General features: G+C 40.1%; 3 protein-coding genes across 4 annotated transcripts; 1 reads left to right on the top strand and 2 right to left on the bottom strand.

Moving 5' to 3' along the window:
* Positions 1 to 27,627: 27,627 nt before the first annotated feature.
* LOC104610465 (actin-related protein 2/3 complex subunit 5A-like) lies at positions 27,628 to 45,961 on the top strand. Of its 2 annotated transcripts, none has more exons than XM_010277085.2 (5): positions 27,628 to 28,451; positions 32,119 to 32,291; positions 32,463 to 32,535; positions 32,649 to 32,749; positions 45,604 to 45,961. In XM_010277085.2, the coding sequence occupies exons 2-5, from the start codon at positions 32,194 to 32,196 to the stop codon at positions 45,737 to 45,739; spliced, it is 408 nt and encodes a 135-aa protein (XP_010275387.1). In that variant the 5' UTR covers positions 27,628 to 28,451; positions 32,119 to 32,193; the 3' UTR covers positions 45,740 to 45,961. The 2 variants fall into 2 exon arrangements, with proteins under 2 accessions (XP_010275387.1, XP_010275389.1); XM_010277087.2 differs by having other exon boundaries at positions 27,629 to 28,451; positions 32,143 to 32,291.
* Positions 45,962 to 49,635: 3,674 nt separating this feature from the next.
* Positions 49,636 to 52,310, bottom strand: HAT3 (homeobox-leucine zipper protein 3). Its single transcript, XM_010277084.3, has 3 exons — positions 51,415 to 52,310; positions 50,714 to 51,024; positions 49,636 to 50,598 (listed from the first exon to the last, which is right to left on the bottom strand). The coding sequence occupies exons 1-3, from the start codon at positions 51,575 to 51,577 to the stop codon at positions 50,152 to 50,154; spliced, it is 921 nt and encodes a 306-aa protein (XP_010275386.1). The 5' UTR covers positions 51,578 to 52,310; the 3' UTR covers positions 49,636 to 50,151.
* An 8,488-nt stretch (positions 52,311 to 60,798) lies between these two features.
* LOC104610463 (U-box domain-containing protein 35-like) lies at positions 60,799 to 71,670 on the bottom strand. The gene is made up of 10 exons (XM_010277082.3): positions 70,991 to 71,670; positions 70,115 to 70,314; positions 68,749 to 68,870; positions 68,545 to 68,666; positions 66,720 to 66,919; positions 65,350 to 65,654; positions 64,659 to 64,760; positions 63,946 to 64,374; positions 61,663 to 62,415; positions 60,799 to 61,120 (listed from the first exon to the last, which is right to left on the bottom strand). The coding sequence occupies exons 2-10, from the start codon at positions 70,305 to 70,307 to the stop codon at positions 60,938 to 60,940; spliced, it is 2,409 nt and encodes an 802-aa protein (XP_010275384.1). The 5' UTR covers positions 70,308 to 70,314; positions 70,991 to 71,670; the 3' UTR covers positions 60,799 to 60,937.
* Positions 71,671 to 71,943: the final 273 nt, after the last annotated feature.

Genomic DNA, 71,943 nt, shown 5'->3' with positions numbered 1-71,943 from the left:
AGTACAAAGAATTCCATGTTTATATCTTGTTCCCATCAAAAGCTGATGGGATTTCGACTTCATCATCAAAAACTAATGAAACTTGAAGAATACTAGAGACGGTTTTGAGCACTATCTATTTTGGCCTGGCTTTCCTTCTCTGTTTCGACATTTCATCAACTAAATAGGTTGTAAGAGAGTAATACCAACAAAGAAAACATGAAGAAGATTCCAGCTTCTGGTCATTATAATTTGGTTGATAAACCCAGGAGCTTGAGAAGGGAAAGTGGAACAACAATGAGCAAAAGTACATACAACAGGAATCACTTTATATAGGACACGAAATCCTCACTCAGAAACTAGCCGTTGGGGTCTATTGTAAGAATATAAAACCTCCATTGAAAGGTAGAGAAAAGCTTTCTTCCTTTTTTTTAATTTTCTTGAAGATAATTTCTCGATGAGAGCAACGGGGAAGATGACGATGAAGCTTGCTGTCTAAGGAAGAGCAAAGAATGAAAAGAGGAACGTTTGAGAAGAGACGAGAGCACAAATTTGTTTCTTTCTTTTTTTGTGAAAAAGAAAATTTGAGATTTTGAAAGAAAAATAAGATGGGGAGATGTATGTAGGGAGAGACTTTTCATTTAACTCCTTATGTAGGTAAAGATGTATGCTGCTCATGCAGATCAAGGTCTAAGATATTGTAATGTATTGATGCATATTGTATGACAATAGGAGTTAGGACGAATGACCAAGGTTCAGAGTATCGATATTGTGCATGTAAAAAATTATATATCAATATTTTCTAAGGTTTTTAAAATCGATTCGGACAATGAATTGGTCATGGGTCCGGTTCCTAGGTCAAATGGTCCGATCGTTCAAACCGAGCAGTCAGCCTATTCTGACAAAAAATAAAATAAAATAAATTTTTAAAAAATATTAAAAAAAATGGTCAAAACCGTTGAACGGTTTGAACAGTTAAACTGCCCGGGTCAGCAATTTATTGACCGATTCAATGTTTTTTGGCAAAAATCTAGTTTTGAAGAAAAACAGATGACCGGTTCCCGGTTTTCCGGTCCGGTCCAATCCGGTTTTGAAAACCATGATATTTTCATTGAAATGACAGTTCAGTATATGAATGGTCATGAAAATTGATATGTATGATAATATGGTGTGATATAGTAGGGTGATTCTGTTCATGTTGCCCCCATACTCGGTTTACCACCAATCACCACAGCTCCCCTTGCCAATATAGGTTAAACGCCTACGCCAAAGGAAAACAAAGGTATCAGCCTCAGAAATAAGATAAACCTATACTGAAGGAAACATAAACAAGATGAAGATGAATATGGAATTAATACAATTTTTTTATGAAAAGAATTAATGCAAATTTATAAGAAGGAATGGAGACCTGATGAACCATAAAAATAGAAATTACTACATTTTAGATGGAGAAAAGCAATCTCTTTTCTGATGGGATAAAAGGGAGGCCGGATCTCCCAACGACTGATTCTAACAGCCATGACAGCTGTACATTGGGAATCTCTAGCAATATCGGAGGACAAGGGAGCTGTTCCCAATACATGGCTGCAAAGACTGTTGTGACTGGTTGTTGAGAATTGGGATATGCTCCACATAGTCATAAAGCGAGCCTCACACCAACCTCACTGTCACATCTCACCCTGAATTGGGAACATTTCCCTATGATTTTTTTTTCCTTATAGGCACAATTTGGGAAGAGTACAAATATAAATACATACAAAATAGTATAAAATACAATATTTTGTATTTGGACAAATATGTAGAATACAAATATATATAAAATAATACAAAATACAAGTTTATGCACTGTACATATACTCTTTCCAAACTGACCCATAGTTTCTTACTTGAGAGTTTGAATTAGTGGTTTTGTCAATGGTTCATTCTACGACAACAGGATATACACCTAAGGCTAATTGGGCTTAGTATACTTGCTCCTTAAACCTTAGCCCATGTTAGCTTTTTGGCCCATCTGTAAAAGGGAATGGGTTATTTGTCTTTTTTAATGCTTACTATATATAAATGTTGTAAGGACTGGAGAGATAGTTGTCAATTGATCAGGGATTGTGCCCCCCATCCCTTTTAGCAGCGTAAGAAGGAATTCGTTGCTGAGCACAACCCTCCTCATCAATACCAGTGACATTATTGATCAGGCCTAGGTCCATGGTGACATTGTTCTGACCTGTGTATATGGACCAAGCCAAGCCCAGAGGCCCAATGTCAAAGAACGCTGGATCGGGTATTTGATTTCAGCTCACTTCTTCTTTTTTTTTTTGAAGTGCGTGAGAAGTTGATTCACGCTTTTTTTTTTTTTTTCGATTCAACTTCTTAATCCAACACTACAGGCATGAACTAAGAACCGTTGAGACGGGTGGACGGGTGGTATATCTTTCCGGCAGCATAGCTATGAATAGCTATGAAGATTAGAGGTGTCAATGGTATTTGAAAATTTGATTTTGAATTCGAAATTCTACATAATTGAATCAAATTTGGATAATTCGAATTCAGGTATATAAATTTTTTAAATGTTTTTATAAAATTTATATATATAATAATTAAATTATATAAATAATTATATATTTATATATTTTATATATAATATTTATTCTATATATTTATTAATTACCTAAAATAATTATTTAGTCAAATTTGAATTGAATCGAATATTCGAATATTTAATCGAATTCAAATTCGAATATTAATTTTCAATATCCGTTGGATATCAAATTTTTTAATCGGATTTAAATTTGGATATTGCCTAATCCGGTTGGAATTCAATCTATTTACAGCCCTAATGAAGGTCATGGAAGATACCGGAGCATGTCTGGGTTGCATATAGTTGCTACCAAATATGGAGTCGAGGGCAACAACTATTGTTCTTGTGTATGAGGCTGACGGGTCTAACCTGCTGAGACAAAGAAGATGTCAGAGGACTTGGGAGTTATCCTATGGGCGAAGGCTCCAACGGTCAAGTTAGTCGAGGGCTATGAGGGGTCGGACCAAGTAAGTAAGGAAACTAGGAGCTTAAGTCTTTGTGTGTGTTTACCTCAATGTGGAGCCTCTTTTATAACCGGAGTTGCCTTAGAGGAGTAGTTGGGAGTAGTTGGTGGCAGTTGATAGTAGTTGGTGATGGATGGCCAGGATGCATCTGACCAACACCACGTGTCAAGATTCGTAGGTCAGCCAGATATTCCTACATCACTTGCCCCCCACTCTCGAGGCCATAGCGGCCAAGGTTGGTTGGCAAGTTGTGTGGAGGCCTTAGCTTTGACCAAAGAGAGTATGGTGGAGTCACATGGAGGCGACAACCCCGACTAGGGAGCTCTTCTTAGCAGTTGTGCATCATTCTAGGCCGAGGGTGTGTGATCATGTCCCATACGGGCGTAGGCTATCTGCGTCCATTGCTTGTGCCCCATACAGGTGTTGAAGTCATCCAGCATAGGTCAATACACAAGACGAGCGCGGTGTTATGGTCCCGCACGTAGGATCCCGTCACGGCTGGTCCACGGTGCGAAAGCCCTGCTTCCCCTTGCGCCTTCCCTTGCGTGTAGACCCTATTGCGGAAACTGAATGGGTGATTTGTCCAAGAGACCACCCGAACTCTCCTTTGGGGTGATTTGTCCAAGAGACCACCCGAACTCTCCTCACTATTTTCTTGGCTGGAAAAACTGAATGCCTTTATTTCAATCCGAAGCTCCTTAAATAGGAGATTACAGAAGGGAATTCTTAATTAAACTCAAACTCCAATTTGAACTCAAACTCCTAATTACCTACTCCTAATGGTAACTCACTCTTACTTAAGATAAAAATAAAGATAAGATTAGATAAAGATAAGGGATAAGATAAGGATAAGGTAGGCCGGCGGCGAGTTGGTTTGACGTGTCCAGATAAGGGTGGGCCCACCCCTATGAGTTGTCGTGTGGGCCCCGCTCTGCTGCTGTTGCCAGGTGCGTGCGCGCGGATCATGGTGCCGCTGCCACGCGGTGCGTGCACACAGTGTTGCTGCCGCGCAGTGCGTGCGTGTGGCTCATGGTGCCGGGCATGCGCGCGGTGCGTGCTGTCGTGCAGTGCGTGCGGTGCGCGCTGCTGCCTGGCGGTGCGTGCTGCGCGCCATGGTGCCGCTGCCGTGCGGTGTCGGGTGGGTGCGCGGTGCGTGCCGCCGTGCGGTGTGCACTGCTGCCTGGCGGTGCACGTTGCGCGCAATCGGTGTGTGCTGCTGTGCGGCGCTGCCAAGCGGTGCCTGCTGCTGTGCGGCTTGCCGTGCGTGCTGCTGCCTATGACTGCTTCGCAGTGCGCTGCCGGATGGTGTGCCCATAACATTACACCCCTCCCGGACTACGATCTTGTCCTCAAGCTCGTGTTCAGGATACATGGCTTGGGACTCTGCGAATGGATCAAACGGTTGCACGCTATTTCTTAGTCCACCAACAGTATGAACAACAGGGACTGCCCCGCCTCTCCGTGCATAACGCTGGACTATTTGATGCAGACCCCCGCCACCTTCTGTAGTTTCCAGCTCCCAGGCGTAACCATGGCTTACAGTGACTACCCGCTCTGGTGCACTCAGGCCAGCCGCAAGGCCATTGAAGTGTTCCCTACCTCCTGGGTCATATAGTTTGAAGTAGTTTTGTGGAAGATCCACATAACAGAAACCACGTACTGGACCACGACCCCGGTGTGCTATGTTGTGGATCATAAGAATGCACCGGGTATGCTTACAGTCAAGAACCTCAAGGGCGGCCTTACCGGAGAGGACCATGCGTTTTAAAATATCCTCTCGGCCTTCCCCATATATATTTTCCTCAATATTACGAAACATAGGGTTGTCCATGAACACAAAATCTATGCAATCATTATAAGCTTGGAAGAAAATTACCTCTATATCCTACCCCTCCACCTTACATCTCTTGCACACTCCTGTTTCTTGGATTTCTGTATAGTTACCATACTGTGGTGCCGCAACCATAGCTTTATGTCCACGTCGAGCCAAGGCCTCCGGTAAAGCCCCAGCAACATCGTCAAGCCCACCTGTCTCCATCAAAGGAGCGCATTCTGCGGGTTCTACTATAATGTTCGTGACATCGTCCCCGGCCAAAGGAGACTTTACAGTTTCATCCTCCGTGCGCTGATCCTTGGAAATAACTGCACCTGTAGGGGCAGCGATCTGTTGTTCGCTGCATGCCTCTGCCCAGTCCGGACGGCGTCTGTTGGTGTTGGCGATTCCCTCCGAACTCATTTCTTTGTTGGAGAGGAATGCTTCCAGCAGGCGTCGCATCTCCCAAACGTCTTCCCTGACTTCACGAACCTCCATGCTGGTTTTTGCAAGTTGGTGTTCCAGTTCGTGGACTTTGGAAGACAGCTGCTCCATATCGCCAGTGACGTTTGGCTCTGATACCAATTTGTTATGGTCCCGCGCATAGGATCCCGTCACGGCCGGTCCACGGTGCGAAAGCCCTGCTTCCCCTTGCGCCTTCCCTTGCGTGCAGACCCTATTGCAGAAACTGAATGGGTGATTTGTCCAAGAGACCACCCGAACTCTCCTCACTATTTTCTTGGCTGGAAAAACTGAATGCCTTTATTTCAATCCGTAGCTCCTTAAATAGGAGATTACAGAAGGGAATTCCTAATTAAACTCAAACTCCTAATTACCTACTCCTAATGGTAACTCACTCTTACTTACGATAAAGATAAATATAAGATTAGATAAAGATAAGGGATAAGATAAGGATAAGGTAGGCTGGCGGCGAGTTGGCTTGATAAGGGTGGGCCCACCCCTATGAGCTGTCGTGTGAGCCCCGCTCTGCTGTTGCTGCCGGGTGCGTGCGCGTAGCTCATGGTGCCGCTGTCGCGCGGTGCGTGCGCATAGTGTTGTTGCCGCGCAGTGCGTGCGCGCGGCTCATGGTGTCGCTGCCGTGCGGAGATGGGCGTGTGCACAGTGTGTGCTGCCGTGCAGTGCGTGCGGTGTGTGCTGCTGTCTGGCGGTGCGTGCTGTGCGCCATGGTGCCGCTGCTGTGCGGTGCCAGGTGGGTGCGCGGTGCGTGCCGCCGTGCGGTGCGCATTGCTGCCTGGCAGTGCGCGTTGCGCGCTATCGGTGCGTGCTGCTGTGCAGCCTGCCGTGCATGCTGCTGCCTATGACTGTTCCGCAGTGCGCTGCCGGATGGTGTGCCCATAACACGCGAAGATCGACTAGTTGAGGTCGTGCATAAGGCAGTACAGGGGGATCGGTTCGACATGTCCTTGAGTTGGAGTCGACAGGTAAATCGACCTCATCTCTTGGCCTTTGTTTAATCTCCCGATGTCGGTGCCACGTGGAGCCCATCGATTCGGGCTGTCAAGTCGGCCAGTCCACGGTCGTTGGATCAATTGAATCTAGGCAGTACATTTTCCTTTAAATAGGGAGGCTGGTTGAGCGATACTTCACCATTTGCTCAAAACCTTTAGTGGAGCTACTGAGGACTCCTCGGCTTTCAGCAATCAGTTCCTTAAACTTCCTTTCACGAACAACTTTAGGTAATGAACTTATGTCCTTGACATGTCGGCCTCAGATTCTGCTCGTGAAGCTTACGACCATCCCGACTAGAGTGCTCCCAACAGCACTCCTAGTAATGATGTGAGCTACAATAGTGATTCCGAGAGCTCCTCTCAGACGTCCAATGTCTAGGTGTTGAGGGAGAGGACCACCCCCGAGGGGGCCGAGTGCAACTTTCAGAGTGAGGGATCCATCTGTGAGAGTACCAGGTCTACCAGGCCAAGGGATGGCGCCTTGGTACGCTCCCCTATCAGTCCCTCTAAGGCCAATACCCTAGGGAACGCTCTGTCTTTCCTACAGTTGTAGACCTAGAGGAGGCCAAGGGGTCGTCCAACGAGGAGAAGGAGTGCAAGGTTGTGGGCGAAGGAGTGAGGATGGAACATTACGCCCCCTCGGACCTCGATAGTGTCCTAAATGAGGAGCAAGTCAGGGCACTGGATGAGCGGTACTTCATAACGGGGGACTATAGGGCTAGAGTCCCCTTCGTAGGAGATCGACTATGGCGTGGCGCCGAGGGCGAGATCGGCATCCACGAGCACTATTTGCAGTTCGGGTTGTGTTTCCCTCTACACCCGCTCGTCCTGGAGTTGATGAATCACTATAAGCTGACTCTCAGCTAGCTTGCGCTGAACGCAGTGAGGATAGTCGTGGCCGTCTTGGTGATGGCCCATCTCAGAGACCTTCTGATGATGTTGAACATCATCTAGAGCCTATTCACACTGAGGAAGCACCCCGACGATGAGGGGTTATGGTATTTCCAAGGCCAAAGGGGGAGAGTGGTGGATTATTCGTCCTCCGTGCATAACTGGAAGAAGAAGTACATCTTCGTGAGTTGCACATGTGGCTAGCCCTTTAGGAATGATTGGGGAAGCTCGAATACGCTAGTTGAGAGGATCGTGCCACGTAGTAGCGATGAAGAGAAGGCCATTATGAATCGGCTTTAGTTGGGCGGGATGATTCATGCCCGAGCCTTGGTGAGGGAGGAAGGCTTGGTGAAGGCTGGCCTTAGTCTTGCCCCCCTTGGTACGAACGCTCCCGTTGCATTGCTATTTATGCTTTCTGTTGAATATTGAAATTTTTCTAACTGTTTCTGGTTTCATTCTTGCAAAGATGGACAATAGCAAGAAGGAAAAGTTGTTGGAGGCTACGATGTCCAAGAAAGCTACCAAGAAGGAAGCTATTGAGAACACACCTTGGCGTCAGTAGGAGGAGGCAGCCGCCAAACAACGGGCCGAGGTCAAGGCGGCCCGTGACAAGACAATGGCGCAAAAGCGTCCTGCGGAGGGGGTCCAAGACCTTCAAGCGAAAAAATTTCAATTACATAAGCAACGGTGGCCTGAGGGTACCTTGGGTGGGTCACACCATGGGGCCTTGATCCTCCGACCCCTAGGAGGACAAGCCGCTTATCACTCATCGCATCTATTGGCCGCAGTGGAGCATTCGATAGGGGGACTCCCTATCTGTGGTTGGCATCAAATGGCAACCCGTGGTCAGCATGGTTCTCCTTGGTGACCGCCAGTCTTGGACGTAGCACAACGTAGACTCGGTCTGGGACACACTCTTGGACAAGGCCGTTGTGAGCTCCGGAAAGCTCATGGCCGGCCCAAAAGATTTGGAGCCACCACCCATTTTTTAGAGGAAATGGGCCCTCATTTTCAGTTGTGAAAAATCGAACTAAGTCTTTGATAGTGACTCCGTTTTCCATGGGAAAGGCACATAACCAAGAGATTTTGGGTTCTAAGAATTGGGAGAGGGAAGGTATTAGGCACCCCTCTCTCCAAGTTGCATTAACAGCCCAAAACGGGAGTTATTTAGGCTTAAATTTTGGCAAAACACGAATTAACAAGATTGCTCAAAGCTCCTGAAATCTGGCAAAAATATTCCCAACTTCGCCCAGAATCGATTTGAGGTGATGTTGTCGGGTCTTAGGTACTAGTTTCCCTAAGACCCTTGCCTCTCTACCTCTTTTTCTCAAATCTGGAGGACGCTGAGAAGGCAAGTTTCCCAAGATTTCAGGGCTTTAAGCAACCTGAAACTAAACTAAAAGCAAAGATACGGTGGAATGAGAGGCTTACCTCTCATGTACGACCTTTAAACAATCTTTCCAGCAGCTGAAAGGATTTCAAACGAAACTTAGTAAGGCAGGAGGCTGGGCGTCTTTGGTGTTGGGTCTAGAAAACAAGGGATGATGCTTGAGCTTGGCTTCAAGGATTTCGAGGTTTCAGACAAACTAAGGTGTTACAGGAGTTGGGAAACTTTCCTCTTCCTTCTCTCTCTCACACTCTCTCTCTCTCTCTCTCTTTCTCTAGGGACCTCTCTTAGGTTTCTTTCCTTCAGTTCCCCTTGGGTTTCTTCCTCTCAAACCCCTCCTTTCTTCAAGCTCGAGTTAGGCCTCTATTTATAGAGAAAATTGAGGAAGATGGGTCTAAAATTCGCCCAACTACAGTGCCTAAGATTCAACAGAGGTTTTTCACAAAAATAGGTAAAGATTCTTCAAAGAAATAGATGCCCAGTCAAGCCTTCCTGTTTGGTGAAACACTTTCTTCGATTTGGGGGTGGTTTTCACGGGTTTTGTGCGTCCAATGGTAGAAAATGTAAATTTGATGAACTTTTTAAAACCATTTTGTCTTTTATTGGTCTTAAGTAAGGGTCTGTTTGGCATTTGAGCTTTTTAAGCCTATTAGGCTCAAATTCATTGGTCCATGTGTTTTAAGGGGTTAAGAATGGGTTGGGCATTAGCCATCACCCTTTTAAGGCTTCAGGTTGGGCCAGATGATGTGACAATTTAATCTGGTGCGTCAAAATGGTATCTTTCTAGTTTGACAGTCAAATGAATGAGTCTGATCATGAAATTTGGCATCTTTGGGTTTTTTGGGTCTCTGAACATAGTGGTTAAATCTGATCGGGCAAATGGGGTTGGGATGATTGACATCTATGGCTGGCAAGTTCAGATCAACGAGATTTGCTGAAACAGAATCTTTGTTTGATAAAGGGTCAAACATAGGAATTTTGGGATGAAATTTGGTGGGTTGGCACTTTTGATCATCCCAAATCTAATGGAAGTGATGGATCTTTGATCAGAAGTGTAGATTGATTGATTGATTTAGTTCAGATCATGGTCTTAGCTTACGGTTTTCCAATCAATAAAAAGGGTTCAAAATGGAATCTTACTTTTCAATGGTCAAACGAAGGTGTTTAGTCGTGAGATTTGATATGCTAGGGTTTTTTGGGTCTTCGAACATAGTGGTAAGGTCTGATTTGCCACGTAAAGTTGGGATGATGGATGGTAAGCTCTAATTAATAAAATTTGCTGAAATAGGATCTAGGTTTGATGGAAGTCAAACGGGTGAATTTTGAGCTACAATTTGGTGGGTAGGCATGTATTAAGGGGAGGAGTCAAGTGGATGGTTCTGATATGAGAAAGATATGGTTGATCTTGGTAATCATTCAGGGCCATCAAAATTGAATCTTGATGTCTTTGTAGTTAGTTGTCGTAGATTTGTGGTGGGATTCGCTAGTTAATTGTTTCCTAATGGTCTTAAGGTGATGGATATGTTGGATTTGATTTTGAAGGATTTGGAATTTGGATATCGCGTAGATCAGGGCCGTTAGAAAGGAAGTTGGCATGATGAACAATGGATCCTTAGAGTTTAGTCATGAAAATTGATGTGTAACTAAGTTATAGTTTTTCAAGTCTAGGGATGATGTCTGATCAAGGTTCTTGTATGTCCTGTGGATTGTGTCAAAGGAGGATCTTTTCAAGTTTGGAAAATCTCAAGTTGATCTGGTTGTATTTTAAGTTTTTGGAGTGCAAAAGGGGAGTACAAAGAGGTAGGGTGAAGGGACCGAGCAAAAATTAGGTACTAACAGCCGTCAAGGTCTTCTTGGAAGAATGTGATTGACAAGTTTTCCTTTTCGTGTGCAGATGGTCTCCTGCTCGGTCAACCTTTGTGACAAGGTGGAGGTGCTAATCCAGCAACTTTGGCAGGCGTAAGAGAAGATCAAGCGCCTAAGGCAACAGTCAACCGAGGTGCAGTCCGGCCGAGAGGTGGATGAGGGTTGGGTCCTCGATGAGTACGAACGTTTTAAGAAGGTCGAGGTTGAGGTGGCAACCAAAAGGGAGCTCATGAAGGAGCTAAAGTACTCCTTGGTGTCAATGGAGCAGCAATTGGAGAAGTTGGCCACGAAGGCAATTGAAAAGTACTAGACCTCGAAGGAGCACAATGTAGACTGAGCTTCCTTTGCCTCCCAAGCTTACCTAGAGGGATTTGATGATTGCAAGGTCTAATTGTCGAAGATTCTACCGAGCTTCAACATCGATCAACTGGACCCGTTCCCCACTGATGCTCAATAGTCAATGGATATATTGGGGACATGGAGGACTTGACCACCCACGCCACTGCTCTGGCCACCACCGCCACTACTACTGGGGGGGACCACTGAAGCCGACGCTCAAACCGAAAGGGGCTAATAGAGAGTTTCCTTTATTTGGGCCTGCGTGACCCTTAAAAACCTTTTTTTTGTAAGGGGACGATGCTTCCCCCATAAGAAGCTTTTTTTTGTAAAGAAACTTGAGTTTCTTGTCAAAAGATACTCTTTTTTTCTTTCTTCTTTCGTATGAGGGGTCGATGCCTCCCCCTAAAGAGGCATTTTTGTAAAGAAACTTGCAATTCTTAATAAAATATCTCTTTTTTGCGAAAATGATCTTTACTTAGCCAATATAAGTTGCCAAGGTCTCGGAACTTCTTGCCTTAGGGAAAAATGAGGGTGATTGTGTTAGCCAGGAACATGACCTTTTTCTCAATGCATTCTTCCTTAAGGACTTAAAAAAATTCCCTTTACTTAATGTGTCATTTCGCAAGGGCTTTGTGGCCAATGTCGCAAGCAATTGCCTTAATGGAGAAGTGTTGTTTTCTCAGTGTGTCATTCATCATGTTTTTATTAAGTGAGCAGCTGTTGCCAGTTCTTTGGCCTTCACAAAGACTCTCTTCTCTTAGGATATTTGAGATCGAGGATGGGGTTGTGAGCCGCTTATCGACAATCGCTGAGGTCCCAGAAGTTCTTACCTTAGCTAAAAAAGGACAATGAACAACTAGGTGTATGACTCGCAAAATGTCGTATGCCTTGGGCCGACGTCTAGTCTGAGCGTATAACCTTAAGGAAGGTTGTATGTTACGGTTGGTCAACCGAGGGGTCTTAGAAATTGGAGGGGACGAAAACGCTTACACAAAGAAAGATTTGATCGAAGTGAGAGGAACTTGCACTTTTAATTCACAAATTTCCACTAACATACTTACACTTCTATTGATAGTACATCCAAATATTTTCAGAGTTCCAGGTATGAGGCACTGGTCTTCCACCCATATATTCTACCCAAAAGGTGTCGGGTCCTACTACTTGATTGATTCTATAGGGCCCTTCCTAGTTTAGGCCAAGCTTTCCGATGTTGAGCTCAAGAATCATGACCTTTCTGAGGATGAGGTCACCTTCCTTGAAGTGTCGTTCTCTATCTTGGAAGTTATAGTATCTTGCAACTCTTTGCTGGTAGGCCGTGACCCTGATTTGGGCTTGCTCTCAGACACCTTCCAACAAGTCAAGGTTGTTCCTTAACTCTTCACTGTTCTCAACTTACTAGTATGTCTCGGTTCGAAGTGTCGGTTGGCCAATCTCTATTGGGATGACAACCTCTATCCCATATGTCATGTTGAAGGGAGTTTCACCCGTGGTAGTCCGAGGTGTCGTTAGGTACATCCATAAAATGTTGTACAACTTGTTTGCCCAAAGCCCTTTAGCTTTGTCTAACCTTGCTTTCAATCCATCTAGGATCGTCCTATTAGTAACCTTGGCTAGCCTGTTAGTTTGAGGATAGCTGACCGACTTATACTACTGCCTTATTCCTAAGCTTCCACACCATTCTCCAAACTTGGAGTCATCAAACTATTGGTTGTTGTTGGTGACAAACATGTATGGGATGCCAAATCGACAAATGATATTCTTCCTGAAGAAGCTCTAAATTGTCATAATTGTAATGGTTGCCAAGGCTTTGGCTTCAACCCATTTATTGAAGTAGTCTAGTGCCACAATAAGGTGTATGATATTCCTTATGGCCATAAGGAAAGGTCCAAGGAGGTCCATTCCCCATTTTACAAAGGGCCAAGGGCTACTGAGGGCTGAAAGTGTCGTTGCCAATGGAGGATGTTGGAGTGCCTTTGGCATCGATCGCACTTCTGTATCAACTCAATAGAGTCCTTCTAGACGGTCAGCCAAAAATATCCTTGCCTAAGTGATTTCTGAGCTAGGGCCCTGCCCCCAGATGATTTTCATAGATGCCCTCGTAAATTTCTCTTAGCACATACTCACCTTCCTCACGACGGAGGCATTTGAGATAGGGTAGGGTGAAGGATCTTCTATACAACTTGCCTTCAAGTATGGCGTACCGTGCTGACTGCCGTCGGACTCTCATTGCCTCATTCTTATTGGATGGCAATTGCTCATGTTGCAAGTAGGCAAGAATGGGATTCATCCAACAAGGTTCAGCTTGGACGGGATACACTTGCCTCTCTTCAATGCTGGGATGTGTTAAGTTTTCAATGTGCACTGTGTGACCGAGGGTCAATCCCGAATAGCTTGCAAGTTTTGGCAGGGCGTCGGCTCGTGCTTGGCTCCGAGGTCTTTTGCAAGTTAGAGGCTAGTGAGCAAGGCCCCGTACTCGGCTTCGTTGTTGGAAGCAGAGAAATTGAACCGCTATGCATAGTCTTATCTTATTATCATCTGGGGTGAGAATTATGAGGCCGAATCTGCTTCCTTTGGCGTTGGAGGATCCATCTATAAACTAGGTCTAGGTTGGCCAAGGCTCCTCCTCATTCTTGGGGCTTGGTTGTGGCCGTGGCTAAATATGTATTCAACCAAGAAGTCTGCCAATGCTTGTGCCTTTATTGTAGGCCTCAGTTGGTAGTGTAGGTCGAACTCCGACAGCTTGATATCCCACTTGGTTACCCGACCCGAGGTCTTAGGCTTTGAGAGTACCGATTTGAGGGGTTGGTTGGTCAACACTGAGATGTTGTGGGCTTCAAAGTAAGGCCTCAGCTTCCTGGACGAGACCACTAGCGCAAAGGCTATTTTTTCTACTTCTAGGTATCTGGTCTCGGCCTTACGGAGGACCTTGCTGACCTAATATACCGACCTCTGAATTCCATTGTCTTCCCGAACCAACACCGAGTTGATTGTCTCATTTCCAGTTGAGTGGTACAAGAATAAGGTTTCTCGCGAGATGGGTTGTGTGAGCAATGGTGGCGACGCAAGGCAGGACTTTAATTCTTCAAAGGCTTTCTGGTAGTCTTTTGTCCATTGGAAGTCCTTCAGTTTCTTGGTGGCTCGAAAGAAGGGTATGCACCAGTCAGCCGACTTGGACATGAATCAGTTGAGGCCTGCGACCCATCCGATGAGCCTTTAGATTTCTTTAATTGACCGAGGGGGCTCCATGTCCAATATGGCTAGTATTTTTTCAGGGTTGGCCTTTATGCCTCGTTAGGTGATTACAAAACCCTGGAATTTTCCCGTGGTGACCCCAAAGGTGCATTTAATGGGGTTCAACTTCATGTTGTATTTCCTCAGTACCCTAAATGTCTTGTCGAGGTGTGAGGTGTGTTGGCTAGCCCTAAGACCCTTCACAACAATGTCATCGATGTAAGCCACAACGTTCATCACTTTCTGGTCTTTGAAAATCTTGTTCACCAATCTTTAGTAAGTGGCATCGACGTTCTTTAGTCCAAATGGCATCACCTTGTAGCAGTAGGTAGCATGCTTGGTGATGAATGAGGTCTTCTATCAGGATGCATTTTTATCTGGTTATAGCCAGAGAAGGCGTTCATGAAGCTTAGTAACTCATACCCCATGGAGGCATCAACGAGGTGATCGATCCTTGGTAAAGGAAAACTGTCTTTAGGGCCGACCTTGTTGATATCTATGAAGTCAATGCATATGTGCCATTTCCCATTAGCTTTCTTAACCATGATCACGTTAGATAGCCATTTAGTGTAGTGCACCTCTCTTATGAAGCTAGCATCAAGTAGCTTGTCCACCTCTTCTTCGATGGCATTCCAACACTTTAGTGTAAAGTCTCTCTTCTTTTATCGAACCGGCCTACAGCTCGGGTCCACACTCAACCTGTGAGTAATGACTGAGGGGTCAATTCCTGGCTTATCAGTGGTAGACCAAGAAAATACGTCGGTGTTGTCTTTGAGGAAGCTTACCAATTCGTAAAGTATGTCCTGAGGGAGGCGAAACTCAACTCGTACTGTTTTCTCAAGCTCGGCCTCGTCTAGGGGAACCGAGATGAGGTCATCGGCCAGTTGGCCTCGACTGGATGGTTCATCCCTGAGGTCAAGTCCCTCAAGTGGTAGGGATTCCTTGTTCTTGCCTTTTAGCGTCGTAGCGTAACACTATTTGATAGTTTGCTGGTTTCTCCTAACTACCCCTACACCATGCTCTGCGGAGAACTTCATGGCAAGGTGGTAAGACGAGATAACCACCTTAGGTGCGTAAAGGGCCAACCTCCCCATGATGGCGTTGTAAGATGAGCCTATCTTCATGACCAAGAACTTAGTCATTCGAGTGGCGTGCCGAGGTTCGACCCCTATGGCCATGTTTGGTTCAATTTTCATTCTTTCTCATTCTTACCCAAGATGAAATTCTAAAATGGAAAAGAATTGGTAAAAATAGGTAGAATGAGAAAATATTGCTATGAACCAAACACCTTTTTCCTAAAAATGAATTCTTTTCATACCGACAAATGTCCTATGTTGCTCATTTTCATTCTTCAAAAAAAAAAATTGTGTTGGTATTCACAAACCGCTAGCCTAGGTCTCCAACAATCAATGTTTACCACTTGGCATAGATGTTTTGTAAAAGTGCTTTCGCAAAAAGTGCTTTAATAAAAGTACTTTTGCAAAAGTGCTTTAATAAAGTACTTCCATAAAAGTGTTTTTATAAAAGTATTCCTAAAAGTGCTTTTGTAAAAGTACTTTCGTAAAAGTGCTTTCATAAATGTACTTCCATAAAAGTACTTTTTTTAAAATACTTTTGTAAAGGTCCTTTTATAAAAGTACTTCCCTAAAAGTATTTTTGTAAAAGTACTTCCATAAAAGTGCTTTCATAAAAGTTCTTTCATAAAAGTACTTCCATAAAAGTGCTTTCGTAAAAGTACTCCCATAAAGTATTTTTGTAAAAGTACCCTTTTGTAAAAGGGTAATTTGGACCTTCTAGATTTTGGAGGCGTTTGTTAGATTCGGCCTCCTCGGCAGTGATGTACCTTTGGACCTTCTTCAAGAACTCGACTTTAGACTTGGGTGAAGTCATGGAAATGGACCAGTTAAGGGGGCCCAGGCAACAAGTCACTAATGGCTGCAGCCATGGAGACCAAGGGGTCGAGGTCTTTGAACTCGAGTTCTTCCTAGTTGAACCTCTTCATATACGCCCGAAGCCTTTCCTTGGGCTTCTACTTGATGGACATTAGGGAGATGACGGTTTTCTAGCATCGTTGGCTACTTACAAAGTGATCTAGGAAGAGGTATACGAACTGGTCCCAAGAGTCGATAGAGTGTGGAGGCAATGTCGAGAATCATCAGCGTGCTTCTCCCTTGAACGCAACCTGGAAGGCTCAACACATAAGGGCGTCGAAGTATCCAGGCAGGAGCATGAGACCTCGGAAGCTTTCTAGGTGGCCCTCGGGGTATGTACTCCCATCATAGGTCTCCAGCGTCGGTGCCTTGAAATTCGACAGGAGGGGCTCGGAGGTGATGGAATCCACGAAGGCCTTGATCCGGCTAAATGAGGCATGGAAACTGGTGGTGGCGTCACCTCATCCCTCCTTTATCTACCAAAGTTGATCTTGATGGCACCAATCTATGCCTAAATATCTCCAAAGTGTTGGTTGATGTATGGCATCGTTGCTTCGGCCTAGTCTTGGTTCTCTCTCATGCGGAATGGGCCGACCCTATTCCCAGAGCGCTCGGACGCCGACAAGTCCTGCGCCTTGTAGGCATGGCGATCATTGAGGAGGTCGCAAAGGTCGAAAATTGGCAAGGGAGAGGCGTGGTGCCGGCCTCCCGCCCCTAGAGGGGGATTGTAGTGACCTAAGCGTCCGCCATTGTCCCGGCTAGTCGTCGCACAACAATGATGATGGTCGTGGTTCCTGAGCCTAGCGTGGAACCCTATGGGGTCTTTCCCTTAGCCAGTGAGCCAAGGGGTCTTAGAATGGTTGCTAGCCCGCCAATTGCTACTGTCGGATTTCAAGGGGTCGGCCCCTCTAGGCCGCTCAAGCGCTGACTTAACGGGGGTATGGGCAGATCACCCGGCATGTTGTCAGTGTCTTTCGACAGGGCGGTCACTCTGTGGGTGGCCTCCTACCAAACGCCATATATCATCCAACCGCTAGGCCAAGTTGTCTAGACTGTTTATGACCAACTCGAACTGGTAATCAATCGTGACTAAATTCTGAACGTTAGGAATGGTGTCTTTCTTGTCAGCCATTTCAGAAACACTAGTTTATTAGGTTAAATTTGTTTTCTTAGAACAATTTTTTTAAGACGGTTCCCACAGACGGTGCCAATTGTTGTTGCCAAATATAGAGCCAAGGGCAACAACTATTGTTCTAGTGTTCGAGGCCGACAAATCCAACCTATTGAGACAAAGAAAATTTTAAAGGCCCCAGGAGTTATCCCAAGGGCGAAGACTCCAACGGTCAAGTTAACCGAGGGCTATGAGGGGTTGGACTAAGCAAGTAAGGAAACTTGGAACTTAAGACTCCGTATGTGTGTGTTTACCTCAATGTAGGAGCCCCTTTTATAGTCGGAGTTGCCTTAGTAGAAGAGCAATTGGGAGTAGTCGATGGTGATTGATAGTAGTTGATGATGGACGGATAGGATGCATCCAACCAATGCTATGTGTCAAGATCCGCATGTCGGCCAAATATTCCCACATCACATATAATCAATCTACGTGGCTGTTAGCACCCGATTTTTTCTCAGTCCACCGCCTGAACCACTAGTTCATCCCAAATCCCCAATCAAACCCTTTTGATCTATCCGAAACACCCAAAAACCCAAGAAACCCGAATTTCACCCCGAGAGCCATCAGATCCATCGTTAAAACTTTTTGATACCAATCCGATGACCTCGATCAACCCCCATTTATACCTCAACCACTAGATCAGACACAACCACCAGACCCAGGACCTTCTAAAACACCTACCTGTGAAATCTCAGTCCAAAATACCTCTATTTACCTTTTAATCGCATCAAGATTCCATTTCAAGGTTTCAGATTGATTGGATTACAAATCTGCCCGATCCGGGCCCAATTGGCTCAATCCAACCTTACCAATCACCTCAAAGTACCCAAAAATCCTACCATGTGAAATTTCATCCAAAACAGACCTTGTTTGCCTCTCAATCACACAAAGATTCCTTTTCGATGTCCTTAATTTTACTGAATTGAACCCTTTCTATATCTAACCGATCCGGGCCCAATTTGGGCCAATATAACTCCACTAATCAACTCAGAATGTCCGAAAATCCCACCCTATAAAATTTCAGAAAAAAATACCATCGTTAACCCTTTCATCCAAAAAGATTCCATTTCGGCCAATCCTGTTAGCCCACACACACAAACCTACTCTCTATGGTCAGACCCATCTTAACCCTCCATTTTTTGACCCGAAACCACCCATCATTGACCCAAGAACCCGATTTAACCTCTGGACCCGGTTTAACCCAACTTATTGAAAATTACCAAAATTGCCCCTAAAATTACAAAAATACCCCTAGCACCATTTAAAATAGGTTGACCCCTTCATTCGCTCTAAGCAGAGAGAAATCGGAAGAATTTGAAGGAGAGTCTTCTCTTCTTCCCCGTTCAAACGAAGACAACCAGTAGAGGCAATCTTTCCCGCTCCCGGCCATTCACTCTTGATCTCTCTCTAGTGAAACAAATCAAGCAAGAACTATTCATCGTCTTCCACCTCTCAATAGAGGCGGTGAACCAGCGGGATTCCCTCCCCTCCAGCATCTCTCCTTTTCCATTTTGGCATCCTTTATGCTCCTCTCTCTTGCTCCCTCGCTCACTTCCTCCTTCCATTACCTCCCATCAACACCAACTGACCGAATCAACCGAAATCGTGCAAAGCGAGAAAGTTACTGTTCATCGTCTTCCTTCTTCAACGAAAACAGAGAAGCAACGACTGAACAGCTCGAATCAGTTGCAGCAACAAGACATCCCTCCCCATTCTGACTCAGCTCCTCTTGCTCTCACCTCCTTCGTTTTCTATTCTGTTTCATTCTCGGGCTAGAGGATACACAGTAGCAAATCGAATCTGATTACGGTACCCCCTATTGCATCATTTGAATTTCAGCCAACATCTCAACTCAGGTAAATCTTGTTTTACTTGCAATTCTTCTTTCTTTCTTTGTATTATTGTATTTGCTCCATTTCTCTACTGGTTTTGGCGATGACAATGAAGCTCTGTAGAGTCATCCTCTGCATAAAAAAGCAGAAAAAAAAAGAGAATACATAAAAGAAAAAAGAAGAAAAAAAAAAAGAAAAAGTGAGAATAAAAAGCAAGAAAAAAAAAGAAAAGTAAACTAAAAGAAAAAAAAGAAAAAAATATATGAAAATGAGATTAAAAAAAGGGAAGAAGAAAGAAGAATACTCTGAGATTAAAAATGAAGCCTTTACAGGTTCTTGAATGAAGCATGTGTGTTAGTTGTTGTATCTTATATTCTTTATTAAAGTGAGAATTCAAAAAGAAAAATCTGAGTTTGTTCTAAACTCATGGTAATCCAAATAAACTGCTTAGTGCAAGTGTTTTAATACGAATAAGGTTTTTCCTCAGTTTTTGGCGTGTTTTGGAAGTGTTTTCCCAATTTTTTTATGCATTTCATGATAGAGGTCCACTTTATTTGTATTGTATTGCATTTTGCATTTCCTCCAGCCTAGTTGACTATAGAGGCATTAACAGCTTTTTCAGTCTTATTTTGCTCATTCCCGTTCTGATGCAACTGGAGCTTAATGACCAACATTCTTCACACTCAACTCCTTGACATCCACCTTTTCCATTAATACCCTTCGCATCTTTGATTAGATAGCCCGTTCATAGTAGCCTACCTTCTGCATAGGTGGTCGGTCCACTCCTAGCTTCATGCATATTTCTTTATTTGCCCTGATGTTCACCCCATTTGGTTCTGAACTAGGGGCAGGCCGGTTTTATCATGGTTTTCTCGATGTTTTGTCAGCATTGCATGGTTTTCACATACATTTAGCATTCTGCATATCTCATCTTAGTTGCCTCAAGTAAAACCTCCCACTACATAGCCCTTAGCAGTTTTCTCATTCCCTTTAGTTGTCCAAATTCTGATAATAAAAACCGAAAAGAGAAAATAAAGCAAAAAAAGAAAAAAAAAGGAAAAATAATATAAAAATATTGCCAATCACATTTCTGAACTTGAGAGTTTCCTTAGGATCATGGCATCTAGTTCCAAGAAGGTTAGGACATCCGATTCGGAGTACATCATGTGGTCGAGATCCAAGAATCCTGGGGAATCATACACTGAGACAGGTGATCAGCACCAACATTCAGCAAGCATAGCATTGCCATTGAGCGTAGTTCCCATCTATAAAGATATAGCCAAGTTAAAGCAAGATTTGTAGAAATTAAAGCACATTCAAGCCTCTCCTGCACCAGATTTCAATGAGTTGTGCTTATACCCGGGATTAGAATTGCCAAAAGTTGTTAAGATCCCTGAATTTGAGAAGTATGATGGAAGAAGTTGTCCTAGGGCACATTTGAGCACATACTATGGAGAGATGTTTCATCTCGGGGCAGATGAGAGAATCCTCGTTCAGCTTTTCCAACGAAGTTTGGAGGGTGAAGAACTAGCATGGGTTCGCATCATTTGAGGTAGATAAGAAGAAGACTTGGAATCAGGTGGTTACAACTTTTCTAGAGCGGTTTGATTATGGCGTAGATTTGGCTTCGATAAGAGAAACAGTAGAAGATATGCGAAAGACACCCAAAGAGAGTTTTGTAGAATATGCACACCGATAGAGATCTGCAGTTGCTCAGTTGAAGACTCCCATTCCTTTGGAAGAAATGATCGAATCGTTTCTAAGGACTTAAGCGCCACCTTTCTCTACATTCATGAAGTATCAGGATTTGAAGGGCATAATCACCGTTGGGAAGAGAATTGAGCGTGACCTTTGATCAGGAAGCCATGGTCCGGTTGTTGGCCCTTCACCATCTCAGGAAGTGAATGAAGTAAAAGCTACTTATCAACAAGTTAGACCTTTGAGTTGTAACCTTTCTGCTTCTCCCTCTCAATCAGATAGGCGAGTTAAGAGAAAGTTTACTCCACTCCCAATGCCACTCTCTCAATTACTTCCTCAACTAGTGGAAAAAGGATATTTGGTTCCACTTCAGCCAAAGCCAGTTCCAAATCCGCTCCCTCGAGAGTTCAAATTGAATACATTCTGTGATTATCTTCAGATGCCTGGACATCCAACTGATTAGTGCATTCCTTTTTGGCTCGCAATACAAAATCTTTATCGATAGTGGAATCTTCCAACCTTAACGACATACCACATGTTTTGATCATTTGTTTTTTGTGTCCTTTTTTTCCTCTTGTTTATATTTGACGTTGTAAATAACTTGAACTACGCTCATTCTGATCCCTCGCATGGGGTATGTAGGCAGCCTGAGTGGTGGCGCTTGGGTTCGACCTGGATAATAAAATAAAAGTGAAAGTTTCATAGTCTAATCCTTTAGGTCCATACCTGTTAGGTAACTCTAGGTTGCTTCTCTGATAGGTCCTACCCTACCTTGGCCATGTCATTCATAACATGTCTTCTCGGATTTCATTCACTCCAGGAATGGTACACACATATACATACATTTCCCCTTCATGTTGTTTCATGTATGTAGTATCTATTCTTCGAGGTTCGATGCTCCTTCGGATGAAAAATAAAAAGAGGAATGTAAGAACCGAATGAGGTTAAGCCAATGGTTCTGGATATGCTGTCAGTGCTCTCTAATAAAAAAAAGCAGGAGTGACATAATTTTTAAGTTACTCAATTTTTCTTAATAAAGGCTTTTTTATGAAATAATCTATTATTGTCTCTTTTTCCCATTTTGCAATTTGCATAATAAGTTCAACTTCTTTGGCCTGGTATTTTGTTCAAAAAAATGTCTACTCTTGCTAACGATCGATTTGTAAGCCGCCAAGAGTTTGAAGAGCTCAAGAAAATGATGAAGGCCTTGGATTCTAAGATGGATCGACTGTTATCTCAAGTTGGGGTAAACCCATCACACATACCCCCATATGGTGTACCCTTGTCCCTGCCGGCCCTTGTGCACTAACTAAAAAACCTCTTGTCATCTCGATCCCACCTCAAATAGCTCCGATTAATACATCATCTTCCCAGCTGGTGTCATATACGTTATCCCCTACTCTAGCATAATTGACTCAAAGCGGCCCACCCATTTGCCATGCTCTCATGCCCAATTGTTGTCTTTTCTTGTTTCTAAGAGATATCTTTGGCCATTAAAATGGAAGTCACTCCCGGAACCAAAGCCGAGGAGGTACAATGAAGATGCATTTGTTCTTATCACCAGGGGCCTAGGCATACAACTGATCATTGTTGGCCATTGAAATTTGCTATTCAAGATATCATCGACAAGGGGATATTCGATCCCACCAAGGAAATTGCAAACATAGTGCCGCCAATACCCAAGAAGCTAATCTATTAGAGGATTTCATCAGTTTTATTTCGCTACATTACGACTCTTTTCACTTATTCCATTCTGTCTTGCTTTGCCTTTTGGTAGTTTGGAAGCGAATAAGGTCATTGGTTGACTTATCTTATGAACTAATGAAACTTTTACTTAGCTATTTCATTTTATTGCTTTATCATTTGTGCTTCCAATAAAGCAATAAGTTTCAATAAGGAGGGGACTTTCCAGCCTAGGAAAGAGATAAAGTGGCCACTTCTCTCATAAAGATTGCATTAACATGATTTTCTTGGATTGTAGGCTCAAGATTAGTCTTGAAGACATAACTTTGTAAATAATGATTGTTAATTGAAGGTCCATCGATAGGAATGTATAAGGAAAGGGGGGTAACCCTATCAGTCCAGAACAATAGTATCCATTCCTAAGTGCATCCACAAGTAAGACCATCATTGATAGTTCAAATTGGGGTTGTCATAAGGTTGAAGTCATTGCGATGGGGTGTACACTCACTTTGATCTATTTCCTAAGCTATCATAGAATACAGGCATTGTATTTACCTAGTGCATTGCCAATGAATCTAGGAAAGGACTGGAGGCTCTTATCAACCGTCTATTTCTTACATGTCCCGATCATTAACAATATCACTAGTTAGCCCGTTAAGCTAATTCCATTGGATCGTCTTATTTGTAAACTGAGCAAATTCCCAAGAGGCTAGAAAAAAAGTATTAAGAGAGAGAGAGAGAAAGAAAAAAAGAATCACTCTCATTCAAGTAATCTCAGAACATTCCATTCGTAAGGATGTCAAATAAAAAAAATATCCTTGAGTTAGTGGAACTCAAATTGTGCTCAACACGTAGTTGTTCCTTATTGGTTATGCACTTGATGAAAAAATGATGGGAGGCCCTCTTTTGGCTGATTGCCTTATCCCTTTTCGTCAAGCCCTCTTTATTATTCATTTCGCTAGTTATACCTTTGAGCCTTTTTTGGAACCATTCCTTCAAATAAGCCCTCCTGTGAGGCGGATGTCATATGTTTAATTGTGTGTCCCAACAAGTTCTTTTGGGAAAAAAAAGAAATAAGAAGAATAAATTATGGAGAAAAGTGAAAATAAAAAAAAAAGAGAAGAAGAAATGAAAGTGAGGCATCAAAGAAGAACTAGGGCAATCGATTGCTACCAAGAATGAAGAGAGAAGCAAACAAGAAAAAACTGGGCAGATGTGATGATCAAACCAATGAGATACTGTTCCGTAGTGCCATCCGTTCTCGATTTTTATTCTAACCTTACCCATTTCCATTTTGTCCTATAATAAAGCCCTCCTTAATCACCCGGGGTGCATAACCCATTGTATTTAAAGACATGAAGAGCACTTTGTTTCATTTATGGTTGCAAGAGTATTTAATTGAAGAAAATGAGAATGGGAGCATAATCTTGAGTAAAGCCCGAAATATGGATTCAAACATCTTATATGCATCTTAGTTTAAGTTTCTTGAGCCTTTTATCCCTTGTTTCAAAACCCTTGTCCTAGGCCACGTTTCATCCTAGTCAAAAGTCCTCATCGATCCCTGAGAAATTGGTAACTAGCACTGGACAGACCTAAGTGGTCTAACAAAAAAAAAAAGAGAGAGACAAAAAAGAGAAAACAAAAAGAAGAGAAAGAGTCGAGCCTGGTGATCCTCTAAAAACTAGGGCCAAAATAGTACAAAGAAAAATCTCTTCATCAAAAGTTGAATACCGAATAGGTGAAGTGATTAATCATTTGAAGTGCGGCAAGAGTACCAATCGGTAGTTTGAGCAAATTTATGTTCATCCCTCTTTTGAAAACCTGTGATCAACACCCACTCTGAAGAGTCATAATCTTCTTTGTGCAAAATTGAGCAGTTATCTCATTTGCGAATCATTTTTCTTAATTGGTCTAAACTAGGGCAGCCCCTTTCCAATATGTGTTTCTTGATGTGAATCTTTGATCAGTAATCATTGCATTTCCAATGTTTATGTCTTTCAATCTTGAAATGTGTTGATCGTTCCATTCTGAAGCGGAAATGGCTACTTTGTCTCTTACCCAAGCTTGGAAAATTCTCCAATTCAACTGTCTTTGACAATTCATTGCTTTGAATCATCTGAATTTGGCACTTTGCATATCATCTCTATTGTATTGGGATTTAAATCATACCTCATTTTGTTTACAAGGAAAAATGCATTGTGTTTTCTCAATTGATTGACTAGTTAAAAACTCAAATTAAAAGTTAATCATTACATGATGAATTGTGCTTTTCAGTTAATCATACCATGCTTTTTAAATCATTCAGCTTTCAAATAATCATATCATTTTCTGCCATATGGCATAGAAATCAGTGTTTGATCAAGAGCTAAATTTATTTCAAAGCCTCTCGGGGCATCAAAGTCTCTTGTGGCATTAAAATCCATTATGACAATAAAGATCTTCATGGCACTAAAGTCCCTCGAGGCAGAATATTGGAGTTTCAGCCATAAGCCATTTATATGAGTCAAATTTATTTCAAAGCCCCTTGTAGCATCAAAATTCCTCGTGGCACCAAAGTCCTTTACGACACTAAAGTTATTCATGGCACTAAAGTCCCTCGTGGCAGAATATCGGAGTTTTATGGATAACTACATCATGCCATATTTGTCATCTGCTAATTACATCGTGGCTTATCGTGAATTAGATTTGAAAATCATTTGTTAAAGTCATTCATCTGAGTTAAATTTGTTTCAAAGTCTCTTGTGGCACCAAAGTCCGCTACGGCGTTAAAATCCTTCATGGCACCAAAGTCCTCCATGGCAGAATATCAAAGTTTTATGGATAATTGCGTCATGGTATAGCATGACCTTGCTAATTGCATCGCAACTTATTGCGCATTGGATTTGGAAATCATTTGTTAAAATCGTCCATCTGAGTTAAATTTGTTTCAAAGTTTCTTGTGACATCAAAGTCACTTGTGGCACCAAAGCCCGTCACAGCATTAAAGTCCTTCATGGCAGAATATCGAAGTTTTGTAGATAATTGCATCATGGTATAGCATGACCTTTGCTAATTGCATTGTAGCTTATTGCGCATTAGATTTGAAAATCATTTGTTAAAATTGTCCATTTGAGTTAAATTATTTAAAAGTCCCTTGTGGCATCGAAGTCCCTTATGGCACCAAAGCCCGTCACGTCATTAAAGTCCTTTATAGCACCAAAGTTTTTCATGGCAGAATATTGAAGTTTTGTGGATAATTATATCATGGCATAACATGACCTTTGCTAGTTGCATTGCGGCTTATCGCGCATCAAATTTAAAAATCATTCATCTGAATAAAATCATTTTCAAAGTCCCTTGTGGTATAAAGCCCATCACAGTATTAAAGTCCTTCATGACACCAAAGTCCCTCGTGGCAGTATATCGAAGTTTTGTGGATAATTGCATCATAGCATAACATGACCTTTGCTAATTGTATCGCAGCTTATCACGCATCAGATTTGAAAATCATTTGTTAAAGTCATTCATCTGAGTTAAATCTTTTGCAAAGTTCCTTGTGGCATTAAGTCCCTCGTGGTACTAAAGTCCATTACGACATTAAATTCCTTTATGGCACTAAAGTCCCTTGTGGCGAAGTAATTAACATTGTTTCACGTCATCACATAGCATAAATCTTGTTGTTTTTCTAATTTTCAACAAGTTACTATTTGAGCCATGACATAACACACAATTTTGTCAATCAAGATGCAATACAACACACACACATACACAAAAAAAAAAGAAGAGGAGAAAAAAGCTTTGGCAGCAAGAATCTTGATGACAGGTCCTTCGTTTTTAGGCATATGGCAGCATGTCCAACAATCTGACAACCTTTGATGTTTTTGTTATTGTGTTTAAATTCCCTATCATCCGCCGAGGAGCGCAAAGGAAAATAATAGTTTAAGATATCATATTAATTATGCATTGACATCTATCGCACACCTGAAAGCACAACACTCTACATCATCATTGGACTTATCGAGTGTTTCATCGAAGTTTTTGAGCGTAGACTACTCTTACATGGAAGGATGTCTCTCGCCTATCAAAAGAGCAGTTACGCTATATTAACCATAGGACCTCTATCAAGTTTCCGAATTTTTTTTACCAATGATTTTGAAATGCATTCTAAAGAATACATGTCTTTATGTTATGATTGCACTTTAAGCTTAAGTATTATGTTCTTGAGTTGCTTTCAATGTTGTGTTTTTCTTGGCTTTTAATGTATTCCTTTGCGACAAATGTACCTTGACTCCGAAGGTTCTGAATACTTAGGGGAGGTCATTTTGCCAATAATAAAATGGCTTAAGCATGATGAAATGATGCTGCAAGGGAACTCCTTTTCGTCTGAATCTTCCCTCCTCGTCTTGCCCCTCTTCCTCTTCCAATTATGCCAATCCCAAAAATCTCTGTGTGCTTCTATTTAGTCTTTGTTGTTTTGTAGTTTTGTAGTTTTCTACCTCACAACAAAGAGGGGTCGGTGTTAGCACCCAATTTTTGCTCGATCCGCCGCCTGAACTTCTAGTTCATCCCAAATCCCTAATAAAACCCTTATGATCCATCTGAAACACCCCAAAACCCAAGAAACCCAAATTTTACCCCAAGAGCCATCATATCCATTGTTGAACATACTTTATACTAATCTGTTAACCTTGATCGACCCCCATTTACACCTCAACCACTAGATCAGACACAATCACCAGACCCAGGACCTCCGAAAACACCTACCTGTGAAATCTCAGTCCAAAATACCTCCGTTTACCCTTTAATCGCATCAATATTCCATTTCAAGGTTTCAGATTGATTGGATTACAAATCTGCCCGATCCGGGCTCAGTTGGCTCAATCCAACCTTACCAATCACCTAGTACCAAAAAATCCTACCATGTGAAATTTCATCTAAAACAAACATTGTTTGCCTCTTTAGTCGGAGCAAACCCTTTCTAGATCTACCCGATCCGGGCCCAGTTGGGCCAATCTAACTCCGCCAATCAACTCAAAATGTCCGAAAACCCCACCCTACAAAATTTTAGCCAAAAAATACCCTCGTTAATCCTTCCATCAAAAAAAATTCCATTTCGGCCAATCCTGTTAACCCACACACACAAACCACTCTCTATGGTCAGACCCATTTCCTCCATTTTTGACCCGGAACCACCCATCATTAACCCCAAAACCCGATTTAACCCCTGGACCCGGATTACAAAAATTATCAAAATTGCCCCTAATATTAACAAAAATACCCCTGGCACCATTTAAAAGAGACCGACCCCTTCATTCGCCCTAAGCAGAGAGAAATCGGAAGAATTCGAAGGAGAGTCTTCTCCTCTTCCCCGTTCGAACGAAGACAACCAGCGGCGGAAATCTCTCCCGCTCCCGGCCATTCACTCTTGATCTCTCTCATTTTCTCTCTCCAGCGAAATAAATCAAGCAAAAACTGTTCATCGTCTTCCACCTCTCGACAGAGGCGGTGAACCAGCGGCGGCAATCTCTCCCGCTCCCGGCCATTCACTCTTGATCTCTCTCATTTTCTCTCTCCAGCGAAATAAATCAAGCGGGAACTGTTCATCGTCTTCCACATCTCGACAGAGGCGGTGAACCAGCGGCGGCAATCTCTCCCGCTCCCGGCCATTCACTCTTGATCTCTCTCATTTTCTCTCTCCAGCGAAATAAATCAAGCAAGAACTGTTCATCGTCTTCCACCTCTCGACAGAGGCGGTGAACCAGCGGCGATTCCCTCCCCTCCGGCATCTCTCCTCTTCCATTTCGTCATCCTCTGTGTTCCTCTCTCTTGCTCCCTCGCTCACTTCCTCCTTCCATTGCCTCCCATCAATACCAACCGACCGAATCGACCGAAATCGTGCAAAGCGAGAAAACTGTTCATCGTCTTCCTTCTTCGACGAAAACAGAGAAGCAGCGACTGAACAGCTCGAACCAGTTGTAGCAGCAAGAAATCCCTCCCCATTCTGACTCAGCTCCTCTAGCTCTCACCTCCTTCGTCTTCTATTCCGTTTCATTCTCACGCTAGAGTATACACAGTAGCAGATCGAATCAGACTACGGGACCCCCTGTTGCATCATTTGAATTTCGGCCAACATCTCAACTCAGGTAAATCCTGTTTTACTTGCGATTCTTCTTTCTTTCTTTGTATTATTGTATTTGCTCCATTTCTCTGCTGGTTTTGGGGATGACAATGAAGCTCTACAGAGTCATCCTCTGCATCATCCCTTACCAGCGACAAATGTGGTGATGGAAGGAGTTACCGCATGGATCGTCTCCTAAATATCTTATGGATATCGTCTCCAATATCTTTGATGCTGAAGTCGGAGAAGACGACCGGCTCAATTTCTCCCGCAAAGATTTCTTGTTATAGTAAATAAAAAAAGAAATAAATAATAAATTGTGAGTACACAAATCCTAGAGTAAATGAAGAGAGAGAATAAGGAAGAGATGGGATAACAGATCCGGGGAGTGAGTAGTATTCTTAGGTTAGAATGAAGAGGAAATCGGTTGCAAGAGAACAAAACAGAGTTGAAACAAAAAAGGATAGCAATAAAAAATAATAATAATAAAAGTTCGCCATAAAAAAATGTAATAAAAGTGAAATTATGATAACAACTGTAATCAATAGATCCGGGTATGTTAGTTTAACTGATAAGATGCATTTGCAGAAGAGAATAATTCAGTAGAAAGGGTAATAAAAAATGAGGAAGTAAAAAAGGAAAAATAAATGAAATATAAAAACTTGAAAGATTAAAAAAAACAAAAACAAAAAAATAACTGCATAAAACAAAAATACAAGAACATTCAAATAAATAAAATAAAATAAACAAACATATAAAAATATTATAGTGTGGTTTCCCTTGTGTTGGTTTGTTATTGATTGGTTTTTGTTATTTATCTGATTGAAGAGTTGCATTTTTGTGTTTATGCTTTTTGATAATCCCACGTGGGCCCCAACTATTGGACCTGGGAGAGGGGTGCCTAATCCCTTTCCTCTCCCATCTTAGTTTTACGCGGACTGGTGCCTTGGGTTTTGGAGTCACTATTAAAATAAGGCATTTTAAAAATCATTCCCAGAGGTCCCATCACCTCCATTTCCATAACTGATGGGTTGCGATTCCATTTCAGCCCAAGTGGCAAAGTGAGCTGTTTTCCGACGCTCACAGTGGCTAAATGGGATACTAATCAACTACTTCTGTTACAAGAACTTGATCCAACCAGCCCAGTGATCTGAGCTGCAAGGCCATTGACCCGAACCGATCCAGAAAGGGATGAGTCGGGTTACAAGTTGCCCAGTTTCCAAACCAATGTTTTAAAATTTCTGTTGACCTAGACAATTGAACCATTCAAACCATTTGAATTGGATGATTAAACCTGTATTTTTGATAAAAACCATTGACTTGATCAAAGACTATCTACCTCTAATGGTTGGACAATCGACTCGTGTGTCAAATTCCAATATGAATGTTTAGGATTAGGGTCTATCCTTTGTAGACCCAACATGAAAATCAACCCGACTGAAATAACCCTTTGTCTTTACACAACTCGAACTTGACCTAATTGCCACATTTAGCAAAAACCATGAATCACAAACGTAAGGTGAGGTGAGGCCACAACAATACATCAAAGGCCGTGAGTTTACTGTTTTAACCCACCCCAAAAGTTGGACAATTTAGTTGTTGAATTCACATCTGCACTCCACAGCACATCCCGACCGTGTATCGGGAACTTCTCCCAATGATAAGGATGGGAGATGTTCCCAATGCACGTTGAGATGTGCATGTGGGGCTTTTTTGGGGCACACTCTATAGGGTTGCAGATGTAAACTCCTAGTTGTTATGGTAAAATATAGGGCAAATTTCTTAAACTACCCTTATGGTTTAGCTAATTGACTAAGTATACCCCTACTGTTTGACTATTGTCTAACACTACCCCTATTGTTTCAAAAAATACCATTGCCGTTAAATATTGACAGAAGGGCCAAAATCTCAATTTTACCCTTCTATTAAATCCCTTTGCTATCTAATGATTTGGACCTGTGCCGTAAAAAAGGAAAAAATGAGATTTTTTTTCCTACTTTTGCCTCTCTTTTTTGCTACTGCCATTGTTGTTGGTGGCGATGCTTGCTACTTTCTACTTTTTGCAAATTAGAGCTCTACTTGTTACTTCTGCCTCTGCTTTAACATTTCCCCCATCAACAAAATTCTCAAAAGGCTTAGGGTTTTCCTACAATCGCTCCTCTTCTTTGTTGGTGTAAAGACCAAGTCTTGGGGAAGGTTTCAAAGTGCAGAGCCCCATTTCCCCTACCTAAACCCTAATCTAACATATCTCTCCCCAAATCAAACCAGTTCAATCAAGGACCTCTCTCTCTCTCTCACTCACATTCTCTCTCTCTACTATCGACTTTTTTTCTCTTAGAGAGAGAGAGATGGTGAGAAAAGAGATCATGGAGAAGAGAAGTGATCTCATCTAGGGTTTAGATGAAGAAAAGGAAAGAGGGCTAAGAGAACATTGTCTTCACGATTTCTTCTTCGCTGTTGTCGATCTCTCCAGTGGCTCCACTTGCTATGGTTGCTATGAGAGCTGTTGTTCTTCTATCCTACACAAACAAACGAAGGTAAGAGAGGTAGGAGGAGGGTGTCTTGTTTTAGAAAGATAAGAAGGAAAAAAGGAAGAAAGAGAATGAAAGAGGGAAGAGAGAGAGAGAGAGGTCGGGGGAGGAAGGGGGGTGTCGGACCTATCGGTCGAGAGGAAGGGGACGAAGGTAATATTGGGTTTTAGAAAAAAAAATTAAATGTCACGTAGTGTCACGTGTATATAGGTTTTGACGAAATATTGATGGATGTTAACGGTAAGGGTAGAGCTAGTCAATTGTCAGAAACAATAGGGGTAGCATTAAACAATGGTCAAACAGTAGGGGTGTACTTAGTCAATTAGCTAAACCATAAGGGTAGTTTAAGAAATTTACCCTAAATATAAAAACCTTCCTTGAGGTTTTTGACAATTATAAAACCCTTGCCTAAATTTTCATTTCAACAAAAACTCTCCCTTATAGTTTTAGAAAAACCTACAGTAGCCTATATCCTTTTCGTCATTGTCCCAAATGGAAAAGGTTGGCCTAATAAATTGATTTTTGAAAATAGGCATTTTACTCTTGCATAGATTTATTAAAATGCCCTTGAAAAACTTTTAAGTTTTAGATGGTGTTTGGTATGGCTTCCATTTATTTGAAAAACAGTGCTAGCTCATCGCCATGTGGGCGTTTGCCCCAAAATGATATTTGGTAAACCTATTTATCAAATAAACATTCTGTATCAGTTTATGCGTAAGTCAACTATTGGGAGAATCTTCATTTTAATGTTTCCTTCAACACCAATGTGTTTATTTACTGTTTTGCTTATGTGATGCCTAATGGCGTTTAATGGTACCTAATTGTCAAACAATAGTAAAAAAAATGTTTATCAACCACTTTTTTTTTTGAATTTAAAGATAAAGATAAATCAAATACAAACATTTGTATACCAAACATCACCTTAACTTTTATCTAAATAAATTTCCACTAGATTGAAAAAAGTAAGGTAGTTTATTTTGTAAGCTCATAAAAATCAAGTGAAGTTTTAGAAGGGAAAATTTGACATTTGAATTAGGTTGGAAGATGCCTAAGGACAATTTTGTAACTTTCAACTCTCTGTTACTGGTACAATGATAAAAGGGAGGTAACCGCAGTCCATAGATTTTTATAAGGGATGTGTTTGTAAAATTGAAATTTCAGGGGGAGGTTTTGTATTTTACCCAGTTTAAAAAAGGAGTATTGAAAAAGGAAACGGGAAGACAAGCAGAGTGAGAGATGGTGGAGCAAGAAGAGCTCGTAGAGGCAGATAGTCCAGAAGCCATCATCATTGCAATTGAAAACAAATCCCGGAAGATCGACACCTTACTGAAACAGTATGAATTTGGAAAACTCCATCTCTTTATCAAGACTTATGGGACTTCTGTTTTAATTTATTAATTTTCTTGGAAATTGGATTAAATCTCTTGGGTGCCTCTCTGTAGAAACCGATTTTTTCCCCCTCGGAGTTGTTTTCTGAGAACCCTCGATTTGTTCTTGTACCTTAGGTCTAAACCAGTTGAAGCCCTCAAAACAGCTCTCGAAGGATCACCTCCCAAGATCAAAGATGAAAGATGCAAGGTTTCTCCTACTTCATTTCACTGATACATTTTTTATTTAAATTCCTTAATTGACTTATGTTGGGATGAAGATAATTGGTTAATGTTTTTTTTTTTTTTTTTTTTTTTTTGTAGTCTGCAAGTTGGATAGTTGTCCATCGTGCAATGATGGGTATAAAAGATGTTGATGGATTGTTCTCCTCTTTGGAGCCGGAGTACTACGACATTCTAATGAAGTAGGTGAATTTCTTCTTGGCTCTTTCTATTTTAATATGTATAGCCTGAATTTCTTTTAATCTATACTTGTAATGACAAACTTAACTTTTTATGGTCTCTAGAAGACAAACATGTGATGTGCAATAAGGTTAACTGCATCACCTATAAAAAAAGAAAGAAAAAAATGTTAACTGCATTGTGAAAGTAGCTAATTAGTATCAGGTCCTACTGCTGTAGCTATATGGTTGAAGTGAAGAACACAATGCCTCAAAATGTGAAAGAGCAATCAAAGAGATAAATCTTCAAAAGGAATTCTTTGTTGCTAATGCTAAGGATTTTAAATATCTCGGTCTGTTGAGAAAAGAAAAAGAAAACTAGAATTGGGATTTGGGAGCGAGTGTTATGTACATGGAAATATGGAATGGGTTAGTGTTAGGTGACGAGGACAATTGGTATTTTATTTTAACCACTTCTGACCCTTTGTATTCCTGCAGGGTATTTTAATTTAACCACTTCTGACCCTTTGTATTCTGTTGCATTCATATTTAATGGGGAATATGCAGGTACTTATAATGCAGATAAATTCATGCAGGACCAGAAGATAGTAAAAACACACACTAGGGGTGGTGATACATTTGAAATCTGTTTGAATGAGGAAGCCCACAACTAAAAAAGTTGCCGCCTATTTTGCCAACACATCTGCGTGTCATGGGTTCAAGAATGTAATTAGTTTGGTGGTTGCCATTATGCATTCAAATTCCAAATGAGGCCAGAAACATATCATTCATATCTCATATTCACCAATTGTGAGGAAGTTCTGGTAGCCATGTGTCTATGTTTCAAAATTGGTTTCTGGTGGTTTGGCTTCCTCCCCTTACATCAGTTATACTAGTCTTCTTTGGGGTTCTAAGAAGCTAAGTTCTACTTCTCATTTCTTGGATGATGGATGCAGATCAATTTTTAGGACATTTCAGCTGTTCATTTGAGAACAAATCTTCTCAAGATCTTTTAGTCTTATCTTGGAGGACACCTAGAGTGATCATCCCTGTTTCTGTTAATGGACAAGTCAGATGCTAATTTGATGGTTGTTCCAACGAAAAACCAAGGTTGGCAGGGACTAGAGGTGTCCTATACAGGGTTAATGGGTTCTTTTTTGGGCATTTGGCAGATCAATTGAAGACGCAGATTCCTATATTATCCGGATACAACAAGGACATAGCTGGACACTAATTGGATACAAAATTTACACTAGAAGTTGAAGTATCAATGCAGCGCCCTTGTGTAGGTATCTTGGTATCATAATAGGTAGATCCCAAATAGAGAAGTTTAAGCACTCTTAATGGGAGGGGGGGTTCAAACTGCCGAATTTTTGTGTTCTATCTCTTAGCTCTTGAGGGTGATTTGGCTAATGACAACCAATGTTACCAACAAGCGGACAGTGGACCATGGCATTTATCATTCGTCTTGAATGAGATTTGATATTCTTCAGAAAGCTTGACTTGACTGTATAGATTTGATGGGTTCCTAGGAAAATGAATGCTATGGTGGATAGTCTTGCAATTTTGAGATTAAGAATGGTTTCTTTGTTTATAAAGTCCTATTCCTGCATAGTTTTTCTAATATAGAGTTTTTTGTCCATGTATTGGTCCTTTCATGTACTCTTCTTTTTTAATCAGTGACGCAAACGAGCGAGATTTATTGATGACGTAAAATAAGAATAAACACCCCCAGATACTTGAGAATAACTTGGAAGAAGGGACAAGTACATAGAAATTAGCTGACTACATGGTAAATATTATACAAATATACTTGGTCTCTTGGCTGGGCCCAAAACCTGATGATCCTCATTCTAGTGTAGCCCTGCCTACTATTCCCTTGTGAGGGAAATAGCAACAGATGGGGGGATCCACTTGAACAAGCTGTTCAATCTTGATGTCTTGATGTTAGCGACATTTCTTCTTGAACCTGATGATCATGAATCCAATGGCCATTAGAACTGGTAGTCATCCACTTAATCACCATGTTATAATCCCTATGAGTTCTTGCAAAAGGGGACAATCTGCAAGTATGAGTTCTTGCAAAAGCGGACAATCTGCAAGTACAAGTTCTTGCAAAAGGGAATAAGTTCTGTTCTTTTTGAGTTCCTCTCCCTACAGGTCTCAACTAGCTTACTTTGATGTTGCCCTGTCCATCTCTCAGATCACTTGTTCAGGATGGCACGGGATCCCATTGAGCTCCCATCAAAGTTCAACTTGAGGCTGCCTTGATCTGGTGGCATCCAAGCCTGATAAACAAGTCTTCTTTGGAAAGCAAAACCAGCAGTTCTAAGCAGCAGAGCTCATCAGTCTCTTGGGTGGACCCTAGGTCCAAAGCAAGCAATTAGGCATATATCTTGGCAGTGCATGAATTAATGCTTATTATAAATCCTGAAAAAAGTATGTAATATCTGACACATCTTTTGGTAAATCTGTTTTTTTTTTTTGATGAATGAGTAAGTAGTTTTATTAAGGATATCAAAAGACCCAAGTCTTAATAAAAACAAAACATAACTATAGATTAGCCCAATAAAAAGAAGCCTGAGAAACCCCTTGTTTAGCCAGAGAGTCTGCCAAAGCATTTGCTTATCTGCTAACCCACTGGAAGTTGATAGACATATTCCTTGTGATCCATTTTGCTTGTTTTTAGGACATCTCTATAGCCCTAAACAACACTGTTCGGGTTCAGCAGCCACCCCACTACCACTTTGGAGTCTCCTTCTTCCAGTAGGTTCTGCACCCCAAGTTGGTTAGCAATTTGTAGGCCTTGTACAGCTTCTAGCATTTCAGCCATTGTTGAGTCTCCAATTCCCACTGGACCTGAGAATAAAGAGAAGATGTTTCTGTCCTTGTCCCTTAAAACCCTTCCAGTGCCTAAAGGTCTTGCGTTGCATTGGCTGCAACCATCAAAGTTCAGCTTTACAACCCTTCTAGAGGAGGTGTCCACCTTACTTGTGCCCTAGTCTTCTTAGAGACTACGGATGCCACTGTTACCCAACCCTTCAGAAGTCTTCAGCCAAAAGATAGTTATTGTTAATATGCTTTCCTTAACTTCCTTGGGACTCCTTTCTTTTCCTTGGAATATCCTAGCATTCTGTTCTTCCCAAATAGTCCATGCTGTTGTTGCTCTTATACATTTACTTAGCAGTTTTCTTCTCTTCGTTGGCCATCGAAAAGTTAATGGATCAAAGAGCTTTTTTACTTCAAAAAGCAAGTTCCACCTATGCCCAAATAAAGAGAAAACCCAAGTCCAAATATTTGCAGCAAATGGTAACAATCCTCATTTTGCACTTTACACATTGTGCACCAGTTTAGGGATAGACACAAAGAAGGTCTCTTCTTTTGCAGGTTATCCAAGGTATTAATCTTACCATGATAAATCTCCCAACAAAAAGTAGTTGTTTTGGGGGGAATAGGTATAGACCAAATTTATTTCATTGGGAAAACCCGAGGGGTGGGAGAAGAGCAGAGGGACTTAAAAAAGTAAGTACAAGTAAAAGCCCAATGACACAAATAGATTTCTCATCACTTAGGCCTCTACAAAGCCTGAGATCCCAAGCAGGAGACATGAAGAGAGTTGGGGGATGAACAAACCTTGAAATAGGCTCCTTCTTAAATAGGGAGAAAGAATAAAGGGAGGGAAAACGATCTTTTGAAGGTTGATTACCCACCCAAATATCTTCCCAAAAAAGAATAGAGTTACTCGAGCAAACACCATACTTTACAAACTTGAGGAATTTGGAGAGAATGTTGGAGATTGCCTTCCAAGGAGTAGTGAGTTGAGCCCGTCGAGATACCCCAACATCCCGTCCAGTTTTAGAACAGCCATGGATACTAGTGACCACTTCATGCCAAAGCCTCTCTCTTTCCACAAGCCGCCTCCAGAGCCACTTACGTAAGAGAGCTTCATTTCTGTTAACTATGTTCCCTAGTCCTAATCCCTTTTCTTCCTTACATCGGCTAACTACCTCCCATCTGATCAAGTGATCCTTTTTCTCTTCTCTTGGCTACCATAAGAAGTCCCTCATTAGTTTTTCTAACCTCTTAGCTACCCTGGAGGGTATCCTAAAACCAGATAGAAAATAAATAGGGAGATTAGCGAGAGTAGCTCTGATTAAGGTTACTCTTTCTCCAACGAGATGTAATTCTTTTTCCAAGGTAGTAACCTTTTTTCAAAATTTTCCACCATAGGATCCCAAAAATAACCCTCCTTTGGGTTAGCACCTAGGGGATGTCCTAAGTAGGTCAAGGGCCACTTAGAAATGGTACAATCTAAACATATAGCAATATATTCCAACTCCCTTTGATCTAAGTTTAGTCCCACCACACAACTATTCTCAAGATTGATCTTCAAGTTGGAAGCACTCTCTAAGAAAGATTATAGGTTCTTCAAATTTTGCACTCTCACCACTTCAGATCCTTCACAAAAAATGGTAATGTCATTTGCAAACTAAAGGTGAGTTATAAGGGCCTAGTTTCTTCCTTGTCTTAAGCTCCTACAAGTTGGGAAGAAATCATTTGCTCCCCCATTAACTAAAATTGATTAATGGCAGGAAGAAAGGCATCCATTTATCCATTTATCCATTTGCACCATCTGTCTCCAAAACTGTACTTTCAAAGCACCTTTAATAAAAAGCTCCAATCCACCAAATCGTAGGCCTTTTCACGATCCAATTTGCATACAAGCCCCCGAGTTCCTGATCTTCTTATCTTCTTAACACACTCATTTGCTATTAAGATCTGATCAACTAATTGTCTTTCATGAACAAAGGCACCTTGAGCTTGACTAATGAGAGAAGGAAGCACCTTGATCCTCAAGGACAAGACCTTAGCCAAGATCTTGTAGATACTTGTCACTAGGCTAATTCGTTTAAAGTCTTTGGGATGTATGGCTTCTTTCTTCTTTGGAACTAAAGCTAAAAAGATTGCATTAATTCCGTGGCTAATGACAAAACTATTTTCAAACTCTCTAAAGACTTCAAACAAATCATCTTTGATTATATTGCAACAATCTTGAAAGAAAGCCATTGTAAACCTGTTTGGCCCTGGTGTCGTAGATCTATCCATGGTCAACACTGCTTGTCAGATTTCCTCCTCTTCAAATTTCCTTTCCAACCAAATGTTGTCTTCTTCAGAGAGGATCAACCACTCCAAATCAGTGAACTCCATTTGCTTCCTAGTGGCTTCCTTAGTATAGATTTGAAATGATTTACAAAACAATTGTCTATCTCCCCTGGGAGTCCAATTCCAATCCATCCACTTCAAGTTTGGCCACCACATTTTTCCTCCTCCCAATGGCTAGTTCATGAAAGAATTTGATATTTTCATCACCTTCCCTAATCCAAATGTGTCTAGATTTTTGCCTCCAAGAGATCCACACAAGAGGATCTCTTCTAGCTCCTTCTTCAACCTCCATCTTAATTGTCTTTCTTGTCCCACTCATTGTTCTAAGGGATTCCTTCACATTCTAGATCCTCTATTTGGGACAATAATGCTGATTTCATCTCTTCTATTCCCCCAAATTGGTCCCCATTCCATTCTTTAACTTTGCTCTTAGAGTCTTAGACTCTTAAACTATCAAGTAATTTTACCCCTTTCCACTTCACTGCTCTTTATCTCTTCACTCCACCACTCTTCCACTCATTAAAAAGTCCAGGTGTGTTAGCCACACGTTTTTGAATCTAAAAGGTCGAGGTCCACAACTAAACAGTTCCTGTCCAAGTCAAGGTTCAAAATATCGATACAACCCGATACGTTGATAGGGGCGTACTGGACTATGTCGGGGCTCTCTCCCCTATTTTTTTAGTTTTTTTTTTTTTTTAAACCTGGTTCAGAGGGATCAGTTTAAGGCTTGTCTAACCCCCTGAACCGGGTTGAACCCCAAATCACCGCCTGTAGGGGCATATCGAGAAGCCCTTGATACGATATGTATTGATCGATACAGCCCGATACGTATCGAAATTTTGAACCATGGTCGAAGTACAATTGGACAAGGGTTAGAAGTAACCCTAGGTAGTGCTTTGGCTAGCAAATCTTTCCAATGGTTTTCCCAACTTTTATTAAATAGAAATTTGTCCAACTTGGAGCAAATTGGGATTTCCTAAAAATTGGACAAAGTTAAGTGAGCGTGCAATAGAGGCAGCTCCTTCAACTCGCAACTATTAATGAAATCATTGAAGTTTCTTATTCTGGTTGTGCGAGTCTGTTGGGAGTTATTTGATTCATTAGTGAATCTGATTACATTGAAATCCCCGCCCAAGCACCAAGGACCTTCCCATAGCTCAGAGAGAATAATTATGCGAGGTGATGGGGTTTCAAAATAGTGAATTGCAAAATTGAAATTGTACTATTTTTGTATGTTTATTGTTGTCAGGTGCTATCTTGTCACCTACCTAGATTGTATTCTATTTTTATTTTAATGAAATTTTCTTTTTTATTTATAAAAAATAAGTAATATTTTTCTTTTACTGAAAATTTAACTTTACCATCACAAAAAGTATATATCTTGGTGATGCTTGAAGCTAAAATCAGCATAATGCTTTTGCATTTATGTATACATTATGAGAAAGGGCACATCAATAAGAACCCAATACCTACACCTATAGGCACTTGGAGACTTGGCACTTGTGCCACATAACAAGATACACTCTGATAATGGGATCAAAGTTCGCCAAAGAAAATTGAATTGGATTTTTGGCTTTGACAACCCTTGAACTTTGTGAAAAAACCACTTTTGCCCTTTTATAATTTGAGGGGCCAATTTAGACCTCAAACTAAGTTGAAAAGGTCATCATTAGCCCAAAAATGCATGGTGTTAATGACACTGTTCACAATCCGTTAAATAATGAATAAAATAATAGGAAATGCTGATGTGGCATTGTTAAACTCAAAAAATTGAAAATTGCAAGTGAGTTCCATTGAATAAAATAAAAACCATTTAATGTATAATTAATAAATGTTGAAAATAATATATATGTTAGCCCTACTTGAAATTTTCTCTTTTAAGAGAAAGATAATGTGTGCCCCAATTGAAATTATAAGCGAATCCCATTTATAATTTTAAGTGGGAACCATCTATTAATTCTCTTAAAGGAGGAAATTTTAAGTGGGACCCACCTATTAATTTTCTCTTAAAAGAGGAAATTTTAACTTGAACCCACCTATAATTTCAAGTGAGACTCACTTATATAATATTTTAATATTTATTAATTAAACACTAAATGGTTTTTATTTTATTCAGTGGAACTCACTTGCAATTCTTCAGTTTTTTGAGTTTAACAGTGCCATGCCTGCATTTTCTATTATTTTTTCATTATTTAATGGATTTTGAACGACGTCACTAACATCGTGCACTTTTGGGCTAATAGTGGCCTTTTCAACTTAGTCTGAGGTTTAAGTTGGTTCCTCAAATTATAAGAGGGCGAAAGTGGCTTTTTCGCAAAGTTCATTGGTTGTTAGAGCCAAAAATCCAAATTGAATTGGAAAAAAAAAGAAACAAGATCTAATCTTCGTGTTCTTCCTCTTATCCAATGTGAATTTTTAAAAGGTCATTTCCCAATGTTGGTCCTAGTGATCTAGGATCTTGGAGTAGATAGACTGGATATGGTCCCCTTTTGACATTTTTAGGATAGAAAATAAATAGAAGTGGCCATTATAGGAAATATGTCCAACATCTTAAATAGTTACTTGCCCTTGAAATCTTCAATATGTAAAGGCAAAGTTGATGTAATTGCCTAAATGGCATTAACAGGGGCAAAATCTCCTTTTTGAACCAAATGGCTTTCATATCCATTGAGGAAATTATTTTCTATTATTGCAAATATTGTAGCTATTGTTTTGCTCTTATTTCTTCCATGTACTGGACCCATGGTTATTACATTCTCTTGGTCGTTTCTTGGATAGAAAGATCTATAGGTTTTGCTACTTGTTTGTTAATTATTTCCATATCTTTATAGTCCTAGTCCATTGACACCCTGTGCATTGCATAGTAGGGTATTCATTGCTCATACACCTATTTATGATATTATCACTTTTTAATTATGAAACCACATGCAAGGTCTTGGTTTGGTACTTGACCTAAACCCCTTGTTTATTTTAAGTTTCTTATTCAACTAATTTCACAATATAGGGAAGTTCATCACTTGGCCCTTATCTATTTGCATTGATCAAAGATGCATTGACTAAACATATTTGGGAGGAAGTTCCATGGTGCATGTTATTTGTGGATGACATTGTTTTTATTGATGAAACTAATGAAGGATTAAATGTAAAATTAAGGTTATGGACAAATGCCCTAGAAACAAGAGGTTTTAAAATGGGCAAGACTAAAACATGTGATTTTAGTACATTCATCAAAAAAAAAAATGTGATTTTAGTAATAATGGGAGCATAAATCAGGATACACTTAAGTAAAGACATAACACAATGTGAACATTTCCAATACCTTGGTTCAATAGTTCATAACAAGTGAGATCTTGAGGAGGATGTCAGTGTCACCCGGAGAATTAGAGTAGGATGGGCAAGATGGAAGGGGTGCATCTAGACTTCTATGTAATAGGAAAATACCACTTAGATTAAAATGAAAATTCTATTAAACAGTTGTAAGGCCAGCTATGGTGTAAGGAACAGAGTGTTGGGCAGTCAAGAAACATGTCCAAGTATCTCCAATAGGTGATAGAATATGAGAAAGTAGACTAAGTTGTTTTGGCCACATGATAGAAGACCATCAATAGCACCAGTAAGAAGAAGTGATTTGCTATAAGTTGAAGGGCTAGAAGGGATAAAAGGACATGGGTAGAAGTACTAAGAAATGATTTAAGCACTAATAATTTTACAGTGGATATGGCATTAATATAATGGATTAGCAAAACAGGATACATGTAGCCAACCCCATATGGTTGGGATAAGGCATGGATGATGATGATGAGGGAAGGTGGGGACCGGTAAAATTTTTAATTGGATCTGAATTCGGATATTGTTTGATCTGATTCAAATTTGATCCGTTTACACCGGAGATGGAGATTTGCCTTGGCAGGGTAGGGACGGGTATGGGGATTAATAGGGGTCCCCAACCAGGGACAGGATCAGGGATGGGAAGTGAACTCATCCTGCCCAGATGGGGCCAGGGAGGTCAAGTACCCAGCAGGGATGGGGAAAATTGCCATTCCTAGTCTATAGGAGGCATCCGTATATGGGGCAATTGGAGATAATATGGCATTAAATGATAAAAATGGCTGAAATGGGAAAAAATGGGTTTTGATTTAAAATAACGAAAACCATACTTGGATTAGTTTTTGTCTTTTAGGGATGTTGGATGAACTCCTTTGGTGAAGAATTTGTGAACTGTAGGGACGTTGGATGTTGATGCTTGTAATGGCTGCTTACAAAGTTAGAGGGGGGATTTGTGAACTGTTGATGGTTGTAACGACAGACCAGGATTCATGTAGTTGACCTCGTATTGTTTGAACAAGGCTTAATTGAGTTGAAATGGAAAAAGAGGAGAGAGAAACCTTGAATAACTTAATAGGGACCTAGAACCATTGTAGGGTGTGCAAATTACTCATCACTCTTGTCATAAGCTTTTAGAACTCAAATAAAATCCTAATAGAATTAAGAAACTAAAAATATTGAATTACTACTATTCATACTTTTTTTATCAGTAAGACTCAATTTTATTAACATGAGGTTAAGAATATGTACAAGCGAAGGTCCTAGACACCCTAAAACTTGTATGTACATTTTTGAACACCATGATACCATCCTGCTTTAATTCAAAGAAAAATAGATAACTCCTACGCTACTTATGCTATGATTTTTGATACTTCAAACATAAACCAACTATAGGCTTATAGCTAGAAATTCAGACCCTATGGTTGGACATAAAATTGTGAAGTAACAAATGTACCCCTAATTTCTAAAAATACAAAAATATATAACAAACTCAAAAAATCCCATATCTGACCACTTGGTTCCTGTAGCATTTGCTTTGCCTATATGCAAGTTCAACAAAGATAAAACACTTTGTTGAACACTTTCATTTATCAAAAAAAAAAAAAAGAAAAAGAAAAACAAAGATAAAACACTTGGGGTAGTCAATATTTTTAACATTTCCATTAACACTAAAGATAACTACACCTTATTGGTAAAAGAAAAGTCAGTTGTTTTTTGATTGGCCAAAAGTTCAAATGATTTACATGAAACATATTCTTTTCATTTTTTCTTCTAAAAGCAGTGTCAATTTTATAGTTTGATCCATGTGAAAATCACTCGAGTCCAGACCATTCATCTAAATTTCTTCCTAGAATTAACATCTCCAAGGGTCTTGCTTACATTGTATTAGGAAGGAATTGTTTGCAATAAGGCTGTAATTGGGTTGGATTCATATTGGATCCGGCCACATCTGAATTCAATCTGATTATTGAAACTTTACATCCAAAATGCAAAATATTGGACTTGGATCCAGTTATTGTCATTAAAATAAAGAAAATTTTAAAAAGTTTAAAAAAATGAATTACTTTTATAGTTTGATCCATGTGAAAATCACTCTAGAGTCCAGACCATTCATCTAAATTTCTTCCTAGAATTAACATCTCCAATGGTCTTGCTTACATTGTATTAGGAAGGAATTGTTTGCAATAAGGCTGTAATTGGGTTGGATTCATATTGGATCCGGCCACATCTGAATTCAATCTGATTATTGAAACTTTACATCCAACATGCAAAATATTGGACTTGGATCCAGTTATTGTCATTAAAATAAATAAAAGTTTAAAAAGTTTTAAAAAATTAATTACTTTTTTAATTTATGCATATATAATAAATTTATATAATATAGAATATTGAATTTATTAATTATAAACTTTATCTAATTATATATAGTGGCCATTACTTGGTGTAATGGTAAAATCTTGGATCGTCAAGTTTGAGAATGTGGACTTGAGTCTGAGAGTCACCACTTATTCAAGAAAATGTTAGGGCCGTATCTGGTCTACCCTTCCCAAGACCCCAGATAGCTGGGACCAACATTGGGCAATGGCTTTTTATATTATATTATATTTATATATAATAAATTTTAATTGTACTTGGATTTTAATTGGATTGGATGGGGTAAAATCCACATCAGATTCAATTATTAAATGGATGCCGGTTTTAACAAACGAATCCAAAATAATCAGATTGGATGGTGGATTGGGTTTTGGACTTCTGGAGTCCATTGTCCTTGATATTGCATCCATGAATCCCTTGGAAACAATGGCAAGTGAAAATACCTGTTCTATTTGCTTTGTCTACATATCTTAAGAGAAGTTCTTTTGATAGATTTCTCCTAGTTTCCATTCAGAATGAATCGAAGTTTCATGATACATTGTTTTGTTCTTTTTTATGGAGAACAATGCAAGGATTTCAGGAACTTTCCAGGAAGCTAATAGTAACAAGCAATGCTATTTGTGTTGGATCAATGAGAAAGGTAACTGGCAACTGCAACTATGAAGCTTATTAATAGAAATCTAAATATCAGAAAACATTTAAGCAACAGACTAACAACAATATCAGGGTCATATTTAGAAGTCTATTTTGCATAGGTTATCAAGCAAGGAATTCACTCTTAGTTCTGCCAAATCACAATTAACAAGTCAAAACATTTTATGACTAACTTATCAAAAAAAAAAAAAAACATTTTATGACTTGCACAAATGTGGTATACAGCATTTGCACACACACACACACACAGTGAAACCTTGCTCTTTTCTTGTTCTAGTTAGGCTTCTGTTTGATAGCCATACAAGTATGTGTCTAATATAAATTTGTCTACATAAATATATGCAATACCTGTAAATTTTCTTCTCGTTAAGCTTCCATTTAGATTGCCATATGATTATCATCATCATCATCATCATCCATGCCTTATCCCAACTATATTGGGACGGCTAGATTGCCATGCTATTGGGCATCTTTATAATTTCACATACATGATTTTGTGCAGCATTTATATATGTTCTTGTGGTTAGGATTCTGTTTAGATGGCTATATGTGTAGGCATCTATATAAACTTGCCTACATGAACATATGCAACAGATTGTCCTTGAGGTTCTCACTTCTCAGACTTCATTACATTGGTAAATATTCTCCATGCCTTGGCTTCATTCATATATGGTGTGCAGGACCTAGACCCCACCCAAATATCTTTCACATTACATTTTGTCCTGATTGGACGCTGTTCAATCATCATACGAACTTTTTGGTGGATCAATTATTGTTTTGTTTCTTTCCATCCAATGGATTAGATGGCAGAAGAATTTTTGGCGAAGAGATTGATTGGCATTAAATGCCAGTCTGTGGATCCATAGCTGTGATATTTAAAACATGTATGAATTATGATAGAGGCAGGCAGGATCTGTTAAAAATCGTTTGCACATTTGTCCATAAATTTAATGCATTTACCGTTCTATTATACATATATCAATTAATGCATCTCATGTCAACTAATAGATATCTTCTGACTCCTGGAATTATTTGTACTGGTTATTGTCTTTAGTTTGCTCATGTAAAACCAAACCCCTAAATTCCTTATTTTCCATAATCCTAAATTGCTCATGGTTTACAAATCAACTTAGTTTTCCTTAATCTAGTTGGAAGGAACGCTACACACTATGCTTTCTCTGCATTACTGCTTGAATATCCATGTTCTGCATGCATCTGTGCTTTTGTTTGCGTGCATGCATATGTGGACTCATCTCAACTCAAACTATCAATCTAGCTGAACTGGAAGAATTTGTATTCTAGTTTTTTTGGGTTATCTTGTCATGCAAATAATGAATTGCGATTGTACTTGTAATTTATAGGTATTTGTATAGAGGTTTGGCTACTGGAGACCGCCCCACATGTGATCAATTCCTTCGGATCCATGAAAAACTAACAGAGAAAGCTGGATTGGGATGCATATTGCGTTACCTTGCTGACACCGTAAATATAATTTGATATCTAACCACTTGACCATTTTAAAGTTGTAGATAAGCAATTATATGTGGTGATTGGTATCTGCCCTCCAACAGTTTTAGTTATGAAAATCTCTCTTTGGTTAATTGATACATTCCATTTTTGTTAAAACCAAGGATTAAAATATCACAACATATCGTATTGTATCTTACGTATGTATCGGTTTTCAGGGTTGCTGAAATGCTTTTTATCGTATTAGGATTCTGTATTTGGTACAAATCTTAATATCCATGCTGATATAGGTTGTGTTTGATACTAGTGTCATTTGAGGCCCAAATGTTTAGAGAGGCGATGGCATTTCATATCAAAATGCCAATAGACGTTTTGACCAAGTTTCAAAATATCGACATGCCTGATATGATGGTAGGGGCATATTGGGTGATATCAATAATGTTTTTTTTTTGTTTATTTCTTTTTCAAAACTGGTTTAGGGGGGCGGTTTAAGTCTTTTCTACCCCCTGAACTAGTTAGAACCCCGATACACTCCCTATAGGGGCATATCGGGAAGCCAATGGCACGATATGTGTCAATACTTTGAACATTGGTTTTGACACGGTTTTGACACGAATTAGGTGTTAGAACAAGTATCCCACTCATTCAATCCCATTAGCATTACCTCCAAAAACATTTAAATTCACATGTTTATATTTGATGTGTCACCACCCTACTATAGTGACTTACATTCAATGGTCTACTATAGTTACTCACATTCAATGGTCAAATTTAAAAGTAAAAGTTTTCTGATGGATTCATTATTACACATGGATTAAAATCTTGATGCAGACTTTTAATGGTTCTAGAAGCATAGAACCAGAAAAAGAACCTTTAGGTTTATGGGTATCAAAATATTCCTCTACAATGATGCCTCCTAGTCATTGGACTATTTAGTAAAAACGTTTTATGGTACCGAACATTACCAGAGTCTGGATACTTTGAACCATGGTTTGTGTTAATTACAGGGCAGGGTAGATGTTTAAGAGGCAGATGGGCTGTTATCTTGGATTGTGTTTGGATGTTTGTTCGTGCTTATCTGATAGAGTTTTGTGGATCCAGTTATTTCAATTTGGGGTGGCAGTGGGCCTTAATTTTATCTCTTGCCTCTTGAGTCTTGACACCCTTTTGTATCTTCTCTCCTCTCTAACAAAATTTTATTTTATTACCAAAAAAAAAACTTTGAACCATGGTTAAAACATGGTACTGTTTGATGTTTATGTTTCATATCTTTAGTTGTTAGCTTTGTTACTTTTCTCTGGGTTTTTTGTTCAGGTCTTTTTCCGTCTGTTATTAGTGATGAAGCGATGGCACAGCAAGCACGGATAAGGCTACACAAAAAAAAGTTGAAGTTGTCCCAGGAGGTGGAACATATCCTGTAGTATTCTGGGCAACAGAGCTGTATGTTGTGTCCCAATTCAAAGTTTCACTGGTTTAATCCCACTTACCAGGTTAATTCAATCAGCAGTGGCGAATCTCGCCACCCCACTTATGACTTATCCATCTGGGTTCCCGGCAGTTCTCAACTTGTTTTCTCAATTGAACTGTCGGCCACGTCCAATTCTTCACCATAACTCCATTCACATGGCCATCTACCACTCGCCCATAAAATTTTGGGTCAGATCAGATTTGGGCGAAAGACTGATCAGGACTCAGGTTTTAAAAGCAAGAAGACTCAACAAACTCTCAAGAGAGCAAGACAAGTTTGAGTTTGAACAGTGTTCATAAAGAAAAACTGCTCTTTTGATGTGTCCGATCGACATATAATCGCATTGGGAGATCTAACAACTGTTGCTTCCATCATCCCAGGGGGACCCCGGACCCCTACCTCAAACCTCCATTGCAGGTTACTTGAACCACCTCAAGAAGAAAAAGGTGATGTGACATTGAATAAGGTATGGATCCGACACCTTCCTACCAAGAACAGGGACGGTGGTGTTGGGAGCTGGAGTCAATAATTTTTAGGTTCACCATTTGCTCACCCACCCTATTCTCTAGCTAATTAGCTATATTCATTGTCTCTCTGTTGTGGCCTCTGTGTTGTTTCAATTCTTCTTCTACACATTAATTGGTGCATATACTGATTTTTCCAATCATTGCCCTCTTGCTTAGCATACCCCTGCCCTAGGTGACTTCCCATACATGGCAATTTGCTACCTGGCTATGCTATTACAGTAGTACCTTTTTTTTTTGGGGGGGGGGGGGTGGGTCTTTTTCTTTGAATTTTGATCAGTACGTAGGTGCTTTGCACCTATATATATTGCACTCACTGAACCCAACCCATAAAGATGAACAATGATGGATCAATCCTTGATGCACTGAATTGTAGCAAAAAATTTCATTATCTCAAGCTTATCCTCAACTCCATGTGGGTCTGGATTATTTGCTTGGGCATAATATATCACAGGTGGAAATCCACATCAGCCATTAAAGAACTCAAAAGCTTGCTTTTTTAACAGTTAGGCCTGCTTATTGTAAGTCTCCTCCCACTTCCCACTTTGGTGTGGTGGAAATGGAATTCCCTTGTTGACTGGCTACCAACACTTGGGTATATGGGAATCATTCCACCAACTTCTATTTTTGTAATAATAGGCGGTGGGAAATTTTCAACACTTTTTATCTTCATTTCTTCTTCTTTTTTCCTCTTTTGGTCAGCAAAAGCATCAAACAGGCATTGGAAATTGAAGGGGGGGTGGGGGGATGAACAGGGGTTATCATAAGAGATGGAAGATGGAAGATGGAAGATGACACCGAATCTTCCTCTTGGCTTTTTGAAGTGACACTAATAAGAGGAACCAAAAGGTAATTAAAAAAAAAGGTTGTGGACTATATATTATTATGGAGGGAGAGGGAGATAAAGGAGGTTGGGATGACCTAGAAATAGAATCCTATGATATAGAGAAGGGGGGAAGTAAAAGAGAGTATGATGATCACATGCATGATGCAGGCAGTTGGGGACTTGGGAGCCACCTCCCCACGTGATTGGTTCCCAATCTAGTTCTTGGACATCTCTCACACCCACGTGAAGGCTTTCTTCTTCTTTGAAACAAATCAAGAGTTCATGGTTCGCTGGCCCCCTGGCTCCTTTTTACTAGCTAGCTAGGTCTGCTCTGGACCATCCAAACCAAAAAAAAAAAAGTAAAAATAATATAATAATAATAAAATAAAGAAAAATGAATAAATCACAAGGTTGAGAGTTGAGACCACACGCTCGTATGAAATATTCGCTGTTGTTTCTTATGCTTATAAACCTTGGTCTGTGCTGTAACCGGGTTTTAAACTTAGATTATGGATGAAGTACCTTTCCTGTTTTCTGAATCTATGTATTATATATATAGATGCTGTAACCGGTTATGGATTATGGATGCTGTAATCGTTTTTTAAACTTAGATTATGAAGTATCTATAATTCTATATTGATTATTGGATTAAATTAGTAGAGGCCGGAGGGGGTGGAGGAAAGCAATAATACTTAATAATAGAATCAGAATCCGAGTTTGGACACCAACAGAAAAGCCTGAACAGCACATGTTTATCATGTGACGTTAGATAGACCCAAGTCCAGATTCAAATATTGAAAGAAACGATCGATAAGTTAAGAACCTGGGACTGGCCTGGGACTCTGGGAGGGAGAGAGGGTGCTCGCTTGGTAAACACCCAATCTGGCATTTACTATTCTCCATCATTATTCTTTAATATCAGTCAAACCTAACCAAACAGCTGGAGTCTAAGCATATAATTATACATATGTAAGACTAAGAGAGAGATCATCCGTCCAGGGTCCACCACTACTACCAACATCCATCGATTGGACTAAATTATATTTAAATCATCCATAGAATCCGATTTATGTCCCCACTAAATTCTTCCAACAATAAACAAAATAAATAATTCTAATCATGGTCATGTTTTTTTTTCATTAGATGATTAGAGAACAACATTAGATCATCAGACGAAATAGCTTTACATCATAATATCTCCGAAAGCCCGACCCTCAACTTCTATTATCCTTCCTCTTTTTACTCCCAACGAAGAAGAAGAAAAAAGGTCTTTGTCTCTTCAAAGTTCAATCCCTCTCTTAAAAAGCCAGAGAAAGAAGAAGAAGAACCACCAAAAACTAACCCAAAAGAAAAGATTAAAAAAAGAAGCGACAAACCACCCCTCTACGACAACCATACAATTTAAACGGTCGTAACTCATAAACGACCTTCCCCTCCTCGCCTAATCCTTCGCAACAAGACTTTTTAGAGAGACAGAGAGGGAGTACGCTAATAAAAATATGCTTCATCCTCTTCCGTACAAATCCTCCCCATGATAGATCTCATCTGAGGAATCATTAATTCACAAAAAGGGCCCTTGACATGGGCTTAATATGACCAGATTGCCCCTGAAGTAAATAGATATTTACGATCTTGGGGCTGCGGCATCGAATGGCCTGTGATGGATTGGGGCGGCTGCCCAAGGGTTGATGGGGATGGGACGATGGTGGTGAGGACCAGCAGCCATGGGGGGATGGTGGTGGTGAGCATCGACTGCGGGTGTTGCTGTGACGGTCGAGGCGGTGGATGAGGACGAGGAGACCGCCACGCGCTCGCATGAGGGACACATGGTGAGGGTGGTCGGAGGGGTCATGTGCATGTAGAACTGCGGGGACAGCTTCAGTGCCCTCAGCTCCTGCACCTCCTTCTGTAATCTCCTGTTCTCCTCCGTTAAGTTCTCGCAGCATCTCTTCAAGAACTCGCAGTCCACCTCTGTCTGCTTCAGCTTGGTCCTTGCCCTCCTGTTCTGGAACCATACCTCCACTTGTCTGGGTCGCAGGTTCAATTGTTTCGCCAACGCCAGCTTTTGCTTCTGTTCAATACAAAAAAGCGCCAAATCAAGATTAGTGTTGGGAACTTCAGAGAGGAAGGAGAATAAAAATAAACGACGACTAGATTGTCATATTTGTAATAAACGTGATACTTACGGGGTTGAGAGTGTTGTGTTCTTTGAAGCTTTCTTCCAGCACGGCAGACTGATCTTTGGACAGTCTGAGCTTCTTCCGAGACGTGTCACCCTCCTCTTCGTCACTGATTCCACGAGAGCAGGCTCTCTCAATCTCGTGTTCTTCTCCATTTGTGTCTCTCTCGCTTCTCTTCCCACTTACGGTTGATATTGTGCTGTTTGGAGATGAAGCTCCTGCTTCTTCTTCACAGTCCGCCGTTGATGGCATGCGGTTTACATCTATTCCCCTGAGGAATGATCTCGTCTCGCCTTTGAACAAGTCCGAGTTTCGATCTGCAATAAAAAAATAGAAGATAGAGAGATTATTAAAACGAAGATAATGGACCTACAACGTTAGGCTGAATATAAGAGAAGGCCAACATGAAGACAGGAATTGATTGACAAAAACGATTCTTTGTGGAGATCTTAGAGATAAAGAGCGTTTATTATCAGATCGTTCAAAAATCAACAAAAACTTTCGTATAGAGAAGAGAACCACATGGAACACCAAAATAGGAAAAGAAAAGGTATAGAGGAAAAAAAATCGTAGTTCTAACAGAAAGATCCGTGAAAAGCGTTAAAGAAAAAAGGAGAAAGAACACAGGTTCTCCACCAGATCTAGGAACGGATAAAAAATTCGCGAAAACTAACAAGAATCCTAACTTGAATCAAATCTCAACATACCTGACGATGCGAACGCCTCATTCCAAGTATTCTTCTGATCCATGAATGGCGAAGCAGCCGAAGACGAAATCGAAGAAGGCATGAGATTCAACTGCAACGAGTGTCGGTTGTCTGCAGTACTCAGACTCAGACTCAGGCCTAAATCCTCCTTCTCAACCATCATCTTGATTACTCTACCTTCACCTTCCCGATCGGTTGATCTACTGCGATCTTTCTCCTTCTTTTGCTTATTGCTTCAAATCGATTCGACAACACTCTCCTAGGGTTAGGATACTCGCCTTTTTAGGGTTTGATGAGAAATCACAGAGAGAGAGAGAGGGAGAGAGGTAAGAGGAAACAATGGCGATTTCCGAAGGCTTTCAGCTTTTTTCAGTACAGTGTGGGAGAATGGGGCTTTATATAGAAGTGTTGTTCAATCATGACTTGTGTCAGAGCGCCAATTATCTCAATCATGACTTCCTCGCCTAACTTAACCCTGGTTAAACTTCTTCCCCAGTTTTAACCCAACCACGGTTTTTTTAACCACCACGGTTTCGTCACTTTTCTTCCTCTCTCTTTTACTTCTCTCATCGGATCAGATATTCAGATCAGCAGCAGCAGCAGCTCCTCGCCTCCTCTTAACCGGGGGCTTTTGTTTTTCCTATTGACCGTTGACTGTCACACGATATTTTGTTTTCTTTCCCAATATTTTTTTCCCGATAAATTGAACCGAGTTTGTTGGGCCGGTTCGTCAGTTACGCTGAAGAAACAAGAAAGACGAGTTCCGCATTTAAAGTTTCGGGAAACCGCAAAGTAGGACGGAAAAGTTTTCAATGCTTTCATATTTGACTTCTTTTCTTCCCCAAAATGCCCTCCCCTTTTTTCTCCTTCCGGTGGTTGAAGAGACCTTGAATGGCAAGTGATATGTGGCCTTCCCAAGGTCATTACATTAAAATGATGAGAGTGTGAGTGACATCAAAAGGTACGATATTAATACCTGGCGAAAATTGGCATTTTATTGAAAACTCATGGACAACCTTGTCAATCCAAAAATAGGGCAAAAGCCAAAAGCAACGCCCCCATCCCCATGAGTGGTTCCTGTACAAACAGGAACAGGATTAAAATTCATCCAATGATTTGATTCTTGGATTTGGGATATAATTTTGGTGGATGGATGGTTCTCACTTCTCAGTGCTCCCAACATTAAAGATGGATGTGACTGAAATCCTCTCAACTAAAAAGGTTGATGGCTGTTATAAAAGTGTGGTTCATGATCTCTATATATGATGTTTTGTTTAGTTCCTTTTATAAAGTGGACGGATGGGATCTCTGACTTGGCAACCATCATACGTTGACTGGACGGCTACGATGGCAACTGCACATCGAAAACTTGATGTTCAGAAGTCTGTGAAATGTTGTCGCAGCGTAATATGATAGGGTGGATGCGTCCTATGATTTCTCAGCTGGTTCGTTTTGGAGAGAGAAAAGACTTAAGAGGTGGGGTCAGGGGAGGAAGTGGGGTCCGGAAAGTGGGGGGAGGAGGGGACAAGGGAGAGTGGGGGTCACGTGGGGAATGAGGGAGGGGAAGTGAAGAAAACCTGGGTGAAGTCACGTGGACCAACATGTCCTGCTAGGACACGTGCCCGCACCACATCGAGAGAAGTGACATGTGGAACCCACAACCACCAGCCGTGCGTGCCACCTTGTTCCTCCATGCCCCGACACGCATTGCTCACAATCATTGGACTCCCTTCCCCTTCTCATCATCCCCGCTCGCCTGTTCCTTCTCTCTCTCTCTCCCCTGGGTGTTCAAGCAACCGGTTCCCCTTCTCAAAATTACATTAAAGCCCCCTCCCTCTCTCTCTCTCCAATTCAAATAGATCTCTTGATCATTCATCATTGTACTTTGTACATGATTTTCTTCTTATTTTTAAACTCCGTTATTATTATTATTTTTCTTGAAAAGCCTTTTATGTTTATGATTACATGCTTTTTCTTTAATAATTGCAGGAGTGAAGAGACACAATTATGGGCTGGCATTTCATTTCATTTCATCCTAAACAAACTAGGGCTGCTCAAGGGTAAGTAAGCACTAAGCGGGGGTAGTTTCGTCCAAATGCATAGACAGGATAAAGATTAGAAAGATAATATCCAAGTTGGGATGAGATTTATGATATAAATCCGGCAAGCTGTCGGCTGATGATTTAAGTGTCCCCACAGGAGCGTGCTAGCTGTCCCACGTGTTCCCCCTCCAATTATGGATCCGCTCGCTATCCGACAACTCCTATCATGGCCTCCTCCCCCACTTCCCACTTCCCACCCCCTCTACACTCATATCCCATGTGATTGCCACGTGACCCATGGCCCCGCCGCTCCCTATCTTCAACTGCATGTTTTAACTACATTTACCTAACTGCCCCTTTTCTTCCTCTTGGCAATCATTTGTTAATGGATTTCAAATCTCCACTGCTGGCCCACCCGGGTCGCATTCTTCTTCACGGCCCACTCAATAATGACGATTCATTCAGAGGAGACATCTCCAAGGGATGGGCACCCCTTTACAACCTGGACAGATCGAGGAATGCGTCAACCATTGGATCAGAATTCCAAGAAGGTCAGTGTCTCATTTGCGTCACTGTTCCTATCCCTCTCTCCCAGGCCCCAGCCAGGACAGGAGTGTCTCTGTTCAAGGGATCTAAATCAATGATCAGACCCATTTATAAACTGCTCCGAAGGGTCACATCCACAGGGCCACAGCAACTGAGGGCTCTTTTCGTAATTTCGGATCGCCCGTCCACTTGCGCTTGTATCATTCATTATCCAGTCATGTGGATCCTACGTGGAGTACCGGGTTAGACAATACCCACGACAGCGAGGCGAACGTGTGGCCTCGGTATCCGCACGTGCGTATGCAGTCAAAGTTACTTTGTTTTTTGCGGGATCTGGTCAACGGTCAGACGCACTAAACATCTAAAATCATTTGCTGCTCCTCTATAATTTTTATTTTTCGGTATTCGCTGCTTCTTCTCGCCTTCTTTTCCGGTGGAGTCGGTGAACACAATCCCACGACCCAGCATCGGCTTACGTGTCCGCACATCTGTACGACCCCCTCCTCTCCGTCCGATGGACATCCTATTGCGTTAGGACCGTCGATTACGGTATCTTCTCCCAACCTCACGTGCACATGCGGGGATACCGAGAGAAAATAGTAGTTTATTCGTGTTGGTGTCGCCTACACGTGCGGACGCAATCTACATCCCTCCCTCCCGACCCACCTTGATTGTTTGCGAATATTCGTACGCCTGGTGGGGGGGTGTGGGACCCACGCTCTGGCCCATGTGACGGGCTGAGCTGGTGATCATGTGAATCGATGCAAGAGGTATGCCTGCACGTGCGTCGTACGGAGATAGTGAAGGGGTAGTATGGTCAATTCTGGGGGGGGGGGGGGAGGTGGAGGAGGATAATGGCGTAACGGGAAGGCGTTGGCAGTTTCCTGGAAGGTATGTTTGGTTAGATTAGGGGGGGGAGGGGATTTAAACAGGAAATAATTGGGAATGATGAAGAAGCACATGAACATGATGGGGCTTGTCTTGATGATTCTATTAATTATTAGGTAAAGTCTAATCATTTCCTCCCAACCGAAATAATAGTGTTGATTGTGGAGGAGGATTTGTTTATATAGTTTAAAAAAGAGGTAGATAAGCCCACGTTTGGTTACTACTTTGAAGTTTAGTCCAAGCGAACCTGGTCGGATGTTTGTCGTTCTCGTGGGGGCCCACATCCATAAACGGCCGGATCAAAATCATGGGCTTCTGCTGCTGCTGCTGCTGGGTTCTTTCACCTGTGTCCCAAATTATGGTGCCGGCTTCTTCAAGGGATGGTACAGATGTACAAAGGAAGGGTACAGTATTGTATGGATGTATATGTATTTAATGTGCTGTTGGGCCTGGATGGGTTTTCATTAACATCAACATCTGATGTCATCATCCTCATCTCCATTTATCATTGTTATGTTATGGTGTGTATGGTATGGGTATATCACTATATCGTGCATGCATGATGGATAGACCACTGCAAGTAGGATGAATAGCATTCAGGAAAGGCATGACATGGACATGCATGCATGGGGATTTGAAGGGGAGGGAAAAGTTGGTTCAAATTAAAGAGCATCACGTACTCTCTATCACCTTTCTTACATGAGGGGGGCATCAATGCATCATGGGGCAGAAGGTCATCAGCTCGTACGCAAGCTTCTCAGAGAGCAGCTAGCATACATACTAAGAATGAAGTCCCCACACCTTCCATTGATACATCCAGAGAGGAGCTGGGTTGGCAGGATTCTGGGAAGAAAATGACTGAACCTGGATGGATGAGCTTTATCGATACTTAGTTCATCTGTTTTGTTTGGAAGAAAGTTCATGCCATTACATCGATAATATATACCTGTTTGAGCTTTCAATCACCAATGCAAACACCCCCCCCCCCCCCCCCCCCAAGTCCCAACTCCTTCACACACTCTCTCTCTCTCTGTCTCTCTACTGTGAAAGGAGAAATGAAAGCTACAGATGAAAGGGATATATCTTGGTTTGATGTTTTCGAGAATTCTCCCCTCCTCCAATATTCCCAAGCTTTTTGCAGTAGTCATCACTTCTCCAATTGAGGCGTAGACGCTAGATTGATGTTTCATATTCTACTTGGTTGTCTATTACAGTGACGTGATACAGTTGATGTTTGTATTGGCTTGCTGCTATTCTGAATGGATCCAACATAAGCAACAGTTTGTTCATGTTGAGATGTAATTATTTCTCATCAGTCAGATTGGTACAAAAAGTTGGGGTATTTCCAAACAAGAGAAAAAGGAAAAAAAGAGAAGAAAGAAGTTGTGAAGCAACAGGCTAAGGGAATATGGAACCAATGAAGCATGCTTTGAGGAACCTTGCTATTGGAATACGGAACCATGCAGCCACTGCACGTGAACAAGTTTGGGCCTTGAGGAAGAGAATGGAAAAGATAACAAGTAGAGGATGTGTGAGAGAGAGAGAGAGAACAGCTCCCAAAATTTGACCAGATTTTACCAGAGAAGATGTAGATTTGAAAAATTCAACTCTGAACTCTCAACATGAAAATAATGAATTAAATACAAAGTTAATTAAAAAAACAGTACTACTCACTCCATTAAATGCAAGGCTGTACTACCCACCCTATTCATAAGTAAAAAAGTCTGTCTCCCTCTCCCCACCATTCTCTATGCAAAATTATATGGAATAATATTGTCAAGTCCATGTAATGAACTTGGGAATATCACATCAATACTAGAAAAAATAATAATAATAAAAAAAAAATCTATCACACACAAACCCACCATACAAATAAAAACTACTTAGGGTTTTTCTGCAATCAAGAGATTGATCTATGAGAGATCACAATCTTGGTAATCAAATCCTGTTTCATTGATTATTAATAAACAGCAATATTATAATGTAGTTCTTACATACTTTGGATGTGATTTTCACTCTCTTGAAGCTATAAACAATTCTAGTTGATGATCCATAGGGTGGGAAACATAAACTTTGGTTCAAGTGACCAATCTGGGATTCTTCCACCTAATTAACCTTCCTAGTCTAACTCAATGATTTAATTCCGCACTGTCCCACATGTCCAACTTGATCAATTATATCAAACAGAGAACTGGATGTGTTGACCAGGTCAAAATTTCAAGACTTTGTTAAAACTGGGACCATCCATAGGAATGCCTAGAACTAGAAGCTAGATGCGGTTTGGGGTTTGCAACAGTGCCTAGAGGGCTGTATCATGTATGCAGACAGCCCGGATCATCAGTCAAATGCAAGCACATGCATTGGGCTTGGGCTAAATTGTAAGGCCCCTAATGTCTAAATGATTTTGCCTTCTTCTAAGCGAACACGATTGAATTGATGATGTTTGTTGGGGGTATGGGGCGGTCCCACCTCAACTGATAATGGACAAGCTGCTAAGCTGAGTAACACCATACAAAAGGTACACTTTAAGGCTGTGTTTGGTACTTTGGTTTGACAGGAAAACAATTAAAAATAAAGACAGCAACACAAAGTTGAGCTCAGCTTTCTGTTTCTCTCTTATTATTATTTTTCTTTTCTGTCAATCCAAACGAGGCACAAGGCATTTACATTGCCACATGGGCTTCCCTTCTCAAAGCTCTATGCATGGTATAAGCCCATTGGCTCTTAGCTGGTCACCCATGTGACCGTTGGTTTCCATTTGTTTAAAGGTTTAATTGCACATGTAATGTGCTAGTGCTAGTGGTATTAAGCCCACATTAATGACTCCATTATTTACATAATGACAATTTTAACCTCATCCATCCCTGTTAGGATAGGGTTACTTTAGTAATTTAGATCCTCTTGGTGCCTTCCTGGAAGGATGTCTGCCTTGGTTGTATTATTATTGTTATTAATTTGAAATAGGGGAATGATGGAAGTATTATTTAATTCTTCTAATCATAACCTGACTATATGTATAATACTAAAAAAAAATGGTTGCTACAATTCCACGTTTTCTACTGGTGGTTGGTTCTTCTCAGTTTTGTGGGGGCCCAAGTGGGGAACAAAACTTGCTTGTCGTGGATGGAGCTCATGGGCTTGCTCAAATCAGAGGCAGAGTGGGGGCCCACATGACAGCATGGGCGTTGCTAAGTGCTAACAGTAGAGCAGCAGAGCAGTGTTGTAATGAGTAATGAATGAGGGTCTCTCAGTCTCAGTCTCAGTCTCACTGCGTAAATTTTGTTGTTTATGAGCCATAGAAGTTGAAGCCTGATTTGTCGAGTTGTGGGAGAGCATGTTCACTTTGGTTTTTCTATCGTTGGGTGTGACTTGTGAGAGATCAAATGGGGACAAAGGAGAGAGAGACAGAGAGTAGACATGCTTAATGATGGATTTGATTTAATTTAATTTTGTAAGGCCAAATTGAGCCGGGATCTGTTTTTCACAGAGCGCGCCTCACAGCCACATTCCACCTTATAGGGAGAATGACTATTCAGCCCACCTCAAATTTCTTAGTCCCACTGTACAGGTGGGATGAATCTCGAGCGTGGATTGATGTCAAATTTATGAGCATGATGCGGTTTATAGTGAGGAGGGTTATTAGCAAAGTTCAAAATATTAATACGCTGGTATGAGTACATTAGGCGATTCGATACTCCTTTTGATGGTTTTTTTTTTATTTATTTTTCGCTAACTAGTTCAGGGGAATCGGTTTAGGTCTTTGCCACACCCTGAACCAGTCAGACCACCAATACATTCAGTGTAGGGGCATATCGGTGTGGTTCCGGAACGATATGTATCGACCAATACAGGCCGATATATATCAATACTTTGAACCTTGGCTACCAGTAGACTATAAGGTGTAACATAATAAATATTCTCAAGTACAAGAAATATTCCCAATATGCGGCTAGGACATTCACGTGAAATTAAGACATACTGTGAGATCGGTGTGAGGCGCGCTATCTGAATAACAGATCCAGACTCGACCAAATTAGAGACACAGGAGGCAATGAAATGATGAAAATACAAGGACACACGTGCATCACTGCACATCTGCAGGAGAAAACAACAGTTGATAATAAAATCAAACAATGAACAATCAATCACGTCGGGTGGGCATATATGGATTGGACTCACACGTGTGCGGTGTGCCCACTGGACTTATTTGGGCCTTCTTCTACTGACTGTCAAGTGTTAAGTGTTAACCCTCCATTTGGCTAAAGTAATTAACCTTTTTTTTTTTTTTTTTTGTAATGCAATCAATCAGATACAGACGGTACTTAGAGAGATCAGAGAAGTGAAGAGACTCGTCTCGACAAGTCACTCAGCTTGATGGGCCAAGAGGAGGCAACCCAGATGGGACAAACCATCTCTCTATATCTCTCCATCTGTCATCAGTTTTATTCTAGGATTGTGCTGCGATCTGGGCTCCCCATTACAGCGTGGAGTGAAGGGGGGGGGGTCTTTCTTTCTTGGCTCCAAGCCCACAGCTAATATGGACAGCTCTCACCTATAACCACACAAGCATCTTCCATGGCTGTATTTGGCTGGACTTCATTTAGGGCCCATTTGGTTCAGGGTTAGAATCGGAGTCAGAATCAGAATGGTTTATTCCCCCACTTGTTTGGTTGAAACTGGTATTAGAAATGGAATTAGAATTGGTTGGAATGGATTCTCATTCCCGACCAAGAGGGAGGGAATGGTCATTCCCTCATACGGGAGAATTGCCATTCCACCAAAAATGGGAATGGGATTTTCATTCTGATTCCAGACCCCTATACCCGCAAGCCAAATGGACCCTTAATGTGTGTTTGATGTCATACTACCATACTCTACTCTGTTTCTATCCTTGAGATAGATCCATGTTGAAAGGATTCACCAAACAAATGGCTTCGCCTAATCCTTCTCTAATACCAAATAGGTGGCTTGACCCAGCTTATGTTTATCCCTACAACTTGTTTATATGGAATCCTAAAATTAAAGCATTGGATTCCTACCAAATTAGAGCAAGGCTGTTGAAGTAGAAAAAAGCAATATAGCGTACTGTGTGATCGGTAGACCTGTTCATGGGCCAGGCTTCAGGCTCGGCCCATGAACATTTTACACTGCTTCAGGCTTGGGCTTTGGGTCAGACCCGTTAAAATTTTGGCTAATGCTCAACCCAATCCCGGCCTATTAACAGGTCTAGACGTCTAGTGATTGGCATATACTTTGGAATTTCCTTCACTATCCCCATCACAACCATGTTTCCTCAGAATTCCTTGCTAGCTGGTAACCAAGGTCGGTGCTTCAATTTCACTAACAAATATATGCGCATAATTGGGCATGCATGTTTACGGTGGAAAATGACAAGTAACTGAATACACAAGAGGATATAAAGAGAAAGAAACAAGGAGGTATTACAGTGGAGAAATACAATCTGAAGTGGTGACAGTTCATAACACAAACTCCACTAATTCTAAAGAAAAGGTTTTAATTATGCAAGTGATTGTATGGAGAAGAAAAAGAATCTCCAAATTCATCAGACATGTTAGATAATAGAATTCACATTGTGTTCCCTGCACACCAACAACTCAAGCTTACAGATTCTCTTCAATCCCACAAACAGAAATTAGTCATTGCCACAAGGACAATTCATAGAAGACTACAGACCTGTCCAGGATTTAAATGTAATGGATGTCCTTTCTCTAGTTTAACCCCTCAATTTTGGTTCTTAACTCAGAGGATGGTCTAGGATAGTCTAGTTTTATATGGACATGCCCATTGGTTATGTATATGTATTTTCTACACCCTATTCAAATTTAACTTTCAATTTTTTTTAAAGAAGGCGAGGTCCCTGTTCAAGTAAAGATCAACAATCTCAACATATTACCAAAGAACTTATGACTTATGAGCAGAGTCATTTGGTGTGGAGCCTTGACAGTTCTATTTGAGATTAGACAATGACTCTTCAAATGAATAAACTTCATAGACCATCACTGAGACAGTGAGTGGAAAGGTGAATGTCATTGTTTAGTCGATTTCCACTCAATAATTGCAGAAAGAAGAGTATAATTTGGTATGAGGTTTTTATTAGGCAAGGGCAAATTTGTCATTGGCGATTTATCATTCTTAGCAAGCCATATCTCTATTGCTTTGCGATCATATGTGTATCCATCTGCAGCAACATAAGGGTCATCCATCACATCCTGTACAAAAAAAAAATTCATAAACACATGTCAAACTCGACATAATGAGTTTGGACAAAGAACAATATTTATATCAAGCAGATCCTAAGATAAGCTTGTCAGTAAAATCTGATTACAAGATGAGCACATTTGATTAACCAATCCCAGAATAGAAGTAAGCATAAACAGGAAGACTACTCATTCCCCTTTGATAATAATAGATTACTCTCCAACCTTTATATGGAAGGACAGTCATAAAATATCTAGAATTAATAAAAAGTGACATAAACTTGCTTATAACCCCAAAAAGAAACTTTAATTTTTAGTATAAATTTCGTTTCTGATACCATGTCCTTGCTGTATCTGGTTAATATGGATGTAACCATTTAATAAGTTTTTCACAATTCCAGGTGCATTTTCCAGAAGAATATTCTTTCTTTTTTCACTGTTTCTTTTTTTTTTGTCCTTATGAGAAGCAATGTTGACAACAAAAATTTTTAGAGTCTGTGAAGCCACTTTATATGAATGTTAGAAATACCATTGGGAGGTTGCAAGAGGCTTACTTTAAGTATTGGGCAGATGAAGTGATTTGGAGGAGATGGTTGAACACCAGGTCTCAAATCTCTTGCCCTATCAGCAGTCCTTTTCAAGGTCTCCAGAACTGGAAGAACTTGAGTCTTCAAATCAGGTCTATCACTACGCCTTAGTTCTGTGCAGCTTAGTCCCAAAATAGCTAATTGTTGTGTCTCTTCAATTGGCCACTTTCCAGCCTCAGGATCTAAAATATCAATCAAGTGACCATTGCCTAATGCTGTTTCCACTATGTGGGTGAGAGCTATAGGAGGTTTTGCTGTCAGCAACTGCAGGATCACCATTCCAAATGCATAAACATCAGATTTAGGTGAGACCAACCCTGTTCTTTGATACTCAGGATCAATGTAGCAAAGTGTCCCAACAGGACCTGTGCTCTTGCATATGGTAGATATTGAAGAGTTGGCTGAAGGAATCAATGTACAAAGTCCTACATCACCAATCTTGCTCACATAATTATTGTCTAGCAAGATGTTTGCAGGTTTCAGATCACGATGGACAATTGGTTTTGGTTTTGAACTATGTAGGAAAGCCAGGGCCGATGCTATTTCCCATGCTATCCGGTACCGCTCAAACCATGGGATCGGTGGTGTATTATCTTTACAAAACAGCCTCTCCTCCAGACTACCATTCTCCATGTACTCATAAACTAGGCAACCATGATTAGGACAGGCACCAAGAAGCAGCAGCAAGTGTGGATGATGGATTGTGCTTAAGATTTCAAGCTGAAACCCAATAAAGGAATATCAATGAATCATTAAGGTTAATCTCTAAGATTCTATTGTTGAATTTGGAAGATAGTAAACCATTCAACTTGGGCATAAATAAAAAGGGTATGATCATGAGAAATAGAGACATTATAAAATATACAAGGCATAAGTAGTGTTCTTACAATAAGTACTGATCTTTGTACCCAGTAAGCTACATATGGAATATAGTAGAAGAATTATCCTTCTGTGGATCATAGTTTTCAAGGTGCCAAGGCGAGGCTAGGCAACTGGGGGGCGCCTTGTCGCCTAGTCGCCTAGGCAGTGGATTTTTTTATGTTAAAACATAGATCCTAGGGTAGTTCCCTAGGTACCATAACCATATTTCTTTAATAATTATTCATGATTTTCATAAGAAAAGTATAAATTTCATATTAAAGTATAGAAAATCAACATATTCATTAGAAGAAAAGGAAGAAGGAAAATAAAATTCAAAAAATATAGGGGCTGAACCCTTATTTTTGTTATAGGAAAAGAAGAAAATAAAAAGTATTGGTAGTAGTAGTAGTAGTAGAAGGAGAAGAAGAAGAAGATTAGATAAACACACAAAATGATTATTTTAGTTTAATATGGAAGAGGAAAATGTGCTGATTAGATAAAATTTTATGTTCTTCCTTATTGTTTCAGGTTTTCAAGTCTTTGAGGGTTCAATACAGCATTTAGCAATGTTTGTGTTGATTAAACCCTAATAAATAAGAAAATAATAAAAAGAAATTAGTATATAAACACACAAAATGATTATTTTAGTTTAATAACGTCTATTTTATAATTATAATCTCAAAAAAGAACGAATAAAAAAGTATTTTATAGTAGGAAGTAGAAAACTGCTTGGCGATTAGGCAAGGCGAACAACGTCTATTCAAATTGATTTCTAGTATTTAATAGAAAAATAAAATAATAGTCTACAACAATAAATCAGCAGGTAATTTTTTTTCTTGCACACAACAGATTTTTTTTTTTCATAAACCATAGAACATCTTAGAAATAAAATCTACTTAAGGTCATTCACAATCACAAGGAATGCAATACACTAAAGAACTTGAAAAAAAGTTTTAGAGAAAATGAAGAAGAGGTTTGTAATATAAACAGACATGTCTGATTCTAATGTGATTTTATTTCAATTTAAAAGCTTATAACAATATTCAGTGTAAGAGAAATAATCTTCGATGTTTAATAGAGAAGATTTTTTCCACCTTGACATAAGAAAATATTAGAGTGCTTAAAACATATTAATATGTGAACACCATAGAGACAGCAGGTGCCCTTACATTGTTAGGAGGAAAAACAGAACACTGTAACAAGCTAGTGTATTGAAACTTGACAGACATAGTCACCAGAAATATTTGAAATACTATTCTTTACAAATCAGTTAGAGGAAAGAAAAGAAAAAGAAATTTCATACTCCTTTTAAAGAGCAGAATTATATACTTATGTCTGGCGAAAAGGGAAGAGATTCAGGTTTTCATTTTCTAGCCCCAAAAAACATACCTCCCGTTGGAATTGTTTGGTCCTGTGGTTCTCTTTAGAATGCAGGACTTTTACTGCTGCTGTCGTGTGATGCAAATTACACTTATAAACAGTCCCATATGCTCCCATTCCAATCTTAAGATTCTCGGAAAATGATGAGGTAGCTGACAAGATGTCCTCCCATGTGAACTTCTTGTATTGCTCATCAGGACCCACAAGTACCTTCTGAAGATTTTGTTTCTCTCTGGCTTCACGATTGGCTTTAGCCTCCAGTTCTTTTCTTTGTAAAGATTCTCTTTCAGCACATTCTCTTAAGAATTCAGTTTGCTTCTTTGCAGCTTCATGTTTCTCCTTCTCTTGTTTTGCTAATTCCATAGCTTCCTCCTCCTTTGAAGTCACCTCCTTGAGCTTATTTGCTTCCTCCATCCGTCGGTTACTTAGAGCTTTTAACTGATAAAAATAAAGAACATCACTGTATTTATTTGTGTGAACAAAGAAAAGCAGTTAAAAGGTCATTAATCAGATCACAACAGTGCAATGGTGTATCTCTGCGGATATGACACATCTAATTAGGTTGCCCATCATTTAAATGATCAGAACAACATCATGAGTATCAATTGAGCTGATGGGTACATACATAGCCATCAATAAATGGTATAGGTTCTTGGCTGATTCTAGCTCTTTCTCCATAGAAATTATAATGTAATTAAAATTTTCTTTGTCGTTAAACTTACTTTCTGGGAGGTATCTATAGTCTCATTTTGAGCCATTGCATACATTCCTCGTGCATGTCTGAGTTCAATTCTCAGCCTTTCTAGCTCAAAATTAATATCAACCTGCAAGTGTATGACTAAACATGATTACATAGAACAAAATATTGAACAACAATATGCATAAGAGAAATTAAGGTGGCATTTCAGCAGATGATGAAGACCATCTACCAGTAGATGTATGGTTTTGTGACTGACCATTTGACGGGTTAAATTTACAAGGCTTCTCATATGGATCTTCAGTAGCTAAAATCATTAACTTATTTAGACTCCTCGCCGTATTTCTGACCTTTCAAATGAATGCAGTAAGTCATATGTCCTATAATCATTTAATGAATCAAATATTTTATGGAAGTTATCCAAGACGAAATCTACAAGTGGTTCCCATGTTCTTTCATGCATACCAAGTGTAGGCCACAAATAGATAGACAAGCTGAAGTCACCTTTGGTTCTGTCTATGCATTAATATATTTTTTTCAAAAACTATACCTCCTATTTCTATTTGTCTCTTTTGGTTATTTTCAACAAAGAATGTCATGCTGTATTGTGCCAAAGTCATCAGAGAAGTGCTGTATTAGACAGAACATGTTTTGGTGATGCATATTTTTGTACACATGCCCTAGGAACATCTAACAAAATGGGGAAAAAAGGTTACCTGGCTCTGTGGTAGAGAAGAATCTGTTTGGACATCTGAGGTAGATGCTCCATTAGAATTCCATGACTGGAGATCTGTCCCGGAACTCCTGCTTCTGCCATACTGAATATCTGTATTTCTGGAGTAGGAACTAAGAGCATCCTCCCTATCTTTGATATCAATAGATGTACCTCTAGAATGGATGCTGTCAGTTGGATCTGGTTTTGCATCAAAGAAGGTCTGGTTTATGGTTGAAAGAGCTTGAAACCTCTGAACGCACAGAGAAGGAGAATTGAAATTTGAGTATGAAGCAGCTGAGCCAGTTTCTGTCCATACAAAAGAATATAAGAGCATATAATTGTAAGTAGTACGCAATTATCTTAATTGCCATTACTTTCACTCTGAATTTCTAACATTCAGCTTTCTTTCGTTACTGATTACCCTCAATTAAGTTCATTGTCTTCACCACTCTCATTGGATTACAATATGGTATTGGTGCTAAGGAATGTCAGTCACTGCTTGATGGGTCCACCCATCCATTTCAAACATATTATAATCAATTCCTATTTACCATAATCTTGGACATTAAAATTTCTCCCTAAAGGAACTAACAAAACACAATATTGAATAAAAAAAATTGTCACAACCCCGTTTTTTCCAATAAGTTATTTATATTTTAATCATTGAAGTTCCATATATGCCACTTCATGTGGCATTTTTTTTGAGAATGGATGACTATAGACATCGACCCTAATTCATAAAAGGGTCAGATCTGAGATCAGTTCTATTCCAGATCCAGACAAATGTTTAACAGGTTTGGACCATCACAAATGATCCATATTTTAAAATGGACTCAATCCTTATGGGACAATCATATATGACCAAAATTTGGCTGGATCAGCCTCATGCCAAATACCAAATTTCCTATTTTGCCTGAATCTGGATTTGGCTGGATCTGCTCTAGGTCCAACTAATTTCATGCCCTAATTAATCCACATCTGTTTTGAACTTTTCCAATTTTCAACAGTGGAAAAGTTAAATAATGGAAAATTGGCAGCAAGAAGATAGTAATATAAATGAGGACAATAAATGAGAAGGAAGTTTTGGTTTTTGCAATAAACACATCATTTATTACAAGCTGGGGCATGTGTGTGTTTAGTCATATCTTTTTCTTTAGATGGTGCTGCATCCCTCCCCCAGAATGTCCTTTTTACTCTTACTAATAAATCAATAAGAGTCTTTCTAGACTCCAATCCCATTCAGATTTTTGGCCAAATAAAAATAAAATAAAACAGACACATAAAAATTTATGTTATAAATATTGTTTAACAAAGCCATCAGTTTTTCAATAGGTAGCTCAAACATTTACTGGAAGTGATAAATACTAATACCTGATTTAAAGCTGGAAGCATAACTTGAGCAACTATATGTGGAACTACTTGTCTCACTACTTTCAGGTTTCATGCTCACATTTGTCTCTGATGTCGATGGGCGCACAGATGAAAACTTCCCTTTTGAAACAACATAGACTGTACAAAAGCTTGGAGTGCATTCTGAGATTCTTGTTGATAAAATATGGGCCTTAGACTTCCTATAAATATATTAATTATTAACATGTACATTGAGGAAAATGAAGAAACTGATACAAGATGTAATAAATGAATAAAAGTATAGAGACATTGAGAAATTCTGTGACATTCAAAACAATATCTATCTATCTATACACACACACAACTGGGAGAATCAAGGCGAAAAAATGTAGAAAAAAAAAGAGAAAATAAAGAAAGGTCTAAGAGAATCACAAGTACCAAGTCATGCAGTGTATAAAGCTAGGGGTGGATTTGAGCCGAGCTGAATATCTAGCTATTCGAGCTTGGCTCACCAGTAAACTATGAGGTTTGAGCTCGAATTCGGATCGAGTCAAAAGGATAAAGAGCCAAAGGTTATGTTGATATCCAGTCCACCTCTCCCAAGACCCCAGATAGCCAGGATCAACATTGGGTATTAGCCCTTAATTGGTGACTAATGGTGAATAATTTTTAGTGAGTTACATATGATAATTTCTCCATTAGTTAGTTCATTATAAAAAAATTAATGGTTGTTGAGACCATGTCACCTATTAAAAGGATTGGAGGCTATTAACTTTTAAATGCTCTTGATTCAATTCTTTAACCATGTGTTACGACCCTCCTGTAGTGTCATGGATATATCAAAAAAGTTAAAAAATTGGGGTTACTTCTGGAACAAATTATTAGTTTCGGACAGTGAAAGGTAAGGTTTATGTAGGATATTTGGCTCTTGATAGAGAAAAAACTGGCAGGATAGGGTTCATGTAGCTGACCCTAGATAGTTGTGATAAAGGCTGAGTTGAATTTAATTTGAGTTGAGGCTCAAATTTGTGATGAAAATTACAGCTTTCTTTGGGACTTTTTGGCTATATGATATATTACTCAAAGTACTCTCTGATATTGAGTGGTTCTCATATTATATTGCTTATACCTATGGTTGTGGTGCTCACTGCCCTTTGTCCCTTGACTTCTGGTTATTGTTGTTTGCACCAAACTTTAGATATTAGGCCTGTTTCCCGAAGTTTTTAACCCTCCTAAAACCCTCTAGAAGTAACTAGATTGCTTATCACTTCCCAACTGCACCATGAATCATGGTCAAGCCACAGGAAATCTGAGTCATTGTTTCCTAAAAGCACAAGATATTATTGGCAAGAGGAAACTTTCAAGAGTATCTCATAGATTCTTCTGCAATAAATTCAAGAACTCAGACTCAACAGACCTTCACATTGATGACTTAACAAACAAGCAAAGGAAAAAGTGAAAATAGTATTTCTCCCTTTGAAGTATCCAATTTTTATATGGTAAGGAACTCTAAGCATGATTGCATAAATTATGTCAACTTTCTAGACATCTTATTGTGAAGTTTCTCAAACATGATAAAATTTTCTTAATCTATTAATTCATCCATCAAGTGAACCACAGGTATTTTTGCTTGATCTGGGCTTTTTTATCTTTCAGAACAGATGAATCTGGATTATATTCTGTGTAGGCATTGCTGACTAATGTGGCTAATATATAGAATCTAAATGCACCTAGATGGTCTGATGTTATTTATTTGTTTTCTAATTTGCAGATTAATTGATCTTGTTCAAGATAGACAACTAAAAGCCAGAGCCAAACTACTAACCAAAAGCAACTATGCTATTACCTTGTAAACATGCCATGGGATGAAGCTCCTATAACAAGCTTCTTTATTGTGAGGTTAGCAACTTCTCCTGATATCGCCTTTGCTACATCATCCGCTTCAACCATCACAACATCTACTTGCACCTGCATGCAGAACCAAATTGATTATTCCTGTATTTCTGAATATTCTTTTAGAACAGCCTATAAAGGACCAAGAGATTTTGACCTTTCTCTGAGAACACATTTTCTTGAATGGAAGAAGCATGTTATTTGCATTCCACTCCACTTCCTTCCTATATGCAGCAGCTACGTCATCTCGCACTTGTGAGATAGGAATGGAATTCCCCACTAGACAACAATCCCAAGCATCAAGCAGAAAGTGTTCAGTCAAACTTAATAACGAACTTATTTGCAAAGGAAAAGGATAATTTTGATGTCTGATTCCAAATTGTCACCTAACATGACCATTAGAGAAATTATGCTCCTTGAGCGCAAAATATACATATTATTAATAATTTAAAAGTTATGCCATTTTAGATTAGGGTGAATTTGGTTTTGATGGCAGAATTAGAAATCTAAGTTCCATGAATCTCCTAATTCCACTATTTGGGTTTATTTTCAGCATTCAGGAATCTACTAAAACCAATACTAGTGCTGATAAAGTCTTAAATCAGTATTAGCAGATTTGAAATGACTGGGGGTAATCACACCCAATTTCCTAGAGGAAATGTTGAGAATGAGATATGAGGAAACTACATTAACAAGATGGTAGGGCACAAACAAGTTCTACATCTCCGGTAAGTGAAGATACTATGTCCCCATTGAATTCACAGCCCTAGGGATTACAAACAAGATGACATTAACTCCTTCACATGAATTGGAGCCATACCCCCAAAATGATAATGACAACTATAATAGCAATCATCATTGTCACTTCCAATAAGAAGTGTAACTCATTCCTGTATTTTAACAGGCCAAGGAGAGTTCTGAGAAAAAAACATATAAACTATGCCTTTTAGGTAACACTACATATCTATTACCAACAATAAGAAAAGTAATTCTTGTATTTCAACAAATTAAGGAGAACTCTGAGAAGGAAGATATGGACTGTCATTGGGAAACATTGCATATCTAAGAAGAAGAAACCATGATAGTACCAAAAAATCACATTGATAAAACAAATGCAGGCCATCAATCACTGTCATTTCTTGATATTTCTCTTATGAGTTTATGGTAATGTGTAGGGATTTCTTAGGCACCATGCCATGTTACTCCAACTTTGAGTATGTATAATCACAGAACTGATATTGTATAATGAGTTTCAGCCCATTCGAAACTAGTCTTAGATATTACACAATGAAATTATCCTCAGGCAAAATTTAGTTTGTCTTTTGACAACTTAAAACAGAAACAAATTGCTTTTGCTAATTGAAGACAGGGGAAGAGAGTATTGCAGGTATATTTAGACCATAGCACTTTAATAGCCAACTTGCCTTCACCAACTAATTGAACATGTGCTTAGACCTCATACTGCTTATCTTCCCAACAATTATGATCTTTTCTGGAGACTTATTATGAAAGGAATTACTTACTTGGTGTAGGCACTTTAGTAATCACAGAACGGACATGCAACAACTTGAATAATGTTGCCCCCTCAGAAATGAACTTATCCAATGCCCATCTAAGCACCAATCTGCTTTTTTTACTTCCACTAACAGCCACAGCAACAGTTAAGGATGAAGGAGGCGGCAATGCAAGTTGTTCCTCTGTTTCCAGAATCTCCATTTCTCCACTGCTTGACAGTCTCATTAGTCAACGAACTCAAATGATACTCAAACTTAATTAAATAAATAAGGCATTTTTTTTCTCTTCTTCATATACAGACCATTAGAACAAAATGCAGAAACCGTTGAGAATATACAAAATCAACCAAATAGATTGGGGGAGGGGGGAGGGGGGAGGGGGGAATAATAAAAAGCAGCATCAAAACTATTAAAATCAATTGTCAAGTGGTTTTCTAAAATGAGGCCCAGAAGGAATACTCAATCAAAACCCTCCAAGAGAAATATAAACCATAACATAACTCCAAGCCCAACCAAACCAAACAAACAACAAGAAATTCATAAGGAATTAGGGAGCAACTTTATAGGTTACAAAAGAAAACCCATAGCCAAAATATAATAACATCAAAAGGAAAAAATAATGAATAAAGATAAAACTGTAGAGAGAGAGAGAGAGAGAGTTGCTATGAAGCTCGAAAAACATAAAAACCCGGAAAGGAAAATAAACTGTGCGGAGTTGCTATGAAGCTCGAAAAACACGAAAGGGATGCAAAACTATTACATTCTTACAGCTGCCACGAAAAAGAAACGTCCAAAAGGACCAAAACAATAACGAACTGAAAACAAACAGAAACCGAAGAAGGAACAGCTCAAGAAAAGAGGAACCAGAAAGAAGAGAAGCCATACCTACTACATAGAAGTTCTCTCAAAGGTCAAAGCCACCGAAGAACACCCACGAACACCTCTTCGGAGAGGGAGGCTGACTAACAATCACACAGACACTCAAAAAAATCCCGTTTCTCTCGAATTCAGCAGGAATAGTGAAACAGCGAAACGCGAAGACCCCAAACACGAAGAAAATTGTACGACGACGACATTTCCAAATGTGAAAATTACTACAACCCAACAAGTATATCGTTTTCATTTTCGATTTAATTGCTGTGAAGGACCCGTTTCTTGTGTTTGTTGGGTCTCGCTATGGTACGAAATCATTGTTAATTATTATTATTTTTTTATAAACATTTCTTTATTTTTGTTCAAACACAGAGTTGCTAATCATTGTTTACGTGTATAGAGTTCTTGCCGTTCAACTATGATAAAAGGGCACTGGATGATGGGTTAAATTAAAATGTTCATTTGTTTTTCAATTTTTACAGCAGGAAGGAAACAAAAAATTTGTCCTCTTCATTTTCAATCCAGTAAACGAGCATCAACCAGAAAACTCACCCAGGTGAAATTCTCAATAATCTCAAACGAACGTACTTGAGAATTGAGATCAACTCATTTCAAGCGAAAACGACTTGTGGGGCTTCTGAACTGTATTAGATTGTCTCAACTTCTACCGTTCTACATTCTACCAGATCCATGAGCAGAATCCAGAGAGAGAGAGTATAAAAGTCGTCTGCATGGGTAGCAGAAATGACAACTTGAGACGACTTTTCCAATTTCGAATCTTAATAGCTCTGGTCAGAGACTCCTGTTAATTTTGGTCGACAGGTCGACGAGCATGTCTATCCATCCGAGATCTCTGACCCGGTCGTCTGTTGACTAATCCAAGTCCATTCTGAAAAGGATCTGGGCCCCAAAAGACTGTGAAAATGGGCCGCAATGAGCCTGCCTACCTTATGCGGAAGAGTGAA

Source organism: Nelumbo nucifera, chromosome 1 (genome assembly GCF_055504915.1).
Source record: "Nelumbo nucifera cultivar China Antique chromosome 1, China Antique-T2T, whole genome shotgun sequence".
In the NCBI taxonomy this organism is placed as follows: Eukaryota; Viridiplantae; Streptophyta; class Magnoliopsida; order Proteales; family Nelumbonaceae; genus Nelumbo; species Nelumbo nucifera.
Note: the sequence above shows the minus strand (reverse complement) of the source record. Positions and strands in the feature narration are given on the sequence as shown.

Bases quoted from the DNA above. Each gene is read 5' to 3' on its own strand.
- LOC104610465 (XM_010277085.2), top strand. From the start codon at position 32,194: ATGGTGGAGCAAGAAGAGCTCGTAGAGGCAGATAGTCCAGAAGCCATC. The intron at 32,536-32,648 runs GTTTCTCCTACT...TTTTTTTTGTAG, and splicing joins TCAAAGATGAAAGATGCAAG to TCTGCAAGTTGGATAGTTGT. The intron at 32,750-45,603 runs GTAGGTGAATTT...TGTAATTTATAG, and splicing joins TACTACGACATTCTAATGAA to GTATTTGTATAGAGGTTTGG.
- HAT3 (XM_010277084.3), bottom strand. From the start codon at position 51,577: ATGATGGTTGAGAAGGAGGATTTAGGCCTGAGTCTGAGTCTGAGTACT. The intron at 51,025-51,414 runs GTATGTTGAGAT...TTTTTATTGCAG, and splicing joins TGAGGCGTTCGCATCGTCAG to ATCGAAACTCGGACTTGTTC. The intron at 50,599-50,713 runs GTAAGTATCACG...TGTATTGAACAG, and splicing joins AACACAACACTCTCAACCCC to AAGCAAAAGCTGGCGTTGGC.
- LOC104610463 (XM_010277082.3), bottom strand. From the start codon at position 70,307: ATGGAGATTCTGGAAACAGAGGAACAACTTGCATTGCCGCCTCCTTCA. The intron at 68,871-70,114 runs GTAAGTAATTCC...ATTGTTGTCTAG, and splicing joins TACTAAAGTGCCTACACCAA to TGGGGAATTCCATTCCTATC. The intron at 65,655-66,719 runs GTATTAGTATTT...TTGTATGGACAG, and splicing joins TGCTTCCAGCTTTAAATCAG to AAACTGGCTCAGCTGCTTCA.